General features: G+C 39.0%; 1 long non-coding RNA gene across 3 annotated transcripts; it reads left to right on the top strand.

Moving 5' to 3' along the window:
• Positions 1–40,075: 40,075 nt before the first annotated feature.
• LOC120862133 lies at positions 40,076–65,661 on the top strand. 3 transcript variants are annotated; one of them, XR_005720703.1, is made up of 4 exons: positions 40,076–43,277; positions 44,710–44,765; positions 45,041–45,120; positions 64,649–65,661. It is a non-coding gene; the product is annotated as an uncharacterized LOC120862133 (long non-coding RNA). The 3 variants fall into 3 exon arrangements; XR_005720704.1 differs by lacking the exon at positions 64,649–65,661 and having other exon boundaries at positions 40,076–42,925; positions 43,225–43,277; positions 45,041–45,347; XR_005720700.1 differs by lacking the exon at positions 64,649–65,661 and having other exon boundaries at positions 45,041–45,347.
• The last annotated feature ends 6,428 nt before the right edge of the window (positions 65,662–72,089 follow it).

Raw genomic sequence — 72,089 nt, 5'->3', positions numbered from 1 at the left:
TTTGTTTAAAAAAAATGCAAGTGCATATACAAGCACATATAAACATATCTCAGCAGAATGAATTGGCTTGAAGATTTTATTAATCTGATATGTGGTGGATCCAGCTCTACATTCAAGCCTCCATCTTTATGAGTTATTGTGAAATGAAAAGTGGATCTTTTTCTCATCTACAAGAGCAAGAAAATGTTGCTCTTGTAGGTCTAGCACAGACACAATCACATCATTACCCTTTACACTGTCGCTGCTGCTGCTGCTGCTGCTAAGTCACAGCAGTCGTGTCCGACTCTGTGCGACCCCATAGACGGCAGTCCACCAGGCTCCCCGTCCCTGGGAGTCTCCAGGCAAGAACACTGGAGTGGGTTGCCATCTCCTTCTCCAGTGCAGGAAAGTGAAAAGGGAAAGTGAAGTCGCTCAGTCGTGTCCCACCCTGTGCGACCCCATGGACTGCAGCCTACCAGGCTCCTCCGTCCATGGGATTTTCCAGGCAAGAGTACTGGAGTGGGTGCCATTGCCTTCTCCATGAGAAGCTACTTATTCAGAATGAAAGCTCTTTGGAAGAGGAATGTTATTTCTCTTTCAATTCATTCCTCAATCTTCTGCAATCTGGCTTTCATTCAGAATCTAGGTAACCATTTGTGAAAGTAATCAATGATTTTCTTGTCACTTAATTCAATAATCTGACTATAATTTTTTATAATCTTCATTTGACTGTAGTTTCTTCCTACAGTTTTGTATCCAGATTAATTCTCTTTTCTTGTGGCTTTTAAATTTCTTGCCTCTCACAAAACCATCCTCTCATATATTTACAATATGTCTTGTGTGTGATGTAAATAATACCAACATGTTCACATATTCCTACAAATGTATGTGTGTGTGTGTATATATATATATATATATATATAGTTTGTTTGTTTGTGCCTTGTGGCGTGTGGGATCTTAGGTCCCTGACAAGGGATGGAACCCATGGTCCCTGCATTGGGAGCATGGAGTCTTAACCATTGGACTGCTGGTGAAGTCCCCTAAAATATATTCTTATTTCACATTTAACCCATCCATATTTTTAGTGATAACAACAAAGTGAAATCTTGAATTATTAGCTATCTGTAAAATATCTACTTATCCATTAGGAAATTTTGTATTGAGTCCCTACTAAATATTAGGTACTATGGGCTAGGTATAAGTGATGAGCAAATCAGAGAGTATTAACTACAAAACTTGATAACTGCCATTATGTAACAGTCCTGGATGCTCTCTGAATGCATAATGAGGGAATTGATCTGGTCTGGTGGTCAAGAAAATTAAGGGATATTTGGGTTGAGATCTGTAAGATAATGTTGCTATTAATTAATCAAAGGAATGGGGCAGTAGTTGCAAGGAGGAACATTCCAGGCTGAAAGAACTGCATGTGGCAAGCTCTGAGGTAGGGGTAAGTATGGACAAAACCACTAGACCATTCAGGTATGACCTAAATCAAATCCCTTATGATTATACAGTGGAAGTGAGAAATAGATTTAAGGGCCTAGATCTGATAGATAGAGTGCCTGATGAACTATGGAATGAGGTTCGTGACACTGTACAGGAGACAGGGTTTAAGACCATCCCCATGGAAAAGAAATGCAAAAAAGCAAAATGGCTGTCTGGGGAAGCCTTACAAATAGTGGTGAAAAGAAGAGAAGCGAAAAGCAAAGGAGAAAAGGAAAGATATAAGCATCTGAATGCAGAGTTCCAAAGAACAGCAAGAAGAGATAAGAAAGCCTTCTTCAGCAATCAATGCAAAGAAATAGAGGAAAACAACAGAATGGGAAAGATTAGAGATCTCTTCAAGAAAATTAGAGATACCAAGGGAACATTTCATGCAAAGATGGGCTCGATAAAGGACGGAAATGGTATAGACCTAACAGCAGCAGAAGATATTAAGAAGAGGTGCCAAGAATACACAGAAGAACTATACAAAAAAGATCTTCACCACCAAGATAATCACGATGGTGTGATCACTCATCTAGAGCCAGACGTCCTGGAATGTGAAGTCAAGTGGGCCTCAGAAAGCATCACTACCAACAAAGCTAGTGGAGGTGATGGAATTCCAGTTGAGCTATTTCAAATCCTGAAAGATGATGCTGTGAAAGTGCTGCACTCAATATGCCAACAAATTTGGAAAACTCAGCAGTGGCCACAGGACTGGAAAAGGTCAGTTTTCATTCCAATCCCAAAGAAAGGCAATGCCAAAGAATGCTCAAACTACTGCACAATTGCACTCATCTCACATGCTAGTAAAGTAATGCTCAAAATTCTCCAAGCCCGACTTCAGCAATACTTGAACCGTGAACTTCCTGATGTTCAAGCTGGTTTTAGAAAGGGCAGAGGAACTAGAGATCAAATTGCCAACATCCGCTGGATCATCGAAAAAGCAAGAGAGTTCCAGAAAAACATCTCTTTCTGCTTTATTGACTATGCCAAATCACAATAAACTGTGGAAAATTCTGAAAGAGATGGGAATACCAGACCACCTGACCTGCCTCTTGAGAAATCTGTATGCAGGCCAGGAAGCAACAGTTAGAACTGGACATGGAACAACAGCCTGGTTCCAAATAGGAAAAGGAGTACGTCAAGGCTGTATATTGTCACCTTGCTTATTTAACTTATATGCAGAGTACATCATGAGAAATGCTGGACTGGAAGAAACACAAGCTGGAATCAAGAGTGCCGGGAGAAATATTAATAACCTCAGATATGCAGATTACTCCACCTTTATGGCAGAAAGTGAAGAGGAACTAAAAAGCCTCTTAATGAAAGTGAAAGTGGAGAGTGAAAAAGTTGGCTTAAAGCTCAACATTCAGAAAATGAAGATCATGGCATCTGGTCCCATCACTTCATGGGAAATACATGGGGAAACAGTGGAAACAGTGTCAGACTTTATTTTTGGGGGCTCCAAAATCACTGCAGATGGTGACTGCAGCCATGAAATTAAAAGACGCTTACTCCTTGGAAGAAAGGTTATGAGTAACCTAGATAGTATATTCAAAAGCAGAGACATTACTTTGCCAACAAAGGTCCGTCTAGTCAAGGCTATGGTTTTTCCAATAGTCATGTATGGATGTGAGAGTTAGAGTGTGAAGAAGGCTGAGTGCTGAAGAATTGATGCTTTTGAACAGTGGTGTTGGAGAAGACTCTTGAGAGTCCCTTGGACTGCAAAGAGATCCAACCAGTCCATTCTGAAGGAGATCAGCCCTGGGTGTTCTTTGGAAGGAATGATGCTAAAGCTGAAACTCCAGTACTTTGGCCACCTCATGCGAAGAGTTGACTCATTGGAAAAGACTCTGATGCTGGGAGGGGTTGGGGGCAGGAGGAGAAGGGGATGACAGAGGATGAGATGGCTGGATGGCGTCACTGACTTGATGGACGTGAGTCTGAGTGAACTCCAGGAGTTGGTGATGGACAGGGAGGCCTGGCGTGCTGCAATTCATGGGGTCGCAAAGAGTCGGACACGACTGAGTGACTGAACTGAAGTGAACTGAATGAGTTATGGTTAAGCACATAAACATAGCATCATTAACTCAATAGACATAAATCTGAGCAAACTCTGGGAGATTTTGAAGGACTGTGTGCTGAAGTCCTTGGGGTCGCAGAGAAGGACATGATTTAACAACTGAACAATAACAATAGTTAAGCATAGGGATGGAGGAGGAGAGTATGGCTAACTGTGGTTGGAAAATTAAGTACAGCAAAATCTTGTAAGGGCAGTATAGGCCATGATAAGAATTCTTTATATTAAGAAAAGGAGAAGCCATTGATGTGTTTAAGCAGAGAAGTGATGTGATCAGATTTTCAGTTAAATAAAAGAAGAAAAAAATTAGATGCACATTGGAAAATGGTTTGGAGAAGAAGCAAGAATGCATACCTGTGGGCTGGCAATTCAGTGGATAGATTATGGTAGCTTGAACTAAAGTGTTTGTAACCAACATGGAAAGAAATAGAATTCTGTAAGGTATATTTAATATTTAAGGATTAACTTCAACAGAGTTTAGCAACAAATTTGAGATAGCAGATAAGAGAGAGGAAGATATTATGCGGATGTGTACAACTGAAGAAGTTGGTGATCATGGTCATCAAAATAAGGAACATTGGAGGAGAATGCAGTTTGAGGTAAAGATCACAAGTTTGCGTTCAGAGAGCTTGAACTTGAGACATGGTGATGTATCCAGAGTGGAGATGTCCAATATTAGAAAAATGGGTCTGGAGCTCAGTTCAGTTCAGTTCAGTTGCTCAGTCGTGTCCGACTCTTTGCGACCCCATGAATCGCAGCACACCAGGCCTCCCTGTCCATCACCATCTCCTGGAGTTAACTCAGACTCATGTCCATTGAGTCAGTGATGCCATCTCATCCTCTGTCGTCCCCTTCTCCTCCTGCCCCCAATCCCTCCCAGCATCAGAGTCTTTTCCAATGGAGCTCAGAGAGGAGTGCAAATTTTAAATGCAGACTAATTTATACTGACAAATGTAGAAATGAAATTTTATGTCACAATTTTAGCCTGGAAAGTTTATTTTTCAGAAAAAAAAATAGTAAAAGTTATAGCAAATAATTCTGAAATATTTCCAGCAAAAAAGTTGATAAAATACATTGAAACCACCTCTTCCAACTTTAAATTTGCTTGATCATTCCGAAGACATTTTTTATACATCTTTACATTGATAATGTTTTTTGTTTATTTTTTAAAATTTAGGCTTAACTTTTTTTTTGATTGTTTATATATAAGGGCTAGTTCCAAAGATATGAATGCACAGGCATACTTTGAAAATATCAGTTCAGTTCCAGACCATGGCAATAAAATAAATATCATAGTAAAGCATTTGCACAAATTTTTTTGTTTCCTAGTGCATATAAAAGTTATATTTATACTGTAGTCTGTGAGCGCATGCATGCTCAGTCTCTCAGTTGTGTCTGACTCTTTGCGACTCCGTAGACTAATCCATCAGGCTTCTCTGTCCATAGACTTTTCCAAGTAAGAATACTGGAGTGGGCTGCCACTTCCCATTCCTGGGGGTCTTCCCTGACCTAGGGATTGAACCCGGGTCTTCTGCATTGGAGGCAGGTTCTTTACCATCTGAGCCACCAGGGAAGCCCCATACTGTAGTCTATTAAGTGCTAAATTGCATTATGTCTTAAAAAAATGTGCATACCTTAATTAAAAATATTTTATTACTAAAAAATGCTAAACATTGTCTGATTCTTCAACAAGTCATAATCTTTTTGCTCATGGAAAGTCTTAGCTCCAGGTTGATGGCTTCTGACTAATCAGGGTGGTGGTTTCTGAAGATTGGTGAGAGTGTGGCGATTCCTTAAAATAAGATAAAACGAAGTTTGCTGCATTCATTAACTCTTTCTTTCATGGACGATCTTTCTGTAGATGCAATGCAGTTTGATAACATTTTACCCACTGTAGAATTTTTTTCAAAATTGGAGTCAATCCTCTCAAATCCTGATGCTGCTTTATCAACTAAGTTTATGCAATACTCTAAACTCTTTGTTGTCATTTCAACAGTCTTCACAGCATCTTCATCAGGAGTAGATTCCATTTCAAGAAGCTGTTTCTTTGCTCATCCATAAAAAGTGACTCCTCATTTATTAAAGTTTTATCACGAGATGGCAGCAATTCAGTTACATCTTCAGGCTGCACTTCTAATTCTAATTCTCTTGCTCTTTCCACCACATTTGCAGTTACTTCCTCCACTGAAGTCTCGAATCCCTCAAAGTCATCTATGAGGATTGAAATCAATTTCTTCCAAACTCATGTTAATGTTGATATTTTGCCCTCTTCTCATAAACCATTGATGTTCTTAATGGCATAACTGAATCCTTTCCAGAAGATTTTCAGTTGACTTTACCCAGAAGAATGACTCTCTATGGTAGCGGTAGCCTTATGGAATATATTTCTTAAATAATAAGACTTGAAAGTCAGAATTACTCCTTGTTGCATGAGCTGCAGAGGAAATATTGTGTTAGCAGGCATGAAAACAATCTTAATCTCATTGTTTATCTCTATCAGAGCTCTTGGGTGACCAGGTGCATTGTCAGTGAGCAGTCATATTTTGAAAAGAATCTTTTACTGTCATACAGAGTCTGTTGTTTCATTTATAGAGCTGAAACAGAGTAAATGTAGCATGACTTTTAAGAGCCCTAAGATTTCTGGAATGGTAGATGAGCACGGGCCTCAACATCAAAGTCATCATTGCATTAACCCCAGGCTTTGAATTTTGACTTCTCCTCTCTAGCTGTGAAAGTCCAAGATGGTGTCTTCTCCTAATACAAGGTTTTATGTATAAATGAAAATCTGTGTTTAATAGAGCCACCTTTGTTAATTATCTCAGCCAGATCTCTGGATATCTTGCTGTAGCTCCCACATCAGTTCTTGATGCTTCACCTTGCACTTTTACGTTACAGAGACATAAACCTTGTGAACCAACTTCTGCTACCTTCAAGCTTTCCCCCTCACCTCTCTTAGCCTTCACAGAATTGCAGAGAGTTAGGGCTTTCTTTGGGTTAGGCGTCTTAAGGGAATGCTGTAGCTGGTTTGATCTTACATTCAGACCGCTGAAACTTTCTCCATATCAGCAATGAGCCTCTTTTACTTTCTTATCACTCATGTGTTCAGTGGAGTAGCAATTTTAATTTCCTTCAAGAACTTTCCCTTTTCATTAAAAAATTAACTATTTGGTACACAAGGCTTCCCTGGTGGCTCAGATGGTAAAGAATCTGCCTGCAGTGTGGGAGACCCAGGTTTGATCCCTGGGTTGGGAAGATCCGCTGGAGAAGGGAATGGCTACCCCTTCCAGTTTTCTTGCCTGGAGAATCCCATGGACAGAGGAGCCTGGCGGGCTGCAGTCCATAGGGTTGCAGAGTCGGACATGACTTAACGATTTCATTTTTTTCTTTCGATGGGGAAGGCCTAACTTTTGACCTATCCAGGCTTTCAACGTACTTCTCTCTAAGCTTAATCATTTCTGGCTTTGATTTAAAGTGAGAGACCTGCAACTCTTCCTTCCACTTGAATGCTCAGAGGCTATTGTAAGACAATTAATTGGCCTAGTTTTAATTTATCTTATCTCAGTGAATAGGAAGGCCTGAGGAGAGGGAGGGAGACAGGGAAGGGCAGGTCAGAAGAGAAGTCATAATACACATGTTTATCCGTTCAGTCTGCCGTCTTTATGTTGTTACAGTTCGTGGTGGCCTCAAACAATTACAACAGTAATATCAGAGATCACCGATCACAGATCATCGTAACAAATATAATAATAACCCCAAAGTTTGAAGTATCATGAGAATTATCAAAATATGATACACAGACGTGAAAGGAATAAATGCTGTTGGAAAAATAGTGTAGATTTGCTTGCTGCAGGGTTGCCAAAAATCTTCAGTCTGTAAAAAACACAAGATCTGTGAAGCACAATTAAATGAAGGGCAGTGAAACAAGGTATGCCTGTAATTCAAACTGGAATAATCTACTGGATTCAGCCTTGGAATAATCTATTGAAGCAGATCAGAGAACTACATAAAAACACTCACAAACAATGCCAAGAGAAGGCATTTACCACATAATACCCCTGATAAGAGTTTCTTCTGAAGTTTCTCTTTATAGGTGCATTCTTACTAAGTGAAAAAATAGCGAGCAAGACAATATCATTAGAAAATTATCTAAAAGTAAGGCCTTTTCTGAATGAAGAATACTTTTCTTTATGGTTGCTCATTTCTGTGTGTGTCTGTTCTGATTTTTCAGTTCATCTAATGGTCACTCAACAAATAATGAGTGTCTGTTATGTGATAGGCACTCTTGTAAGCTCTCTAGATGTATTGGTGACAAAATAGTAAAAGATCCCCATCCTCATGGCTGTTACATTCTAGGAAGAGTAGCAATTTTTGTTGTAAAGTTAATCATATTATAGAAATAACATGTAAAAGAAGTTATTTTAGAATTGAACATATTTCATATTTTATACTATACCCTCAAATACACAAAGTTTGTTGTTCAGCTGCTCTGTTGTGTCCAACTCTCTTGCAGCCCCATGGACTGTAGCCCGCCAGGCTCCTCTGTCCATGGGATTCTCTAGGCAAGAATACTGGAGTGGGTTGTCATTTCCTTCTCCAACACAAGATTTAGCTTATGATAAATCAATACCCCATCATATAAAGACTTCTAAAAAATTTTTTGTTACATGAATGAAACAATAATGAGACCATTTCTTCAAAAATCATAAACTGAATGCAGAGTTATTTTCATCTTAAAGAAACCTTGGTTGATTTAAAGTAAAAGTTTTAAGAAACAGACCTAGACACCAGAATAAGGCATGTCAGGTTTGGGTTACTAATTTTGCTATTCCCATACTAAATGAGTTACCCCTAATTCAGAGTTGAAGAACTACATGTGGTTATACACCAAGGCATAGTTGAAATGAAAGTTTTATAAAAGTATCATAAGCCAAAATTCAGTATCATTATGATGGCAGTTTTAGGATTTTAATTTTGACACTCTAGTCTCAAATTGGGTTTGATGTGGTTATAACCAACTCAGTGTTGAAATGAAAGTTTCAAAACAAATTCAAAGAATTATCAGAAACATAATCAATATAAAGCAATGTTAGGATTTTAAAATTTGGCACCTAATCTTAAATTAGCACTTGAAATTTAACAGTGAAGTATTAGACATGCTTATAAAACAGTGTTACTAATTTTGATGTATACTTTGTGAGTACAGTTTGAGGTTCATCTATGTGGGGTTCCTGATGGAACATTTGATATGAATCCAGTCATAGAGGAGATAGTCTAACCAATTCAGATTGTTGAATATTCTCCAGGAATACTGGCCAGGACTCTTTAAAGGATCCAGAGAAGAGAGAATGTAGGTGGTCACGCTCTGATGGCACCTCCCATCTTGTCTCTGACCCAACCCACAAGACTCTGTGGTAGTCAGGGTGATATGTGCCCGCGAGATACACCTGTACTGCTGTTTGGGGTCATCTTCCAGGGCTACGTGGGAAGAGAAGACTAATGGGAAGACATTTCTGCTAAGTTCAATCTGAACATTCTTAGAGAATATCACAATGGCTTGCTTTCAGATTTTTAAAAACAATTTTCCATTTTCATGTGACTTTCATGTGACAAGTTAATTTTGTCTTGTTTGTAGTTACTAGGGTCTGAATCTTGTGATATTAATACTCCATGATTCAAATGAGCAAAAACTTGCTTCCTGTTACAAAATGGGGAGTGAATAATATAGAAAAGTAATATTTGCCTCATAGGACCATTCTGTTCTGTACAGTTTCCTGAATTCTAATTCCCACCTGTTCATGGGCTATAACTTTAGTAATATTTTCTCAAAGTAGACTTTGCAAGTCTATTTTTCTTGATCTAAAGACATAAAGCTCAAAGTTCTTCTTGGAAAGAGCATTAAAAACATTTTAGTTACCCTTATCACTTAGAAAATCACATGTCAGTCAAAACTTACACGTCATACTAAAAAAGCAAAACTCAGATGCTGCCTGGTCTTGAGAGATTTCTTTGCAGTTACACAACCCACCAGGTATTTGGAACCCATGAGTAATGTGCTTCCCCTTTGTTTGTAGAATTGTTCTTGGTTGGAAGCACATGCAGAGGAAGTGGTGAGTGGTAACATCCCTGCCTGGAAGGAGCCCTAAGAAGTGCCTGAACTGTACCTTTCTGTTTGCTTCTCTGCCCTGTGGACTAAGTGGGGTGAAAGAGTTTGGGCCAGGAAGCAATTGCTTCTTTTATTCTGCTTCATGTGTATGTCCTATCTGGGGATTTGGCAAAAAAAAAAAAAAAGACTCATTCTCTGACCTTGTTTTGAATGCCTTGGTGTTGATATATTTTCCCACATTCCAGAGGAAAAACATTAGAATGCTAAAAAATAAAAGTGTAAGAAGTCAAAAAAGATGAGGTGTGGGCATACTAAGTGGAGGGCCAGTCCTTTAAAACATTACTGGCAGAAGTAGACTTAAAACAGGGTTTAAAGTTAGATAGACCTGAGTTTAAATTCTACTTGTCAGTGTATGGCAAAACCACTACAATATTGTAAAGTAATTAGCCTCCAATTAAAATAAATAAATTAAAAAAATAAATTCTACTTGTCTTATTATTTTGCTGAGTTACTTTGGCCAAGTTATTTAACCTCTTTAACATTCCGTTTCCTCATTCAAATGAACGATAATATTAATGCATCCTTCCTCAAGGATAAATATAAGTTGAAATTGTATATGCAGATTTTAGCATCAGTCAGTAAGTTCAGTTGCTCAGTCGTGTCCCACTCTTTGCAACCCCATGAATTGCAGAATGCCAGGCCTCCCTGTCTATCACCAACTTTTAGCATAGTGAGCTCCTAATAAGTAGAAGTTATTATTAATACATCCTAGGACAAGAAAAAAGACATAGAGAATGAATAATATCTTATTAATAAAATATTAATAGATGGATTATTTGTGGGCAAACAATTTAGGATTGGATTTTCAAGGAATCATCTCTTTTACCAGGTATAGTTAGGTTTGCTCTGCTAGTAATAAGGATATATCTAGTTACCTTCTTCAACCAGAGTCATGGGGCAAAAGTTAATGAATAAGATTCAGTGTATTTACTGAACATTCTAAATTTTATGCAATCATTTGTATACCGTTTTCACAATGTTTGTCCTATTCTTAGACCATCTAGTATATTCTTTTCTTAATATTTGTTTTCAGTTTGACTCACACTTTCCTCAACTTCATTTAAATCTCATTTAAGTAACATTAGCTATAAAATCATGGGTTTGCTATGCACGTTATATTTTTCTAATACACTCTAGAAACATACACTTGAGAAAAGTTCCTCCTATAATCCATGGGCCACTTAAAATCATCTCAAGCACCTCTGGTGCTATGTTACTGTAGTTTGGAAAATATTGACACATGTGATCTTCCTTAGTCCTTGTTACAATTATTTGAGGCAAAAAGAGAAGGCACAATTATTCCCATTTCTAAGATGAGAAAATCAGGTTCATGGATAAAATTTTACAGCCAGTAAATTTCCAGAAATGGGCCGGGCACTCATGCTTTCTCCATATCAACCCAATTCTTCTACTGTACAATGAATGCTTCTAAGGAAGACAAATTTAGAACTAAAAGTAAAGTTTTCTTTTTTTATCTAGATATGACTATTTTGGAATTTTGTGGTAATTTGAATAGCAACCAGGAAGAAAATAATCAGCAAGCAGAAATACTGAGAATAGATTGCCAAGTTGTGGTCAGCAGCATCTCAGATAGTTTCGGATTAGCTCAGCCTCTTAGGAGGCTGTGTAATCCCCTCCACCTGAATAACTTACTTTGAACCAACAGAATGTGGCAATTTAGAGAAGGTATCATTTCCCTGATTACAAAAGTTTACAAAAGATTGTCAGTTCTATCTTGCTAGAAGACTCTCTCTCCTGCTGATTCTGATGAAGAAAAGTTGCCATAGGAGAGAGGAACTGAGGACAGTCTCCAGCTAAAGCTGGCAGGGAACTGAAGGCCTTTGTTCACCCTCTTCTCAAGGAAATTAATCCTGCCAACAATCAGGTATATTAACTTGGAAGCAGCGCCTTCCCTAGGTGAGCCTTCAGATGAGACCCCAGCCCTGCTGGACACTTTCACTGCAGCCTGGTGAGAAACTGTGAAGAGGAGGACCTGTCACACCATCCTTAGAATCCTGGCCCACAGGCATTTTAAACCATTCATTTTGGGGAGGAGGTGATTTAATTTACTAGTCAGCAACATGTAATGTGAGTCCATAGGGGTCCTTTTAAGAAGTGACTCAGTGAGGTGAAATGGTTGTGTGGGGGCCCCAAGTGTTTGCATTTCTAATGGATTGTGATACCTAACACTGGACATCTTTTCTACCTCTTTTATTCTCCCATTCTTTCCTCTTTTCCCTCTCTTTTTCCCTCCTGTTCATTTCTTCTACTCTTTCCTATGTTTTTAATTAACAGAGCAGTTGGAAGCTTAAAGACAATAGTAACACTAAGGAGAACTCCCATCTGTAAACCATCATGTAACCTTTCTACAAAGCCTTGCCCTGGGCTTCATATGCAGGTTTCGTGTCCATATGTGGGACGTACTTGACAAAGGTTCAACTCTTGCTATTATTTAATCATCATGGAGTTGTTTCATTACTGTCCATTCCATTTTGTTTTCAGTTTTCTATTTGTGAGAGTATCTTTATTCCTTGCGGGTTTTGTATAATCATCTTTTCCCTTTTCCTCTGTGTGAGATTTATAGCACTGACCTATCAGTATCATTTGCTGCCTTTGATGTGAAGATGGTTTTTTCTGCAGGTATCCTTTCTACAAAATTAACAACATTGAGAATGAGGAAATGACATGCCTGCTTTACATCATAATGATCCCCTTGGATTTTCTATTCACCACGTTACCTAAAAGATTTTCACTTTTTTTTTTCTTGGCCCTACCCATGCAGTGTGTGGGTTCTTAGTTCCCCCACGAGGAATCAAACCCATGCCCTCTGCAATGAAAGAGTGAGGTCTTAACCACTGAACCACCTGGGAAGTCCCCTCCCCTTCCTTTTTCTTTTTGAAAGATTTTTACTTTTAAGCAGTGTTTACTTCTATCTCATATGCACAAGTAGCTAAAGAGAATTAGGCAAGGACCATTCCAAGTGATTCTATCTGTATACATCCTTGAACATAATCTGAAACTAGTCCTTGATAAACGGGGGAGGGGTGAGTTGTGTGAAGGGACAGAGTGGGTGGTGGGGAAGGTGTATATACAGACAAATTTGAATCACAGATTCCTCACAGTATGTCAGCAAAATTTAATAATAGCACTACTCCTAAACACACACAAACACATGTAAATGAATCACATAAAAACTTCCAACAAGTGCTGGCAAGTCAGATGGCAGACTCACCCTGAAACCTGTTTCTCTAATAAAAACCTTGTAATTAAAAACAAGATTGTCCATAAATTATAACATATAATAACAATTATATGCACTGGTACCAGACTTGATTAGAAAGCTAAAAGTTAGCTTTCTCAGGTGAATTCTTCAACTCGACCATAGACAACTAGCAGTTATCATCTATACTTGAACAGTGAGATGCTACGTGGTCCAAATTGCTAACACCTATGGACCTTGTTCCAAAAAGAGACTGAGGTGATGCACTTTTACTCATCTTGTAAGAACAATATTAGTGTTTGCCGTATATTCATAAAGTTCTTACTATGTGCCAGATACATTGTTAGGCACTGAATGTGCTGTCTCAGTTTATTTTCTTTAAAGTCAGAGAACAGTTTACCATGTTTTATTTATATAAAACTGAGGCTTAAAGTGGTTTACTGATTTTGCTAAGTTTACACAAGCAATGAGTGACCAAGTCAGTGTTTGGATCTAAGTCTGCCTGATTCCTCAAAGGTACTCTTTCCATCAAAGTTGTGGCCTTGATAAAGGACATGAAATTAGTGAATATATTAGTGAATATATATGTATAGCATATGGCTGTGGCCTTACACCAGACCCTATTGAATGCATGGTAGATTGGATGTGTGTGCTGTCACTTCAGTCGTGTCTGACTCTTTGTGACCCTATGGACTATAGCCTGCCAAGCTCCTCTGCCTATGGGATTCTCTGGGCAAGAATGGTGGAGTAAAAGAGGCCTTTTCTCTGTTCAGTTCAGTTCAGTCACTCAGTCATGTCCGACTCTTTGAGAACCCATGAACCACAGCACGCCAGGCCTCCCTGTCCATCACCAACTCCCGGAGTCCACCCAAACCCATGTCCATTGTGTTGGTGATGCCGTCCAACCATCTCATCTTCTGTCATCCTCTTCTGCCAGCATCAGGATCTTTTCAGATGAGTTAGCTCTCCGTATCAGGTGGCCAAAGTATTGGGAGTTTCAGCTTCAACATCAGTCCCTCCAATGAACACCCAGGACTGATCTCCTTTAGGATGGACTGGTTGGATCTCCTTGCAGTCCAAGGGACACTCAAGAGTCTTCTCCAACACCACAGTTCAAAAGCATCAATTCTTCAGTGACCAGCTTTCTTTATAGTCCAACTCAAAATTCTCCAAGCCAGGCTTCAGCAATATGTGAACCAAATGTTCAAGCTGGTTTTAGAAAAGGCAGAGGAACCAGAGATCAAATTGCCAACATTCGCTGGATCATTGAAAAAGCAAGAGAATTCCAGAAAAACATCTATTTCTGCTTTATTGACTAGGCCAAAGCCTTTGACTGTGTAGATCACAATAAACTGTGGAAAATTCTGAAAGAGATGGGAATACAAGACCACCTGATCTGCCTCTTGAGAAACCTGTATGCAGGTCAGGAAACAACAGTTAGAACTGGACATAATCTCTGACAAGTCACCCAGGTTTGCTGAGTTTTTGTTTTTGTTTTCAACTTGATAAATACTATCATCTCAATTAGTTATTAGCTAATATGTCTTCCATATTAAAATACTATCTTTCTAGTCTATAAATTCATCTACTCAGGTGCACCAGGCTAACAAGCCTAAATATAAGGCAAGTGAACCCTGTAATGTGGCATGCTGTTCCTTTGGAGTTGCCCTGTGGCAGGGGGTCAGTGTCAGAATGGATGGAAGTTCCCTAAAACTATAGCACTATTTTTTCATTATGTTTCTCCCTCTCTTTCTCTTTTAGGTGCCCAGTTTGGTAAGATGTCCTGTGAGAACCTGAAGTGTGAAGGAACTGAAAGTGGGTCTGGGAAGGATGTGAAAGAATTCCTTGATAAAATTCAGGTTCTAAATTTTGGAAACACAAATATGCTTTCCCCAACTGAGTTTGTAAGGAGTGGAAGAAAGATCTATGCACAGGCAGAATGCCCTAAATTGATTGCAGTGTACTCCCATTTCTTAGAATTTCATAATTCTCCAAAAGTATTTATTATACTCAACCTTTTAAAAATACTTGATGGCATACTGCATTGCAGAAGTTGCCCAAATTGTTCTCTTAAAGGCCAGATAGTGAACTCTTTACCCTTTGTGGGCCAGATACTCAATTTTGCTGTTACAGCACCAAAGCAACCATAGATAATACAAAAATGAATGAGAATGTCTGCATTTCAGTATAGCTTTATCTACAAAAACAGACAGCAGGACAGATTGGACACAAGGGTCACAGGTTGCTGACTCCTGGTATAGTGGAGACAGTTCAGGGGGAATCTGAGTATGGCTCTTTCACTCTAACTAGGGGGAGAAGACAGTGGCACCCCATTCCAGTACTCTTGCCTGGAAAATCCCAAGGCGGAGAGCCTGGTAGGCTAAGAGTCAGACACGACTTCACTTTCACTTTCACTTTTCACTTTTCACTTTCATGCATTGGAGAAGGAAATGGCAACCCGCTCCAGTGTTCTTGCCCAGAGAATCCCAGGGATGGTGGAGCCTGGTGGGCACCTGTCTATGGGATCGCACAGCAGCAGCAGCAGTATCCTTGGGAAAGATATTTAATTTAGATGATGTAGTTTTCTTATCTGTAAAATTGGAAAAATAAAACCTACCTATTATGAAGATTAAGCCATGTAGCTAAATGCAGCAAACTGGCACCTAATAACTGCTTAATAAATGGTAACTATAATTATTATCATCATCACAGTATTATTATTTTAATTTCTCTTAGTTTTTTTTTTTTTTCCCCAGTTGTTTCAGCAGTCTAATGTATTTACAGCAAACCAATAAATGCTGTTGAGGGCAGTTGGAACTGCCTTTTGCTTGTTCACCATTGAAAATTCTTCTTTTGGAACTGGAATGTTGCTTAAGAGCGTGTTGGTGCTTATTTCATACTTACTGAGCTAATACCATCCTCTCTTAGTTCTGGTTTCTCTGCCTCAAGGTCTTTGAAAACATTTGTATATGAATGGGTGTAGATGTGCTTTTCCCCCTTTATCTTCCCTGTTGGGTAATCATATATATTTCGATTGACACCAAACATAGCTCTCATCTCTCCTCATGCTGCAGGCTTCTAGTGGCAGAACTCGGACTAGCCCAGTGGCTGTGAGTGGGAGAGTCTGGGTGTGTCTGGCTTGGGCTGTGGCACCAAGGGAGGGTGGAGATGCCTGTTCCACTTGTGTAACGTGGACGCTAACCAAGTGCCTGCTTCTCTGTGTATTTGCCTTTGTCTTCTCCGTGAAACGGCGTTGGCTCATTTGAGCTGCTGGGCTGGATCCCACATCCTGTACACATGCTGTACTAGCTTTCTCTCTGTGGCGTGCAGCCTCATTTCTAGAGGTGAATTTGGCTCATAAAAGTGAGACTCTGGCTTTTTATCTTTGAATTTCCCTAGAAGGAGAAAAGGTGATGATCACAGCTGAGGGTCTTGAGTCATCCCAATACTCAAAGGGAATTTTTTGTCAAAGGAGAAAATTGTACAGTAAAGCAGAAGCCATAGAATGGAGCCTGGGATGTTGACCCACCATGGACATGCTGCTGCTGCTGCTGCTAAGGCGCTTCAGTCGTGTCCGACTCTGTGCGACCCCAGAGACGGCAGCCCACCAGGCCCCCCCGTCCCTGGGAGTCTCCAGGCAAGAACACTGCAGTGGGTTGCCATTTCCTTCTCCAGTGCATGAAAGTGAAAAGTGAAAGTGAAGTCGCTCAGTCGTGTCCGACTCTTGGCGACCCCATGGACTGCAGCCCACCAGGCTCCTCCATCCATGGGATTTTCCAGGCAAAAGTACTCGAGTGAGGTGCCATTGCCTTCTCCGACCATGAACATAGGGGCTACATTTAACAGATGACTTTCAGTTCCCATTATTGAAAGGATAATCTGTTCTTTTCTCTTTTTTTCTTGACCTTTTCTCCATTCTTTCCTTTTCATTTACCTTTCTTATAATGAAGAGTAAAGACAAATGATAACAAATATGCTGTGGGCTGGTATGGAGGCTAGATACACACTTAACATCTGAAGTTGGGTCAAAGTTCACTTTTCTTTTTGAATTAAAATTATAGTGTGCACGGGTTAATTAGATTGAAGGCTTTAAACATTAATAGAGATAAGGCTTGCAAAAGTGACTCCAGAGAAAGTATCTAAAACAATCTAGTAATACTTAAGGATAATACCAAAAGTTTTTACACACTGTACTTTAAAACAAAATTATTTTTGGTAGGTAAAATAATAGAAACACTCAAAAAAATTTTTTATTAAAAATTCACTCTAAATCATTGTAATTTTGGAGATAAAACATAATAGTGATAAGTAAAGAATGCATAATATTTCATACTTTATTTACATATTTATGCCTTTTTCTGCTTTTGCTTAATCTTGAGAAAAAGTGTTTAAGTTGAATCAAATAACAAAAAAAGTTTTAGCCTAGACTGTTTCCTCCTGATTTTTTTCTTTCCCTTTTATACACATGGACATGTCTGTATGCTAAGCTACCTCATTCTTTTAACATCACTGTATGAGATATTCTATAATTTATTTACACTGTCCTATTAATGGGTTCTTATCTTGTTTCCTATTTTACTTAGAAAGGTTTACACTTGTGTACTCATGCAAAGTTAGAAATTGTATGCTAATTTCATGGGTGGTGTTTTCTTCCAAAGCTCCTGCTTCTTGCATGCCTTTGAGAATGATCTTATGAAAAAAGCCCAAATTGCTTTTGGAAAGATGTTTTATATATGCTGCTGTGCTGCTGCTAAGTTGCTTCAGTCATGTCTGACTCTGTGCGATCCCATAGACGGCAGCCCACCAGGCTCCCCCATCCCTGGGATTCTCCAGGCAAGAACACTGGAGTGGATATTTATATCTATTTCCAGGTCTATTCCATGATTTAGCTGCATCAAAGACCCGGCAGTATAGGTTTAATTTGAACTCCAGCGAAACATAATATTATGGTTGGACTCTGGTCGGGCAACTTGCCACTAACTCATCTATGGGATGGGATTTAAAGGTGACTCTTCCACATTTTCACATCAACATACTGATTTGGCCTTAGTGCCTACTTGCTGTCCCTTTCTCTTGATAGAGCTTATAAAACTATTTGTGTACATGTCCCCGTCTTCCTCACTCCTCTAAGGGTAGGGACCATACCTTATCATCTTTGTAGTTCTGAAAGTTTTGACCACAGGGCCTGGCCCAGAGTGGTTACTCAAGAAATGTGTGTTAGAGAAATACTTATGGTGGTTTAGTCACTAAGTTATGTCTGACTCTTGCGACCTTACAGACTGTATGTAGTCTGCCAGGCTTCCATGTCCATGAGATTTCCCAGGCAAGAGTACTGGAGTGGGTTGCCATTTTCCTTCTCCAGGGGATCTTCCCAACCCAGGAATTGAACCCTGGTCTCCTGCACTGCAGGAGGATTCTTTACCACTTGAGTCACCAGGGAAGCCCCAGAGAAATGATTATACTCAGCTAGAAATTCTCATTCCGATTTCCATATCTGAACAACTGGCTTTCAGGTTTTTGGGTGGGATAAAGAAGAAATATGGCTTTTCGGTACACACTACACTTTCATGTAGAATTTAAGAGCTGCCACATATAGCTCAGAATCCTCTGTGGCTTTCCAGAATTAACCTCACTTCTATACGAGCCATGTCTCAATGCTTGGTGACTCTTCTCCTGGCATGTTTTGGCAGGAAAGAACTCTTCACCTGGTTTGCCTAATCTACATTGGCTTCTAGTTTCAACAGGAATTGTTTACATGCATTTAATTTTAGCTCTTGGGCTATAACATGTCATTGTTCTTTTTACTTATCCCCTCCCCTTGTACTAGAAACAGACAGGTATCTTCAGTTCCTGCTGTTCCTGTTTGGTGTGCTCTCAGGTGACTTTTAGATTTCCTGGCGCTCCGACATACTTTCCAGTTGTATTTCTTATGTAAGAAAATATAGACTATGTCATTATAAAGGGGAGTGGAATTTGAGGGACAGTATTTAAATCATTCAGGGAACTCATATCCTGGATTTAAGAAAAATTAAAGTATTTGGATGAACTTATCTAATTGTTCTGTATTCAATTTATAGGATTCTGTATTCGGCTCTTAATTTTATCTGTTCCTGTCACAAGGAATCTAGAAGAAAAAGCATATATTTGGAGCTTAGTTTTTCAAAAAGTCATTTTTAGTAGAATTACTTTTATTAATTTTTTCTTATTTAGGGGAAAAGGCATTCCCTAGAAAAATAATAACGAACTTTGGAAAAAACAATGTTTTCCTAAGCATAAAAGTACTCCATGAAAGTTGAAAGTACCCAAAACAATCTTGTACAAGTGCTTTGAAAAATCTCTTGCACAACTCAATTTCTTTATAGCACTTACACAATCATATTTCTGAATGATTTTCTAGAAACAATTTTTTGGGGACAAAAAGCTTAAAGATGTACAAAGAGATAACTTTAGAAGGAAATAGATTTATGATTGTGTACTTCTACACTAGGACAGACATAAAATTGTGTACTTTTTAAAGTACAATTTTCATGTCAGTTGTTGAGACAAGGAAATGCAATACACTGTAGGAGGTAGTAGTTTGCCACCTAGAGGAGAGATATGAAACAACAGTCCTTCAAACAACTTTAGCAGGATTCATTCCTTAATTCTTTACTCATTTAATTATCAAAAAATAAGTATCTACTAGGCTTAGTTATCAGAGAAGGCAATGGCACCCCACTCCAGTACTCTTGCCTGGAAAATCCCATGGACAGAGGAGCCTGGTAGGCTGCAGTCCATGGGGTTGCGAAGAGTCAGACATGACTGAGCGACTTCACTTTCACTTTCCACTTTCACGCACTGGAGAAGGAAATGGCAACCCACTCCAGTGTTCTTGCCTGGAGAATCCCAGGGACGGGGGAGCCTGGTGGGCTGCCGTCTATGGGGTTGCACAGAGTCTGACACAACTGAAGCGACTTAGCAGCAGCAGGCTTAATTATTGTGCTAGTACATATTTGATAAACTTCTAAAGAGGTATGAGCTCAAAGAAACCACAAAGTGTATCTTACTTTAATTGCACGGCTGCTTCTTTTTAAAAATCTTATATTTTTAAGACTATAATTCAAATATCTGGAAAACCCCAAATATCATATTTGTGATATGTTACTTTTAGCTCTTGGGATATCTTTATTGGTTTTTACTCCATCCCATTGTAATATCTACAGTGTAGATATTAGTGGCTTCTCTGTACAAATTAGGAAATGTAGCCTGAGAGAAATTAAATAACAAGTTTAAGGTGTTACAGCTGTTTCATTATAGTGCCAGTGTGACTCCAGAGTGACATCACCCTGCTCAATTCTAGTCCAATCCAGATGCTCACAAACTATCAGATTGTATCTGGGGTATGCGCAATGCTTATGGGTTGAAAAGGAGATCATGGCCAGCATTGAACTGTCAAGAAAGCAAGCTGGAAGAAGCTTGATGAAGTCAACCAACTAGTCAGAATATAGATGGTAGGATTGCTCATATATATTGGTATATAGATTCTTTGTTCATTCCATATAATCAGCTCCTAAATATCCCTGAGTTAGTCCAGTCTAGGCCAAAGTAAATAGAAGGCTGTGACAGTTGGTGTGCATAATCACCCCCTTTGCAGCTGGGTATCTAATATCATTAAAAACCACATCTCATGCAATGCAGAGATATACACTTTATAAATGAATAAAACATGAAACTCTTTTGCTGTCTGATTCAATGTTGTTATCATTTCTGTCAAGTAGACAGGCCATGCTGATTATGTAGATGTGGAAACTGAAATACAAGAGGTTCCCCTAATTCAATTCTGGCACCAGATAATCCTTGGTGCTGGAACCAGTCCCTAGGTTTTTGAGGTCAACCCGGCATATTTTCTATCATTTCTCATCGCCAGTAGAACTGGCTTTGCTTTCTCTGACTTTTCTTAGTCACTTCTGTGGTTTTATACCATTCCCTCCTTGTCATTAAATAACTCTCAAGGCAAGGCAGAAATTCTCATGAAAACAGAAAACAATGTACTAGAAAGGCTGGTCTTACAAGAGATAAAACAGATAAGGAGAAGGCCTGTTGTGAAGTGGTGTCCATTGCTGCAAAGGAGAAAATGGATATATTGGGAGGAAATGAAAAGAGAGAAAAAGAAAACCTCTGAATTAGTTCTGAAGTAGTGAGGAGAACAAATGTTATTTGTATATCTGAAAATAGGTATCATCTGGAGGAGTTGCATCTAAGGTGAACAAAAGTGTAATTGTAGAAATTGTCTAGGTGTTGAGATTCTACTGGGAACCATTTTTCAAAGTAAAGAAAATTCTGATCAACCTCTAGTTTGTTTATGGAGAGGACTTTGTCCAGCTATACCTAGAAAACTTAAGAATATCACACCAGCACAACCCTGAGACAGACTGTGTTTACCAAGGGGATTTTCTTAAAGAAAAACATTAAGAAACATTGAGTGCCTGATGACTTTCTATTGTAGACCGGCAAGACTTAACTTTTCTGCATCTACTGCTCAGGCAGGAAGGAAAGCATTTTCTTAGGGTTTTGAACTTACTTCAGCTGAAAAAGGCAGCACCAGAGACTATATCTTACTTATTTTGTATCATTCTCTGTACCTAACAACGTTTTGTTTTATCTTTGGGTGATGATTAATAAAGGGTGCTATATTTTAGTTATTTACATTTAGAAATAATATCCAGATATTGTTATTCAATAAATTTGAATGATTTTAATAAATACATCTGAGGACAATTTGCATTCAAAAATTGGTTCAATTTGACTTAAACTCACAGGCTCCAAAGCAACTGTTTTCTGTTTGAAAAAAAACTCAAAAATCACCCAGAAGCAATGACCCTGATCCCCATGCTTTTATTTATGTATGGTTAAAGTTCAAATTTCTCAACATACCATAATCTCAGTGTAACTGGCCAAATTCCATGGTGGATAATTAGATCTAGCCTAGCAGGGAAGATTTGGAGGAAGAGAGCAGTCACACTGTACTTCTGGTAATCTATGAGCCAAGTTTACTGTGTTTGACATGAGTGGTTGGACTCTCCTCACTTGCTGACTGGACTAGCCCAGCAGGTTCTGCAGGTGAGATCACTGCTTGGCTCTCTCATTGCCAGGTCTGGTAGGCGGAAGAAGACATGAAATAAATAGACTGACTTTGGATTTCAGAAATTCTCTTTCCTATTTCCTCTCCCAAACCCTTTCTTCTGCCAACTGTCTAGGGACTGAAGCACTCATTTACAAATGCATGCATTCATTCATCCAGCAAATGTTTACTAAGAAGCCATAATGTGTCAGGCACTGACTTAGGCTCTAGAAATATAATATATATATGTACATACATATATATATATATAATCAGACATTTCCTGCCTTTAAGGACTTATAAATTAATAATTGCAATACTCAGTGGAAAATAATAATAATAATAATTCAAGTCTCTTAAAAAGCAGAAAGTGCACAAAGGTATGGCATGGAAGTGTATTTATAGATGGGAACTCATGAAATTTATGGATATGTGAACCTGTTTTTCCGTTCCACTGTGCATTCAGAATAAGCCCTCCCTTTCCTTCTATACTCAGAGGCTGTTTTGGCTAAGACCACCACAAACAGTGCTGGAAGCACCGCTCTCAGGCTCCACCCACACTGTTTCTGAGTATCGTCCACGTGTTGTCCCACAAGTGCTCAGACCCAGTAGTAAGATTAAAGAATTTTACTATAATATTCACTTTGACCTTATCATGTTAAAGAAAAGAAAAGAAAAGAAGTATGATTGAACTTCTCAAAAAGCTCTTATGTTTCAGCAAGAGTCTCTGTAGTCTCTTTTGTTGCATAATCATATAAGGATTGATGTTAAATGATATGTTTAAACTCCCCTAATCAATTGAATTATAGTCTTTATGGTTAGGTAATGTGTTGCCTTGCTTATTATGACATGTATACATGCTTTGAAAATCTATTTACAATAGAGTTTTTATGCTATTCCTATTAATAGGCTGTCACTGTAACACTATGATAGCACTCTTTATATAAGGGTTTTATTCAGCCTGTTTCTTTCAGTTTTAGCTTCCTCCCTGACCAATTGTGCAGGACTATCAGGTCTGCATTATGAGTATGAAGCTTTAGGTTATTTGTTGGTATAATATCCACATTAATCATTCATTCAACAAAAAATTATTGAATGCTACTATGTGCTTAGACTTTTCAAACCAGTCCATCCTAAAGGAAATCAGTCCTGAATATTCATTGGAAGGACTGATGCTGAACCTGAAACTCCAATACTTTGGCCACCTGATGCAAAGAACTGACTCATTTGAAAAGACCCTGATGCTGGGAAAGATTGAAGGCAGGAGGAGAAGGGGACGACAGAGAATGAGATGGATGGATGGCATTATGAACAGGATGGACATGAGTTTGAGCAAGCTCTGGAAGTTGGTGATGAACAGGGTGGCCTTGTGGGCTGCAGTCCATGGGGTCGCAAAGAGTCAGACATGACTGAATGACTGAACTGAACTGAATATGGTTAGACTTTTCCAGTGTTGTGAAGAGTGAGTGGTTAAAAGTTTCCCTACATGTGTTAGAAATTTAAGATTTTTTTAACCCATGCATTTTAAACATTGGTAAAGTGAAAAGTAAAGTCGCTCAGTTGTGTCTGACTCTTTGTAACCACGTGGACTATACAGTCCATGGAATTTTCTAGGCCAGAATACTGGAGTGAGTAGCCTTTCCCTTCCCCAGGGGATCTTCCCAATCCAAGGATTGAGCCCAGGTCTCCCACATTGCAGCTGAGCCACAAGGGAAACAATGGTAAAGACTGTCTCCTATTCATAGGTTTTCTCAGTAGTAATAAATCCTTGGTGTTGAATAAGGTATGACTCACAGTTTAAACCCTTTCCATATTCACTGCCTTTTTGTTTTTCTCCAGTAAGAGCTATCTGAATAAGCGGAATGTTCTGATCAAAGACACACACAGAGTTTTAATTATTTCCAAATTTAGGTAGCTTTCAGTCACTGAGCACATATTAATGTACTGACATAGATGAAGACTGAATTTACCCTCAAGAGATCTGTAATCTAGGATATGAGAGATTTGTTTCTTTCAAAATGTGACACTCCTTCCTCACTCCTCAGATTGTGAAAGTGGCTGTTTATGCATTGTTTCCCAAACTTCAGTTGTTGCTCATAATTTTCACAATTTTGCTGTATTCACATACCACATACCACCTGTGCAATTGTGCTTCTGAAAATACTACTGTTTTTTTACTTAATGAAATTTACTTAATAATAATAATTGTTAAATCACTAGGTTAATGTGCTAGCTGTAAAAATTTTCAAATGTACTTTAATATATATCAACCTAAGTTGCTTCAGTTGTGTCTGACTCTTTGTGACCCCATGGACTGCAGCTCGCCAGGCTCCTCTGTCCATGGGATTCTCCAGGCAGGAATACTGGAGTGGGTTGCCATACTCCATTCCAGAGTATCTTCCCAACCTAGGGATCGAACCCGTGTCTCTTATGCCTCTTGCATTGGCAGGCAGTTTCTTTACCATTAGCACCATCTGGGAAGCCCTAATATGACTTCTAAATTAAGCATGACTGCTAAATTAAATTTTTTTTTTTGTGTGTGTATCCCCAAATCTTCTCAAGGGCTCTTAGTACTAGACATGTCATACCTTGGGAAGCTTTACATGTAGGAATTACCTTTGAAAGTGAGGAATGGCAGAAAAAAAATAAAATGCATAAATAATGATAATAACCATAGTAGTGGTAACAAGAGCTATTATTTCTTAAAGGTTTTACATGGTCATTTAATTTTATCTTACTTAACTCTGCAACTCTCACAGCCATGCCTATCACAACGTGAAACAACAAGGCAGGAAAGAGAGAATAGTGGAAGTGGAGCTTCATTTTGCCTAGAGCAGCTGTAGCTAATAATATGCATCATAATATTTTAGTATTTATTCTTTATTTAGATGATATTTCATACCTGATTATTTTATGAAAATTGGAGAGTGATGGTGGCAGATTAAAACACTTTTATTCAAATATATTTGCTATATTTGTTAGTGAAATGGAATAATCACAGAAAAAGGATGTTAATGTCAATTAAACCCATTCTACAAAAGCAGGGAGAAATCAGACTAAAACAGTTTTATTTATATATTTTTTGGCTAATAGTTTTTTGTTTCTACAGTTGCTCCAATGAGAATATCTTTGTCTTACTGAACCAAGGCATGTGTTCAAAAACCTCTGCATTCTCTGGTACAGTGCCTAACTTATTAAAGGCAAAATTCTTCTATCTCTCTGAAAAAAAAACAGTGAAATAAATATTTTTTATAAACATATAACAAAATATTAAGTTCGAAGGAGACCTGAGGAGACTAAGACAACTCCTTCACTTTATGGAAGGAAAAAAAATTCAAACCTGGCAATAATTAGAAAATATTTCCCCATGTTTGCATAATTGGTATTTCCATCTTTTTATGACAGACACATGTTCTATTTGCATACCTGAATTTTGATTTCTAGTATATTGTGAATTCCCAGCACAAACCATGCCTTGTTTCTTACTTGAATTTTCAGCAGAATTCCTTGTATTTAGTGGGTCTGAAAGAATTGATTTTTGGTTAGCTAAATTGGATAATATACCCCATAAAGCTTGCTTTTTAATTCTTTGACATAAGCTTTCTAGATACTTAAACCTCATTCAATTATTTATCTTCCTTATAAAAGTGTAAAAAACGTGTACTTGAGAGATACTTTGGTGTGAAATGTACTGTAAGAAGTATTGTATTTCCAGAGCTCTGTTTTAACCTGTAAAGTTCAATGCATCTTCCTTTTCAATCCTCAAAACTGCTTTTTTTCTTTTTAATAGCTTGATGGAATATAACATGCTTCTCCTATCTCCCCCTTCTTCCTGTGCCCTTTTCACTACCAGTTTTTTTTTTCTTCTAGTCTTCTTGGCACTTGGAAGACTTTTTCTGCCAGATGAGTCAGTTAGAGTGGAAAATTTTAACCCGCATTTTCTTTATTGGCTGGGAAAAGAGGCTTGAAGGCAAAGACGTTTGAATTTGCTTCATTAGGCTCTTCATACCACCCTCCTGACCCTCTCCTGAGAATACCACTTTATATTCAAGTTAGAAAACACCAAATCACCTGCCACTGTGCAGAAAAATCACCTGATCTTGAAATCACAAGATCAATACTCAATTTAGAAAGTTTTTTTTGAAGAACGAGAAAAATGTTATTGATTTACTTGTGTGTGTGCATTTTTCTAATTCCACAAAGAATTAAGGAGGTTTTACAAACACAAATAATACTGTAGGATCAAGAGTGGAAAGGAAAAAATATGTATATTTTGCAAAAAGAGAAAAGGAAAATAGAAGAATTGTTAAGTTGAAAATAAATTGTATTCTAGCACAGAGAAGCTATCAGCTGTCTAGGATTTATTATAGGTAGAACACAACACTATCTCATCAAAATATGTAGTCTAATATAATATGTAGCCACTGTTTTGAATCTGTTTAGATTTGGTAGATGTAGAAATTGAAGCTTGAGCTGGTTGATTTATTGAACTCCACATTGCTAATTAATGGTGGAAGCAGGCTTTTGAATCCAAAGCAATCTATGGCTTGCTTTTTGCAGAGGTATTTATTATTAGCAATGGTAATACACCATATTATCTTAGCAAATATACAAATAAATTAGCTGCATTAAATCAGTCAATTTTTCCCCGTAACTGTCAATGCTTAAGAAGTACAATAGGTTGGAGATTCAGTAATTGTTGGGTACTGGTGGTAGTTGTGGTTTTGATGTAGTAAAATACACAGGTTGTCCCTGCTCTTTCCTACAGTGCAGGTCAAAAGTAGATCATTTAAAGACTAATGTTATCCTTGGAGGCTGTATTCTTCACCAAGATATTGGTGTTAAATAAACGATATAGACTCAGCCATCAAGAATCTGCCTGCAATGCGGGAGCCTGGGGTTTGATCCCTGAATAGGGAAGATCCCTTGGAGAAGGGAATGCAACCCACTCCTGTATTCTTGCCTGGAGAATCCCATGGAGACAGGAGCCCGGCAGGCTACAGTCCATGGGGTTGCAGAGTCAGACACGACTAAGCGTCTAACACGTTTTCCTTCATATGCTGTAAATGTGAAGATACAACACTAAAAAATTCTACCATGAGGTAAATTGCTCAAAACTGTGGTTAAAGTTCTTTATAATCTCATAAATCACCATGCACATTCATTAAACACTATACACACACACACACACACAAATACCATACTGCAATATCACAAAATCAGGCCTAAAATTAATTTTTGGCTATATTAAATACTGATTATTTAATAGGATGCATTTTGTTTGCACTAGACTTAAGACATAGGAAAAAATATTGGGACAACTTGAATATTTCAGGTCTCTTAAGAAAAGTCTCTTGAGAAAGTATTTTGAACACCTTCTTTACCTCCAGATAAATTTCCCTGTGGCAAATGGAAGCCATCAGAATAATTCCCTACACCTTAAAGCTACTTCAAAGTACCATAATTTGTCTCCTCGACAGCTTATTGAGTTAGATCAGAGTAATGATTCAGGAAAAATGTGCTGACTCTCTATGTCTTAGGCACCATGCTAAGACATTGTGCACATAATTTAAAAATTTTAATAGTAACTCTATGAAATGTTATTATCCCCATTTTAGAGATTGAGAAACCACAGAAAGATTAGAGAAGTAAAACAATTTGCCCCAGGGCCACATCCATGATGGAGCCTGAATTTAAACCTAGACATGATGCCAAACCCCATGGACTTAACCACTGGACTGTCCCCCTATCCTATAAAAGAACAGCTAAGGTTGTCATAGAGACTTCACTGTGTATAGACAGTTGCTTTAAGAGAGGAAAAAGGCAAGAGGATTTGGAGCATAGGTTTCAGTTCAGTTCAGTTCAGTTCAGTTGTTCAGTCATGTCCAACCCTTTGCGAACCCATGGACTGCAGCACGCCAGGCCACCCTGTCCATCACCAACTCCTAGAATTTGCTCAAACTCATGTCCATTGAGTCGGTGATGCCATCCAACCATGTTGTCCTCTCCCTCCTCCTGCCTTCAATCCTTCCCAGCATCAGGGTCTTTTCAAAAGAGTCAGTTCTTCACATCAGGTGGCGAAAGTATTGGAGTTTCAGCTTCAGCATCAGTCCTTCCAATGAATATTTAGGGCTGATTTCCTTTAGGATGGACTGCTTGATCTCCTTGCAGTCCAAGGGACTCTGAAGAGTCTTCTCCAACACCGCAGTTCAAAAGTATCAATTCTTCAGTGCTGAGTTTTCTTTCTAGTCCAACTCTCACATCATACATGACCACTGGAAAAACCATAACTTTGACTAGATGGACCTTTGTTGGCAAAGTAATGTGTCTGCTTTTTAATATGCTGTCTAGGTTGGTCATAACTCTTCTTCCAAGGAGCAAGCATCCTTTAATTTCATGGCTGCAGTCACTACCTGCAGTGAATTTGGAGTGCAAAAATAGTCTCTCATTGTTTTCATTGTTTCCCCATCTATTTCCCATTAAGTGCTGGGACCAAATGCCATGATCTTAGTTTTCTGAATGATCAATTTTAAGCCAACTTTTTCACTATCCTCTTTTACTTTCATCAAGAGGCTCTTTAGTTCCTCTTCACTTTCTTCCATAAGGGTGGTGTCATCTGCATATCTAATGGATTCTTGCCCACAGTAGTAGATATAATGGTCAGCTGAGTTAAGTTCGCCCATTCTAGTCCATTTTAGTTCGCTGATTCCTAAAATGTTGATGCTCACTCTTGCCATCTCCTGTTTGACTGCTTCCAAATGCCTTGATTCATGGACCTGACATTCCAGGTTCCTATGCAATATTGCTCTTTACAGCATTGGACTTTACTTCCATCACCAGTCACATCCACAAATGGGTGTTGTTTTTCCCTTGGCTCTGTCTCTTCATTCTTTCTGGAGTTATTTCTCCACTGATCTGGAGCATATTGGGAACCTACCAACCCGGGGAGTTCATCTTTCAGTGTCCTATCTTTGTGTCTTTTCATGCTGTTCATGGATTTAAACTAGTTGAAATTCCTGAAATTGGAAGATGGAACTCTTATATTTTAGTTACTGAGTGGAAGTATACTATATTCAATGTATTTCTCTACTCTGCACACTGTCCAAGTGATAAAGGGGCTTAGGACATGGGGATTAGGAAATATCTCCTGTGTTTAGGCCACGTTACAAGATTTGTGAACTCTTGCCTCTTCTTTCTCCTACAATCATTCTCTCTTTTGATGAGAGGAAAAATAGCCTCATTCTGAATCAATGAAAAGACTTCTGTCTTCTTGCCAGCAGATATATGTTATCTGCACTTACAGAATTGAAAGTGTACCTCAAAGGAGCATTCTCTTGGGAAGAAAGGTAATGAGATAAAAGAGAATGAATATTTTAAAAATCATGGACACCTAGGATCAAATCCCGGGGTTGATGCTTTTTAGTAGCATAACCTACTTTACTTCTCTGAGCACTGATTTCTTTTTCTGAAACTTGAGGGTGATCCAAATTACCTCCAGAGTTATAGTAAAGATATGATGCATGTAGTACAGATAAACTCATGATCCTAAAAGACATAAAACAAATGAAGTCTTTTCATCTCTTGTATTTGTCTAAGAGCTTTTCACTTCCCTTCTCTTCTCCTCTCCCTCTCCTCCCTTTTCTTTTCTTTCTCTTATTTTTTTGTAGCAGTGTTTCACAAGCCCGAGTTTTGTCTGTGTATATTGTTGCTACAGTTTTGTATAAAGGGAGACCCTGATCCTTTGCTTGTGTTTATGTATTAATATAAGTGTCTCATCTTCACAGGTTTTAGAGGGGGAACTCTGGATGCTGGTGGATCGGTGAGAAAAAGCATTTATTTTACCCCTGACCTGAGCACTGAAGAGATATCCTTTCACCACTGTTGCAAATTCATGCTTCCAAAAACTGGTGAGTTGAAGAACTTATCCATTGTGTCTCCATTAAAGAAGATATATTATAAAACATAACTAATAACATCAACAACAACAACAACAACAAAAATAGAAACAAGGACCTACTATGTAATGCCTTCCTAAATATTTTTGCTTTAAGGAAATTTTGAGATCCAGCTTTTCTGTGGTTAGACTCTGGGTAAGAAAATATTAAGCTGGAAACTCCAAAGATGATGTAAGTCATTGGGTATATTTTAGAGGTGGATTTGTTCAACAACCACTTGTCACTGTCATTCTATAAATGTCTCTCTGTACTAACTCCATTGCCCCAGGCAGTCGTGTGCCTCTCTAAGACATCTCTCAGCTCTGACCTTCTCTTGGAGGGAGGGAGCTGGCCAAAGGGTGCATACCAACCAAAGCTCTTGATTTTATTGGCCCAACTCTCCTGGTCCTACATTTCTCAACATATATCTTTTTCTCCTTTTCTATTGCATAAGTCCAGTGGAATCATTTCCATTGAATTACTTGGAAGAGTCTGTTCATAGGGCTAGTCTGCAGTTCTCCATTGCATACTTAATTTTCACAATTTAATAATTTGCATAATATACTGTTTTCTTGAAGTCATAGTTTATTCTCAGGTCCTTTAAACAGTTAAATGTCTTTAATTGCCTCTTTATGGTTTTACTGTTTTTTTTTTTCCTCAGGGTAATTTTTGGGGATATTTCTAGTAACCAATCCATGTCAGGGAAGCAGTAGGTAGGACAAATGATTTTGAACCACTTTGGTTGACTGAATAAGGTGTTTGAGAGAACACTGGGCAAGTAGGGAGGTTGCAGGGGAATATGCTAAAATGTTCTGTTACTCTTGTCCCAACTTTATCCCTTTGTCATTTTGGTGGCCATTGGATCATAAGAAATATTAATGACAAATCTAGTTTTGTTTGAAGCTGAAAATCCTAACAGTATTTACCTCATAGGGATATTGTAAAGGTTTAAATGAAATAATCTGTATAAGAGGTATGGCACTATGCTTTCCATTCTATAATAACTCAGTATCAGCTGTACAGCTATTATTACTCTCAATTCTGAAATTGTATTGGTCAACCTTTCTCTTAAAGTAAAATCTAATAATTAGGCTAATATGTTATATGGTTCTTCCAGGGTTCAAGCATTATTGTGAAAGATAGAATCCTTTCCTGAATCAGTACTGCTTTTGAGGATTAAAATTGGGATACATATTTGAAATGTATCTAACTCCAAAGAAACTATCTGAGGTAACCGGTGGGAGATGGGATGCAAAAACCTATTAGACATCCAAACTGAATTAATCTTAGTTGAATAAAATTCCTGAACAGCTCGTTGCCACATCTGAAGAACAGTTTTGGTCTAAATGAAAATGACCAGTGATTACAGAAAAAGTTCCTTCCTGCTCTTTTAAAAAATATTTGTTTATATATTGAAATATAGATGATGTACAATATAATGCTAGTTTCAGATGTACAACATAGTGATGCTACATTTTAAATGATTATGAAATAATCGGCATGGCAATTCTAGTAACCATCTGTACCATGCAAGGTTATCATAGTACTATTGACAATATTCCCCATGCTGTATATTACATCCCTGTGGCTTATTTATAAGTAGAAATTTGTACCTCTTAATCCTCTTCACCTATGCTTATTTTGCCCAACTTCTATTCCTTCCCCTCTGACAGCTACCCATTTGTTCTCTGAATCTATGTGTCTGTTTTCATTTCATTTGGTTTGTTAGATTTCACATATAACTGAGATCATGGGGTACTTGTCTTTCTCTAACATTTCTCTTAACATAATACCTTATAGATCCATCCTCATTGTTGCAAATGGCAAGATTTCTTTTTTCATAGCTGAGCAATATTTCTCTCTGTGTATATGTATGTAAGTATATATACACATATAGATCCACATCTGCTTTATCCATTCATCTGTTAGTGAATAATGCTATGGTAGTTCAGAAGGTAAAGAATCTGCCTGCAATGCTGGAGACCTGGGTTCAGTCCCTGGGTTGTGAAGATTCCCTGGAGAATGGAACGGCTACCCACTCCAGTACTCTGGCCTAGTGAATTCCGTGGACTGTACAGTCCATGGGGTTACGAAGAGTTGGACGTGATTGAGCAACTTTCACTTTCACATTGGTGGGTAATGCTGTAATGAACACAGGGGTGCATATATCTTTTTGAATTAGTGTTTCTGTTTAGGTAAATACCCAGGAGTGAAATTGCTGGGTCATGTGGTAGTTCTATGTTTAATTTTTTGAAGAACCTCCATACTGTTTTCCATAGAGGCTGTACCAATTAACAATCCCACTTAGAGTGTTGAAGGTTTCCCTTTTCTCCACATCCTCATCAACACTTGTTATCTTTTGTCTTTTTGATAACAGCTGTTCTGACAGATGTGAGATGATATCTCATAGTGGTTTTGATTTGCGTTTCCCTGATGTTCATGATGTTGAGCATATTTTCGTGTGTCTATTGGCCATCTGTATGTCTTCTTTGGAGAAATGTTTATTTAGATACCCTGCCCACGTTTTATCAGGTTATTCTTTTGCTATTGAGTTGTATGAATTATATATATATATATATATGATATTAACCCGTGGACTGTTACCTACCAGGCTCCTCCGTCCATGGGATTTTCCAGGCAAGAATACCGGAGTGGGTTGCCATTTCCTTCTCCAGGGGATCTTCCCGACCCAGGGATTGAACCCAGGTCTCCCGCATTGGGGGTAGACGCTTTAACCTCTGAGCCACCAGGGAAGCCGTTCATATTGGACATAATTGTTTGCAAATATCTTCTCCCACTCAGTAGGTGGCTTTTTCATTTTGTTGATGCTTTCCTTTGCTGAGCAACAGATTTTTTAGTTTGATGTAATACTATTTATTTATTTTGGCTTTTGTTTTCCTCTTGTCTGAAGAGACAGATCCAAAAAAATATTGCTAAGTCCAGTGTCAAGACTATACTGCCTATATTTTCTCCTTGGAGTTTTATGGTGACTTCTTATAATTGTCTCTAATCCATTTTGAATTCATTTTTGTATATGCTGTGAAAAAGTAGGCCAGTTTCATTCTTTTGCATGTTACTGTCCAGTTTTTCCAATACCACTTGTTGAAGAGGCTGTCTTTGCCCCGCTGTGTAGTCTTGCCTCCTTTGGTGCAGGTTAATTATGTGTGTGTGCTTCTGGGACTCTTTCCTGTTCTGTCTAAATGCAAACCTGTGTGGCATTTACCCAAGAAATATAGCCTTTCAGATATGAGTGTGAACCCCACAGGTCCTTTCTCGTGAAGCTTCTTTGCCATTTCCTTTTAGAACCCTCCCTCACACCACCCCCTCTCTATGGGCCTCCATGTGGGCCTCCAGCAACCCTCAGCTCTAATACAAACGGTGCTCCAACCAGCCAGAGCACATGGGCCGACTTTTAATAGCAACTGCAAAAAGCTGGGGCAAAAGAGAAACATGATTTCCTTTACAGAACTGAAATGGCTCTAAGACCAAGAGCCCTGAAATGAGACAGACCTGAATTTAAATAGTAGTTCTAACAATGAATTTCTTCCTAATGTATAATATTATTAAATGATACATATTTCGTGGGATCATAATGAAGAGGAAGTGAAGTCATATTTATAAAGAGCTTCATAGATTGGCCAGCATATAGTAAACATTTAGTAATCAGTAGCTATTATTATATTTTCCTCAAAATATTTTGTTTGCCAGCAATCATGAAAGCCAGTCTTTGTATAGATCCCATGACTAGGACTTGGAGAAGAAAAATGGTCTGAACAATTTAGACAATTATCTTTCTCCTTAGGATCAAGAGAGGCATTTTTTTTCTTAAATATCCAAATGGTCCATGTCACTTTACTTATCCAGGAACTTGCCACATCTATCCTCACTTTTATGCAATGGGAAACATTTAAAAACTTGTATATATACACATAACTTAGATGTTAATATAATATATGAATATACTTTCTGTAACATTTTGCTCATCTGTTCTCTCCAATGACTGTAACCCTGAGAGGTAGGTTTTATATTATTCTATTTTATGATTAAAGGAAAAAAGAAGCAACTTGGCCTGGCCACAGGCCTTGCAGCTGATTAGGGATAGAGCTGGGGTGTCCTGACCTCTTTCCAGTTTTTTTTCCTTTGTACTGCTCCAGTGACCATGGAAACGAAATGCACTGGAGCTTGGCTGCCAGAGAAGTTTCAGCTGATAGGTAACCAAAGGAAAGAGCATGGCTGAAATCCAGTTAAAAGTTAAAATCCCGTTGGGCAGTTCCTTCTTAACTGACAACAGGAATTGCTGTCACATCCCTGTCTAGCCACTTTGCAAACAGCGGGGATGTTAGCAAGAGCTAGCAGTGAACGGTGAATGCTTCCTAAGGGAGCTGTGATTGCTTTGGCTGGGTTCTGCCTTAGCCGTTTCCTGGTGATGAAGAGACTGTAGGCAGACAATCAGAGGCGGTTACCATTTTCTAATAACCACCTCAGGCTTTTGGCACCTAATTCTCTGGCACTGTTTAGGGAAGCTTTTTATGTTATTTTATGCTACTTGTCAAGTCCAAACTGCTTGTCTAATTTCTCTGGGAAATATGACACTGTCCGTCAAATCGCTCACCACAGTGGGATCCAGTGTGTGCTTTACACCAGTGAAGAAATGAGATAGTCACTCAGTCGTGTCTAACTCATTGCAACCCCGTGGACTGCAGCCTGCGAGGCTCCTCTGTCCATGGAATTCTCCAGGCAAGAGTACTGGAGTGGGTTGCCATTTCATCTTCCAGGGGATCTTCCCAACCCAGGGATCTAACCCAGCTCTCCCACATTGCTGGTGGACCCTTTACCGTCTGAGCCACCAGAGAAGTGTGCTTTACACATGGGGTTGTCAAAGGAGTTCTGGTCATCTCTGACAAGCAAACAGCCAAGAGAGAAAATTTTTTAAATGGCCCCATTTTACCCAGTTTTCCCATCTGTGGTCCCATGGTGTTTTGAAATCGGGTTGTGGTCCTGAGTGAATGACACAAGGAAACACTTTGCTGCTTGTATTGCCTACTTGGTTTTCATGAACCTCACATGGACTGGCTTCATCCTGTCCCCAGGTCCATAAGCCTCTATCTTTCCCCCGCTTCCTGTGCAGGCTTCCTCTGGTTTGTGGGCTGTGTACTTTTTGTCTTGTTCCTTCAAGGCGAGGACTGAGCTGCTGGTCAAACAGTTTCTGTGGTGGCTTCTGCCATCTGTTTATCATCCAATCCCAGGCTCAGGTTTTCCTTCCTTGTTTTTTATACCTGAAATAGCTCTTTTCCCGAATTTTTCTATAGCTTTCTCTTTCCACTTTCTTTCCCCTCTTCATAGTAATTAAGCAGAAATAATGCTCCCTTTCCACACTTTAACTTTGTAATACTTTTTTTCCTAAAGAGTTATGTTCATGAGACTAACCAAAACATGTTAAACTTGGTATTGATTCGATGAGTTCGTAAACCCCAGACTCCTTGACAGCTTTTTTTGGTGTGTGTATGTGTGAATGAGCTGGCTTGAATCTCTGCTAATCTACCTGAATTTCCTTCTTAAGGCAGTTACATATAATGCCGCTTAAAAGGAATCATCTATATAAATTTGCAGTTTGGCAGGCAGGTTCCTCCTGGAACTCTGGAGGATTAATAATAAGTCATGGAGATTACACATTCATGTGGGAAATAGGAAGGCCCTAATGTGGGTAAATACTACTTAAGAAGACCCCACATCACAAGGAAGGCTGGAGGTTTTTTGGAGACTCTTAGAACACTCCCTTTGTATCACTTACCACAGTGAACTTTCTCCCTCTAGTGTATGTTATATTCACATTGAATCATTCCAGTGATTTTGCTTTTAGCCTGCATATACCATGTATGGTCTGATCTGGGTGGATAAACCAGCCTTATAGGTTTAAAGGAGATTGCATGAGCTGTTGCTGGGAAGTTTTTCTTGAGTTAGTTAGGAACCTGTGAAACTTAGTCCTTGATATTTCAGTAGCTGTCATTGGTGATAAAATCTGGTCCTCAAAGAATGGTGAGGGACCCTGGTGGGCAAATAGAGGGAAACCCCTTATTCTTTTTTCTGAAGTCCCCACAAACTTATGCTGTGACCTTAATTTAAGAGCTTATTGCTTCTCTCACTAAAAATTTACAAATTTTAATACTTTCTGTTAAACAAAAGTAAGATTATAAGAATGTAATACTCTTCCAATGCCCTGGAAATTGTCAAAGACTGCCCAGGGATTCCCCAAGAGCTGGACTGGGTCTGACTCAGAGACTGTTTCATCCATAGAAACTTAAATTGTTTCTGTATGCGGGGAGTATACAGTGAATGAATGAAGGCACTCAATGAATAAAATGAATGAATGAAAGGAAAGATAGAACCAAAGTCATGTTTTAGTAGCCTAATTATATATTTTCAGAGTAATGTATTTAAAAAGGGACCGTGATAACACATTTCTAAAAGGAGCTAAATGGCATATTGGACACTTTCCGAGAAGGGATTCTGCTTCTATCACTTGATCTAGGTTTTCAATTTTGGAAGCATTGAGAAATCCCTGTGGATGAATACTGGTGAATTTTTAAGGCAAGCTGAAGACCCAGGCTGCCCTTGTGGACATTAATACTCCCATGGAGCACTTTCCATGAAGAAGAAAAGTGTGGGTTTGCTGTCTTTGCATCAGAACTCCTAGGATTTGGCTGACTGCCTGGTTTATCCCAGGACATTAGTCAGCCCACAAATTCCACATTTGTTTATTCAGACCAGAGCAAGTGAATACTGCCATTCTCCCATCTCCTTTGTTGGCAAATGCTTTGTTAACCTGAATTGAGTTCTGCAATACAAAACGAAGTGACTAATCTTTTGGGGGTTCCCTCTTCCAGGTTCTTGTATGAGCAACTGAATCTAGAGACCACAAAGTCCCCACTGTCACTTTTCCTCACACTGTCCTTTTATTCTGATGCTTCCACATTGTACTTTGGGAAACCAATACCTTCCAGAGTGTGGTTGAACTGGTGCCACCATTAAGAAAAGGAGGTTACTGGACTATTTAGTGTTGCAGCAAAGGGCACCTAGGTTGATTATTCTCATATTGTTTTTAAAAATCAACTTCTATATTTGGCTGCTTTGGGTCTTAGTTGTGGTGCCAGCTCTCTAGCTGTGGTGTGTAGGCTTAGCTGCCCAGTGGCATGTGGGATCATAGTTCTCTGACCAAGGATTGAACCAGCATCCCCTGCATTGGAAGGTGGATTCTTAATCACTGGACCACCAGGGTAGTCCCTAGATTGATTATTTACTCTTATGTAGTCTACTGCTGAGCATCTGCAAATCACCACCTTGTACTCTCAAAAAAAAGTTTTCTCCCTCTGAATATGTGGGTTTGAAGGTACAGGAAGTAGAGATATTAACAAAAAACAACCAGTTTGGATGATCACAAATATGTGGTAGATCTGGCATATGCAACTAAAAAGAATGTGTACTCTTATTAATCACCAGGCTATTTGTTTATCTTTGAATATCTGTAAAGACCTAAGTTTTTTAGAGGAGGTCTGAGGGTCTAATTTGTAAATCACCATTGGCCACGAAAGAGTGATTAGTTAAAAAACAACTGTTTTGCAACGTGGTTCAACACAGAAGAGATGATAAAGGAAATCATAAAAATTAACATTTTTGTCATTGAGTCCCAGTTGTTTTTATAGCAGGTTGCACATGGCAGCTTGGCAAATAATTCTCCCTTGTTAGGCCTGTAGAAATTCTGTTTGGTATATCAAGTTTGGACTGTGACTGTGTTTACCATGGGTAACCTGTTTTTCTCTCTTCTCTTCCTCCAGCTCTTAGCCAGAGCTACCTTCCAGATGCCCTCTTTCTACCACACTCCTCCTCCTTAGAATAAGAGAACAAGCACGTGATGTTTGAAGCAAGAAGATTGAAGAATTGCTGCCTGCTAACCGAGCACTTGGATTAGAACAATCTTTTTAGCTCTTTAGTGTGAAGTTCAGGGATCACAATTTTGTTTTTTTTCATTCACGAGACTTTTGCAACTTGTTATTTTCATACCTGAGATCTGGAGGAAAGCTTAGTCTAAATAGTTTCTAAAATAGCCATTAGCTCAGGAGATACGCAGCCAACAGGAGCTATGTGACAGGAGATATGCGTGTGACAGGAACTTTGCCTACACTACACTTTTTTGATCACACATTTTTTTTTTAAGGTGTCATTTAAAAAGTTTGTTTTTTGGAAATGATTCTTCCCACTATTTTTCTATAGAAGGTCAGGGAAGTGTATAAATAATTTCTGGGTTAGGTGTAGAAGATACATATCCTGGCGAACAAATCTACGGTATTAAAGCAGATTGTCCTTTGGAGATACTTTTTCAGGCTTGAGTTCTGTATTTCTGGATTTGACTCAGTGAAAATCTTTACTGAGTACCTAGCACATGCACAGCACTCTGCTGAAATAATAGGGGTTGGGGGACTACAGTCTAATTGGAAGACAAGAAGGATAAAGAGAGAACACCTATACATACAGCACAAAGCAGAATAAATTATAATATACAACAGGCAATGGAATATTGTGGAGCAAGAGGGCATTTTTATTAGTGGAGATAGGAAATGCATTACCAAGGTGATGGCATTCTTGCTGGGTCACAAAAGACAGGTAGGATTTTGGCAGGTGAAGAGCCATTCTAATGCAAGAGAATAAAAATAGAAAAAGCACAGTGGTCCATTAAGGGCAGAAGCAGGGAAATAAAGGGTGGCTAGGATTATAGTGTGATTTCTGAGCTGCGTGCACACAGCTGTCCATGCCTTCCTCCTTTTTTAAAAAAAAATAATTAATTTATTTTAATTATAGGCTAATTACTTTACAATATTGAGTGGTTTTTGCCATACATTGACATGAATCAGCCATGGGTGTACCTGTGTCCGCTCCATCCCAGACTTCCCTCCCACCTCCCTCCCCATCCCCTCCCTTTGGGTTGTCCCAGTGCGCTGGCTTTGAGTGCCCTGTTTCATGCATCGAACTTAGACTGGTCGTCTGTTTCACATATGGTAATATAAATGTTTCAGTGCTATTCTCTCAAGTCATCCCACCCTTACCTTCTCCCACAGAGTCCAAAAGTCTGTTCTTTATATCTGTGTCTCTTTTGCTGTCTTGCATATAGGGTCGTCGTTACCATCTTTCTAAATTCCATATATATGTGTTAATATACTATATTGGTGTTTTTCTTTCTGACTTACTTTGCTCTGTATGATAGGTTCTAGTTTCAGCCTCCTCATTAGAACTGACTCAAATGCATTCTTTTTAATGGCTGAGTAGTATTCCATTGTGTATATGTACCACAGCTTTCTTATCCATTCAACTGCCAATGGACATCTAGGTTGCTTGCATATCCTGGCTATTATAAACAGTGCTGCAATGAACATTGGGGTGCACGTGTCTCTTTCAATTCTGGTTTCCTCGGTGTGTATGCCCAGCAGTGGGATTGCTGGATCATATGGCAGTTCTATTTCCAGTTTTTTAAGGAATCTCCACACTGTTCTCCATAGTGGCTGTACTAGTTTGCATTCCCACCAACAGTGTAAGAGGGTTACCTATTCTCCACACCCTCTCTAGCATTTACTGTTTGTAGACTTTTGGATAGCAGCCATTCTGATCAGTGTGAGATGATACCTCATTGTGGCTTTGATTTGCATTTCTCTGATAATGAGTGATATTGAACATCTTTTCATGTGTTTATTAGCCATCTGTATGTCTTCTTTGGAGAAATGTCTGTTTAGTTCTTTGGCCCATTTTTTGATTGGGTATTTTAGGCCCTCCTCCTTGAACTCTTGTTTTCTCCAGAGTCACAGTGCCCCCTGACTCTTTGACAATCTTACCAGCCATTGCTTCTCAGTTACCCTTCGTAGCTGTCCTTCCTCGGCCTGAGCTCTACACGTTGAAAGGTTGCAGCATCAGTTTTTTGTAGCTTTCTTCGTCTGGGTTAGTAATATTGAAAGTGTTAGTCACTCAGTCGTGTCTGACTCTTTGCAACCCCATGGACTGTAGTTAGCTAGGTTCCTCTGTCCATGGAATTCTTCAGGCAAGAATATGAGGGTGGGTATTCATTCCCTTCTCCAGGTGGGAGAAGGGGATTTTCCAAACCCAGGGATCAAACCTCCGTCTTCACCTAGCTTGCTATCATTTAAGTATTAACATCTACATGCCAGTAACCTGCAATTCATTAACTTTCCCCATGATCCATGCCCTGACCTCTAGGCTGTATATCAAATTGTCTATTCAGCATCTTCACTTTTGAGGCTAAATATCAGGTCTCTTGGTTCTTTGCCTGCCCGCTCTGTGGAAATCCTGCTCGTCTACTAGTCTTCCCCATCTTAGTTAATGGGCCTGCCATCCACCTAGTTGCTTAGTTCCTCCCCATCCCCAAACAAAGACTTATTCTAGAGACAGCCTTTTATCTCACTCTCACCATATATGAACAAGTATTTTGAGTCCACTTCTACCCCACACCAAACAAGTGTCTGTTGTTTTTTGTCATGTTTTATGTTAGTAAGATTTGACTCAAAATATACATGAATGATCTTGATATAAATAAGCATTAAATTAAAATATTACTTTTATAGAGATTGTCTCTTGATTCTTTTCTAGAAATTAGCTCCTAAATTACCCAGAAGACCCATGTATTCTTAAGTTTGCACATGCATTGGAATTTATTTTTCCCAACTTCTTTAAAGGCCTTTACATTTTCTTACCCCTCAGACCTAACTGCTGTGGATTAGATACAGAACTATATATCCTTTTTAAAAATTTGTTTCATAGTAAAAATAACAATAATAATGACAACAATAGTATTAATAATACTATTAATAATTAGCACCTATTAAGACCTGTGGGCACTACAGAAAGCACTGTAGATTCATTGATGGTCTAGCCCTCACAGTGACACTGGGATGGATACTATTACTGTTCTTGTCTTAGACCTGCCCAAGGTTACACAGCTGGAAAGTGGCAGAGAAACTGGATACAGACTTATTTCTGCCAGACTCCAAAGCCCATGTTTTTATCCAAAAATAATTAAAAATTTGGAACCACTGAATCTTCTCGTGCAAAGAATATTTTGTCTGCCACACTCAGTAAGATATAAAGATTAGCTCTAGAAAGATCATACAATATAATAAAAAAGACCTTTTTACATCACTTTTCCATAGGTCTCATGGTCTATTTTTACATAATTTCCGAGGTAATTTCACTTTGTGGATGCTGAAAAATTGCCATTCATTTATTTTTTTCCTCTAACATTCATCTCTTCTCAGTCTCTCTAATGGACAACTTCACTGACTTCAAAACTGTAAAGGGAGAAACCAGGGAGAAACATGAACCTAATGAGAGGATGAAATGAATTATCAGAAAAGTTTTTCAGAGGAAGAACATTCATTGCAGCCATTTCGATCTTTATTTCTTTCTGTACTTGACAGTGAGAGTACCACAGAAGCCTTAATGAAAGCAGAACGAGATTGACTCAGGATAAACCAGGTTATGCTATGGTAACAAACAACCTCAAAATCTCAGTGCCTTAAAGAGTACTCACTCACTCATGACATACGCCCATCAATGGCCACATCCTATGATATTTTCTCCATCCATCCAGCGTCTGTTTGTACCCCCTATGTCTTCATTCTAGGCACAAGGGCCATTTTTTAGCTTCATGTAGAAACTACCTCAGGAGAAACCCCTGCACACAGAAGTTCTTTGATTGATTGATTTTGTTTGAGGTTTTAAATGCTTCCTTGGAAGACTGGTTACCCCCAGTGCCTTTTTTCCCTTGGTTTTGGGCCACTCTGCAGTTGGGACAGTCTAATTTGTGCTTCTTTGGCTCTGAGAGCCCCCTCCAAAATTCTTCTCCCATTTCTATCATGGGCTTTGGAGGCAGATGAGTAGGCTTGGTCACTTACTTGTTGTGTGGCATTGTACAATGTCTTAACCTCTCTCAGCTTTAGTTTCCTTGTTTGAACAGGGCTATTGTTCATTATTTGAACAGGGAAAAGTGGCTGAATTTGAGAAAAAGCCACGGATAATATTAGTAGCAGTTGTTGATGACTTGGGTGAGGCAGAGGCAAGAGGCAAGGATGTCTACCAGGTTTCTGTCTTGACAAATGGGTGGTGATGCATTTTGTTGAGGAGATAAGAGAAGCAATTTGTATGTGTGTGTGTGTGTGTGTGTGTGTGTGACAGAGACAGAGATCAATTTCAACATAAGGATTTGAGATATTCTCTAGGTGTATAAGTTGAAATGTTGAGTTTAAGCTTTAATGATACATAGGCGTGTGACCTGGACTGATAATAGAGGTTTCAAAGTCCTTTGCATAAAGAAGATAATTGAAACTGTAGAAGTAGGTGAGAGATACTTCTCAAAATGAGCAGCGAAGAGAGCTCAGGGTGAGCCCTAAGAATTTCTTTATTTAAGAAATAAATAAATACTCTATAGAGAGTAGAGGATTCTTCCCTCAAATGTTAGCTTTTATGTTACCATATCCCCTCCTTTTCCTGTTCTGCCTCTGGACATCTTTTTTTTGGGGGGGGTGGTGGTGAAGAAAAGATTATAGCCTCAATAGAGATGTATAGGAGAGTAGGGAGGAAATTTAATCAAGTGAAAAGATTGAGATGTATTAAATATCTAAGATCAGAGACCATATGTTTATTATTATGACAATAATCTGAATGGCTTAACATTTTACTTAGGAGTGTTCATCCTTCTAGGTATCAAGATGGCATTGATCCTGTGTTGGGAATTTGCCAGGTAAATGTAGTATAAGAAGAGACATCTATCTGAAGGTGCTGGTGGTGAGTAGTTCATATAGCCAACTACTTAGAATGCTTTTAGGGGAATGCTCATGGACTCTGATGAAATGAAGACCCAGGAGCCGGAGGACTCAATGAATTGAGTCCAAGGAACAGCAGATTGAAGGTACTAGGTGGATTGCCCCCAAAGACACTGAAGTTTTCTGGAACAATGGCAGAAGTTGGGTTTGAGGGGAGGAGTGTTCTGTCTTAAAGCATGTGACCAGAGGTCAGTAGATGATAGAAACATGTAAGTGTACAGTATTGTCAGATGTCAGAGATGCCAGGGTGGAGCTGTGGTGGTTCTAAAGTGGCATTAATGGGTTAATAAATTGTCACCCCTATCCTTAGTTCTATGGTAGGTGAAATGTACAGTTTAATGTGGGAAGATGCTGTGTTTATTGGTTCTTTTTCTTTTACATAAAGGATGAAGATTCCAGAGGGTTTAGTGGTTTGAGGAGAGAAGCCAGAAAGAAGAGGTACAGAGCATGCAGGGGTTAAGAACAGGGGAGGGAAACTGACTTCCTTTTGGCATATGAGGATTATAGGGACGGAAGCCTTAATTGGAATTAACTGACCACAGACATTCCAAAGGTGGAATTAGTCATAACAAAGATGTCAGGTCTGAGGTGGGGTCTGGCCCAGTCATGTGGGGGTGAACTCCCCGTGTGAGGACTGGGGTCATCAAGCATCTGAACATGGACCCCCTTCTGTGTGCAGGATGGAGGACCCGGCCTCTTTTCCCTGGGGTGGTCTCAAGATGCACTGAGTGGCCACATGCAGGATAGTTGTCATTTAACATCTCATTTTCAGCCTCACAATAAACCTGTATCCCTGGAGCTGTGAAGATTCAACACAATCATTTGCAGGAAAGCGCTTTAACAACTATAATCACAGTAAGTTTGCTGAGTTTTAGTGTTTCCCACACCTTTGATGTATTTCTCTCTATGTTTTTTCATGTAACTGTAACATACTCCTTAAGATAATGACTTCCCTCTAATAAGGACAAAGCCAAGATACTTTATTTACAGTGTTAGCCTGGCACCTGGGCTGATTCTCTGTAGTGTTTATGTAGTCTTGATGTGGACTGGCATCTTTCCCTGCACCTTCCTCAGCAGCTTCTCATGGCCAGATGCACCATCACTGTGTCTTTTTATTACAAAGCCCAGACTCTTCTAGGCCACCCACCAAGTTCTTTGCTCCAGTCTTAAGGGTGCCTACAGCTCCAGGCTCATTTGTAGAACAGAGCTGACTGACACACCCTAAGCAAGGGGATGACAATCTAGTCTAGTTTTCCGGGTACTCCTTGATGATTTGATAAAAGGCATCCACAGGAAAGTGGTACTAGATTCTGAGAACTGCAGTTTTACAATGTTCAATGTCTTCCAGACTTTCTTGGAGAGAGGCAGGTATGATCCTAGCCAAGAAAAAGTCCTTCCTTTATTAAACCCCCTATCTCCCTTTGAAATTTAACTGAGACTGTACTTGACTTTTTAGATGTTAAATTTTCTTGGAAGGGGAAAGAAGCTCGTGTGGTTGTATAGGCTTTATTTTTTTTTAGGCAAGAGGGTGTTAATTCCCAAGTAATTCATTAGCTTTGCTCTATCATCACTTTTCTGTTCAGTGCAGTATAACACACTTGGTCAACTATTAAGAGACGTACAAATTATTTTTAGTAAAATGTGAGTCAGTTTTGGGAGAAAAAACTAAGCTATATGTTTACAACAGTTTACAACATTCCAGAGAATTGAATAGAAGGAGAAGATACTTTTTTCTTCAGCATCTGTTTGTACTCTGTCCCTTTATACTGGGCAAAAGGGCCATTTTATTGACTTCATGTAGAAACTGCCTTAGGAGTACACCCTGTATGCAGAAGTTCTCTGGACAGTCACTGATATATTTTTTTTTTAGGCTTTAAATGATTCCCTGGAAGGCTGATAAATCCCACTGCCATCTTTCTCTGATGAGTGAGTGTTAATCTTTCAGTCATGTCCAACTCTTTGCGACCCCACGGACTATAGCCTGACAGGCTCCTCTGTCCATGGAATTCTCCTGGTAAGAATACTGCAGTGGGTAGTCATTCCCTTCTCCAGGGGATTTTCCCAAACCAGGGATCAAACCCAGGTTTCCTGCAGCATTCTTATTTATTTATTTATTTTTGTATCATATCACTCTAGGCTCCATGGGGTATACCCATCAATGCATAGGGAAGAGATGACTTTTTTTTTTTTTTTTTTTACAGTTGCCCTCTGCAGAGCCGTCTTCTGGAAGAAAACCCCAGTTGCCAAGGATAAACACATTTTAAATCGTCTTCCTTTTTTTGTAAGTTTGTGGAAATTTAACATGTGAGCATTCTTTGCATAATTTTATGGGCTCTAACATTCAGATGGAGACTAGTATTATTTTTTTACTGTAAGAAGGAAATCTGTACTGTATCTCCTGTTTAGGAGATGGGACTTAATCATTGTCATCTTTTGTACTTAGTGGTTCTGCCAAGGCAGTGTGGTCAGAATGAGGGTGGAATTTCAAATAAAAGAAACTTGGGAGAACATGATCTTGGTTGAGTCATACAGGCAACTATCTCAGCTTCCTCACCTAACAGAGCACTAAAATGTGTTACTGCAATTACAGAGTGCTGATTTAAAGGGAAAATGAAAAAGGATAAATGCACAAATGTAAACAGCTATGCATCTTGGGAGGATGTGGAGAGCTGAGATATGAAGGAAGGATAAAGCATCTCTTTTAAAGCATACAGCCCACAGCAGTAAGCACAGTGCTGGCCCCATAGGAATGGTTCTGTAATATTTGTTGATTGAGCTGTTCTTAAAAATAATACTGTAGCATACAAAGCAAAGAGTCTCCAAATGTCTTTATTTATTTATTTATTTTTTAATTTTATTTTTACTTTATTTTACTTTACAATACTGTATTGGTTTTGCCATACATTGACATGAATCCACCACGGGTGTATACAAGCTCCCAGTCCTGAATCCCCCTCCCACCTCCCACCCCATATAATCTCTCTGGATCATCCCCATGCACCAGCCCCAAGCATCCTGTATCTTGTATCGAACATAGACTGGCACTTCGTTTCTTACATGATAGTATACATGTTTCAAAGCCATTCTCCCAAATCATCCCACCCTCTCCCTCTCCCACAGAGTCCAAAAGTCTGTTCTATACATTTGTGTCTCTTTTGCTGTCTTGCATAAAGGGTCATCATTACCATCTTTCTAAACTCCGTATATATGTGTCAGTATACTGTATTGGTGTTTTTCTTTCTGGCTTACTTCACTCTGTATAATCGGTTCCAGTTTCATCCATCTCATTAGAACTGATTCAAATGTATTCTTTTTAATGGCTGAGTAATACTCCATTGTGTATATGTACCACAGCTTTCTTATCCATTCATCTGCTGATGGACATCTAGGTTGTTTCCATGTCCTGGCTATTATAAACAGTGCTGCGATGAACATTGGGGTACATGTGTCTCTTTCAATTCTGGTTTCCTTGGTGTGTATGCCCAGCAGTGGGATTGCTGGGTCATAAGGCAACTCTATTTGCAATTTTTTAAGGAATCTCCACACTGTTCTCCATAGTGGCTGTACTAGTTTGCATTCCCACCAACAGTGCAAGAGGGTTCCCTTTTCTCCACATCCTCTCCATAAAGTATAAGAAACAGGCTTGAACATTTCCATATTCAGTTACAAAACACAAGTCTGAATTCAGAGTATTTTTGGGGTTGCAGGTGAAGAAGGTAAAAGGAATCAATGAAATTTGAAAATGTTCAAAGCCTATTTTCCCCCTCACCTCCCAATTCTTCTTTCTCTCGTTTTCCTCTTCTTATTTCAGGAATCCAACAAATTTTGTTTTGGTTCATCAACCTCTTGTATTTTGACTCAAACAAGGCAACTGTAATTCATTGAGCAGGAATCATGATTTATTGGACCTTGTAGTCCCCATGCACATCATAGTCTAGTGCCTGGTACATAAGAGGGAATTTAAATATAGTAGAATGTTAGTTTGGTTTTTATTTTCTCTTCCTTTCCCAGATAGTCCCCTTTTTGCATTTGTATAAACATAAAAAGAACACTTTGTTCATTTTCCCCAAATTTGATAAGACTGCTCCACACTCTCATTTTCTTGTCCACATCTGTGAATATGACAGAAAGGATCCTGGCCACTGAGGACTTTACATGCCTCAACCAAAGGAGGCAGCATTGAACTCTAGGGAAGGACAAGCTCTAGACATGAGGAGGTATGACTGAGTCCAAGAGAGCCTGAGAAGTATTCCTGGAGAACGTGCGAGTTGAAGGAAAGCAAGGTTGACTAGATGAAACTGGGGAACCAGAATGTCAGTGAGAGAAGTGTACTCCAGGCGGACAGGACAGTCTATCCCAAGCCTGGAGTTGAGAGAGAGCATGAATCATTCAAGAAACCCGAGAAGTGGACTTTCTACAGCAGGAGTGTGAGGGTGTAACTCTTTTTCGGTGCTATAGTGGGTGGTCTCTAAGTGGATTTTCAATGACAGCAGCATCAGTATGGCAATACCATGTGAACTCTTCTGGTAAACATCCATGCTTTCTGAACTCGTTGGTTGGCTTGTTTTTCCAAGTCATGCTCAGTGAGTTAAGTAAATGAAACCTCATCGAGCTTAGATAATATTTCCCACTAAGTTCCTTAAATTCCAAAGCTGGCAGTAAACTGATGGTCAGCCTCATAATTGAGGTCTAAGAAGTAATAGCCACACCCAAGTCGACAGTGCAACCCATTAGGCGGAGCTTTCCCTGGGCTACAGTGAGTCCTGCAAATTATGCCAGGGACCCAGGCCTTGGTCTCCCTTGCTAGTAGCTGTAGATGTCATCATTCCTGTAACTGAAAACAAGAGGAATGGCTTGCTTTCCTCTTTGAACATTATCTTTCCTTTCCTAGGTTTAAAAAAATTCAGTTCTTCCTGTATAAAAATAATGAAGTGGAATATAGGTGTGACACATAGAGTGAATACCCTGCACCCAGACCCCTGTCCTGCAGCTCCCTACAGCAAGGGGTTGCACCCTAGAGTCCTCTGGCATAATAACCTCTGGCTACGGAGGGTGAGTAGGAATATTATCAGTTAACAGATTCCCAAAACACAGAGACATTTTTTCTCAAACACAGTAGCTGAGCAATATCGATAGGAAATGCAAATTGTACACTCAACAAACTTCATTAAAAGTATTCTCCAGGACTTTCTTCGTGGTCCAGTGGTTGAGAAACTGCCTGCCAATGCAGGGGACATGGGTTTGATCCCTGGTCCGGGACGGATTCCACATGCTGCAGAGCAACTAAGCCTGTGCACCATAACTACTGAGCATGTGCGCCACAGCTACTGAAGCCTGTGCGCTCTAGGGCCCTTGCTCTGCAACAAAAGAAGCCACTGCAATGAGATGCCAGCCCACTGCAGCAAGAGTAGCCCCTGCTTGCTGCAACTAGAGAAAGCCTGCACAATAGCAGAGACCCAGCACAGCTGAAAAATAAGCAAATAAATAAAATAATTTAAAAAGTATTCTTCAGTATATGCATCAAAGAACTCCTAGGGCAATGAATGCAACACAGATACATACATTATATAACTGTATGGGGACTAGGGAGCACATTTTCCAGTGCTCAGATGCCTCAGGTTTAGTGATGGAATCTCATTCATTATGTGAAAACCAAATAGACATTTGTCCTACAAATGATTAGAAAGCAGGATTAACTCTATGAACATATAAGACTGTAAAGTCATTTGTTATTGATAGAGAGTTAGATTGAAGTGTGGGAGGCAGATGCATTATTTTAAATTGTATTGTAGGTGACAGAATGAGAGTCAGTAATGTTCTAGTTCAAAGGAACAAGATTTTATCGACTCATCAAAATTTATCGAATGATTGTTATGTTTTGGGAACTGTATTTGGCCCTGAGCACATAAAGATAAATAAGGCATGCTCGCTCATCTCCAAACGGCAGTGGAAATACTCCTTGGAGAACTTGTTCACTTGTGTCTGATTCTTTTGTGACCCCATGAACTGTGGTCTGCCAGGTTCCTCTGTCCATGGGACTTTCCAGGCAAGAATACTGGAGTGGGTGCCATTTCCTTCTGCAAGGGATCTTCCCGACCCAGGGATCGAATCCGTGTCTCCTGCATTCACAGGCAGATTCTTTACCCCTGAGCCACCGAGGAAGCCCCGTTAGAGAAGACATATACATAGATGAATACTACACAATATGGTATATATTCCAGTCTAGGTAGGTAGGAAGGCCTAAGTACAACTGAGTGATCAATTTCACTTGAGGGGAGTATTGTAATCAGGGAAGATTTCAGAGGAAAAACGATGTTTTGTTCGGTGAGTAAGCATTTTGCAGACAGATAAGGAAGAAGGGCATCCCAGACAGAGGGAAGAGTGTATGAAAAGGCAAAATGACATTTGACAATAAACTACATGGAGGAAACTACAATTAGGAGGAGCTAAAGTGTGGGCCACACCACGAAGCACCAGCCACAGCAAGGCCATGGCAGTGGAAGGTAACAAAGTCCTTCCTTTGTTGGGCTACAGAGAGGTACTTAGATCCTCCAGACAGTTCCTACATCCTGATACTCTAAGTAAGACTTTAGTAGGATCTCACAGATCCAGGAATCAGAGCAAATGCCAGGGACCTTAAAGGCATTTTGTCCAACATAGATGTTGATTTTGCCTGACTCAGAGGACTTGTGGAGGATATAGGCCTAGAGTTTCTGGTAGCCATTTTGTGACACATGGAGCCTGAAAGCAGAGCAATATAAAGGAGCATAGGAGACAGATAGGAGAACATTAGGTCCTGGCAACATGATTCCACCCCTGGATTAAGACTTGCCTGAAACATGTCTGCTCCTGGACACAAACCAGTTTGAAGTTTTTGCTTAAGTTAGTGTTGTTTTTTTTTTCTGTTATGGTCAGTTGTTACCTAATGAACTTGGCATCTTCATTTTATAGTTCAGGAGACTAATACCCATGATGGCAAAGTCACTTGTTGTTAAGGGCCTCATTAAAAATTGAAACTTGAACTCAGGTCTCTTCACTTCGGTCAGAATTAGGAATACCCAGCATTTAAAAACTGTCTGCATGTGAGGGTCTCAATATGCATGTACTTAAAAATCTTTTTTGCAGTAACCTCATATTTGAGAGTGAGACCGAGTTTATTTAAAAATGCATTTCTGCATAACTGGTTTAGAGGGAGCATTGGACCAAGACGCTGACATTGTTGGTTCATGGCCCACTTTTGCCACTAATTACCTTTGTGACCTTGGGCTTATCTCTCTGGGCCTTAGTGGTTCATGAGACGTAATTATCTCTAAATCTTCTTTCATTTCTATGATTCTAAGCATAAATACACCCAATTTTCAATTATCCATGTTACATATGGCTCTATTCTCTGGGGAAAGCTTCCTTTTGAACAGTTGTGATATCACTGGGTTTAGCTTCACAGATACTTACTTAACACTAATTAGGGGATAGGTGTTGCAAAAGAGAATAATTATTTCTAAGCAGTATTGCTTATGTACTTTTGTATTCTCATATGCAATCTGATATTGTTAGCAGCTTCAGAGTACTAAACAATGCCTTCTAATCCAGGAAATGTGTGATTCCAGATAGGAGTGGTATTAGACAGAGGAAAGACCTATCACTGTGCATCAGTTGGAAAGGTGATGCCACAGTGTTCAGCAGTCAGAAGGAGGAACAGAGCAGAGTCCCAAGAAGCACAGGCAGATTGGAAACCACACATGTGTACAAAAGCACATTCTTGCCCACATAGAATGGGTTTTTTTTTCACCAGTAGTCTTCTGCAGATCTGCACCACAGTGATCACTGTGGATAACTGTCTTTTCAGAGTAGTTGGCTGTGAAGTTAGCAACAACTTGCTATTTTTCTTTACAAGATATTATGAACACTTAATGCTTGATGAATTCTTTTGGATAATTTTTGTGTAATATAATGATTCATTTGATTCACCAAAGTAATTTTCCAGCTTATATAAAGACCAACTTCAGTTTCTTAGCCTGTCCCCATTTTAACAATTCCATTGGCTGGAAGATGACCCTGGAATTTTGTGACCTCATTGAAGAGTCTTAGGGAGGGACAAAGATGCTGGCTGGGTCTGTAGTTTACTAGAGCCAGATTCCATTTCTTGTCTAATTCTTGCCTGTCTGGCCATGCACACACGACTTGAGCTCTCTAATCCTCAGTTTTGTCATCAGTCAAATGGGAATAATGATATTTCCCTCAAAAGACTGCCCAACACAGTGATCATTTACAGCATAGCCTGGATGTTACTAGGTAATAAATTATTAGTGAGGTTTTCTTGGGACTGTGTCCAAGTGACACATTAGGTTCCAAAGAGGAAAAACAGCAGAAGCATGAGACAGTCTAATTTTCAAGGTAGATACACAGTATGAAGATGCACCATAGTTTGATAAGTTCATTTGACCATAAGATAAACTGGTAGAATTTGTCCTAGTTAATTACTACCTTGCTTTGTTACTTTGGGAAAAGTATTTAGGCAGGTTCTTTATCATCTGAGCTACCAGAGAAGCCCATTTTACTTTTATAGATTTTTACTTATTCATAGTTATATTGAGAATATAATTGCTATCTTATTTCATAGAAACTGAAAGAAGATAATGAATATGAAAGTCTCTGAGACTAGAAAATGTAAAGGTGAAAGTGCATGCTATTATTAGTACAATTAACATTGAAAGTTAATATTACGGGTCATTTTTTTGCATAGTAAAAATAGTTATATTTATGTGTTGGCCCTACTGTTTATTAAAATATTATTTTTATTTATTAATTTCTGTGAGAGTAATATTGCCTTCATACTTTATAAAGGGTCCTAGAAAGGCAATATTGTCATATATTTTAGGCAAAAGAGTAAAAAGGGAATAGCTATACATGTTAAACATAGCAATTGTTAATGTGTGTTTTTTCTACCAAGAAAATAATCCTTTTCTTCTAAAGAGCCATTAAGTTTGAGAACAATATTTCCACTACTCAAAAAAGATTGTGTGGAACATGTGTTAAATCATAAAACATTTCCCTCTGCAAAATATTGCTAAGAGCATTATGTGCATCTAGGCTAGGAAAGTATGCAAAAATCCCCTAGCATTTTAACGTCAAGCCACGTGTATTTAGTATCCACCACCTCAAAGAGGAACGTTATCACCCTAGCACTGTGTAGTAAGAAGAAAACAGAGATTTCTAAGAATATATGGGTGTAATTTTCTGTTAACTGAAAGTGATTGACAGTTCGTGGAAATTTGCCTTCAAAATAACCTCTGCAGCACCCTTAGTTTTATTAGCTGTGAAGGAAACTGCTTGTTTCTTACCCATTTAGCTATCAGAAGCTCTTTTTCTTTGCCATCCTAATTGCCTAAATCCCTACGGATATATCGTGTAAAATCCATGTTTATTTAGTTTTTAAATACAATTGTTTTTTTCCCATTTGAGAGTTGGCTGAAATAAGATCATGTACAGAAAACTCCATGTAGTCTAGATCTAAAGTCATTATATGTACCTGGGGGATTGTAATAAAGTTTGAGGTCCTAGAATTTTAAGGTGATTTTTCTGAAGGGAGAAGCTTTATTCCATTTCACGTGCATGGATACAGAACAACTAAATTGTGCTGGTAAAAACTGTAACCCCCAAATAAAAAAGGGGAACTTGGAAGAAAAAGTCAAGTTTAATTTATTTTATCTGCAGAACTTGGTTTAAGGGAGATTATGAAACTATCACCAAAAAAAAAAAAAAAAAAAGGATTTGATAGAGGAGGAAGTGAAGCACTTTAGAAGCTTGCCTGGTCACTTTGGGATGCATAGTACACTCTAAACTTCAGACTCCATCTATCTGCTTCTTTCTGCCTCCCAGCTAAACTCTTTCTCCATGCCAACAGTCGCAGGGTGCTGCTTACCCAGATGCCACTGCTGGGAGCTAGAGCCTGGGGGTAGACTGCGTTGGAGAATGAGTTTCTTGGGACCGTTTTGCTTTTCTTGGACTTTACTGGGTTCCTGCACTTCCCTATGCCCCATCCTGTCCTCAGCTCTGAGTTCAGAAAAAGGATCTTCATATTATGGATCTTGGTTCAGAGAAAGTCTTTGTTCTGAAAAAGCTGATATCCTAAGCCAAATTAGTTTTCTGTGGAATTTCCATGAGCTCATATCCATAGTTCAGACTTCCATCTGTTCTGCCACGACGTTCTAGACCGTTATTCCTCCGTGCAATGGGTATACCACTGGTGGTGGAAGAGAAAAATTTAGGCGGTAATGGATAAACTTTTAATTGCTATATACTATCAATGCGTATAAATATATTAGTTTTCCATTTATGATAGTGATGTAAAGTTCCTTCCTTAAATACATCTAAATGAAAAATATGAGTTATTTAAAGATGTTTATTAATAAGATCTCAGGTATGGTAAAAAAATATGAAATTGGCATGTAGCTACTTGAGGTTAGGGAAGCACTGTTATATACTCCAGGCTATCTCCTTACTTACCCTTAGGACCATAAACTAGTCAGAGTCTCTCAAAAGTCAGGATGTCCTTGGCATGTTGGCCTTTACCTTAAGAATGTCAGGCGATGATGAGGAAATATACCTCAGGAGATTCTAGGAGATCTTTGACGTAGAGAATGGTGATAAATATGAAAGAAGGAGTCACAAGGTACAACAGGGGTAGAGGAAAGGACATTGACATTTAGCAGTTGAGATACTGGAAATGTTTACTGAAAGAAGAAATCTTTACTGGGATGAGCAGGAGTTAGCCAGGTGGAGAAGAAAGGAATGATGTAGTCTAAGCTTATTTCTTAAGCCACAGCTCCCAGTGGTGAGCTTTTGGGCTTTGTCTGGGGGAGATGGGAAGAGTTGAGCTATCTGTAACTTAATTCCTGTTATTCAAGTGTATTTACAGCTTGGTTTTTACTGATTCTCCTGCAGAGGATGGAACAGGGTGGTGATCTCCTCTATGACCAGTCTCACCCAAGGGGTGACAAGGAAATAGCAAAAGAGGTGAATCATCTAAGGGATCACCACTCACCTGAAATTAAGGAACAGGAATGAGAAGGGATTTCTCCTTATATTTAATACATTCCAGAAATGTCTCATTTTCATTGTCTGAGAGTGTCTCACAGCAAGGAAACTATGCATTCCTAAGGGGCTCGACTCAAACCTCTGCAATACTTGGAGGGGTGATGGAGGAACAAATGTTGGTGAGCGTGCTCTTCTCAGTAGGGTTTGCATCTTTCCTTATGAAGTCAGGCATGTTTGCTAGAAAATCAACCACTGGCAGCCTTAGCTTGGAGAGAGAGGTTTGAGTTCCTTTTCAAACTTTTTCAGAATGACACAGAACAGGAGTGTCTAATAGAAATATAATGTGAGCTGCATAGATCATTATAAGTTTTTAATAAACACATCATAAAAGTAAAAAGAAAGAAGTGGAATTAATCTTAATAATATATTTTAACTCAATATATATCTAAAATGTTTTAGAATAAAAATATATAAAATACTGAAATATTTTGTATTTCTTTCCATGTAAATATTTGATATCTGGGGCATATTTTCCATATACAGCCCACATCAATTAGGATGCTAAATTGTCATTGAAAATAATATTTAGATCTCATAATGTTGAAAAACTAAATTTATGTATCTAAAATGTCTTAAAATTTTCTCAAAACTGAGTTAAATATTAGTTTAAATAAAATAATTGTAGTTTTTCAATTTAGTTAAAAGAAAATAAAATTTCAGTGCCTCAGTTCCACTAGCCGTGTGTCAGGTACACAACTGCACATGAGGCTAGGGGGCAACTGGATCTGGAGGACAGGGTGGAAGAAAAAATCAAAATAAACTTTTGATTTTCATGTTTTCATGTTTCATTCCTTTTCTTCTGTAATGACTACCAAAGTAGGAATTTCTTAGCAAGCTGGGTGATGAAAGTACCTTAGACAAAGGTTCAGAAAACCTTGCTCTAGACCAAGCTCCATTGTTGATCATGCTCTCCTGTAATTTGAGGAGAATGACACCTGCTTCCCTGCCTTGTTGGGTTTTGCAAAAGATGCTCTGAAGATCCAGTGAAGTCCTAAGTGACAAATTCATGGGGCCTGAATGGTCTTCAGATATCTTAACAGATGGTTCTCAAAAGCTTGTCCACAGGCCAAATGATTTTCTTCCATATTTTTGAGCTTCTTTTTCATCCAAACTTTTCTTAAACAAATTGACCAACTCTAATTCCTTCAACAATTCTCCCTTACCCTCCCCAGGTCATTATTTTAATTTCACTACCATGGTTCTTCTCAAGTGAGCATGTTTTTGTGTTTGTCTCTATGTTTCTTAATTGCACTGTCTTGAACTGAATGCACTTAAGATAAGATGTGACAAGGGTAAGGTTGAGTAGGGCAGCCTCTAGCTTTTGTACTTGCTTGCTTTTCAATTTTTTTCTTTTTTGGTAGCCACAGACATTTGACTCATATCAAGCTTATCAGTAACTGAAGCCCCTGTTTTCCCTCTTCCTGTACTTGTTTGATTAGTTTTGTTGCACTTTCTGAAATGCCTCCTTTTTTCTTTTTTGAAAACAAAACAAAACAAAACAAAAAACCCCCTAGAAACCCCAACAGTCGGTCTTCTCTCTACACTATCGATACCTTTTCTTACCCATCTAGGCCTTCCCATGTGGCTCAGCTGGTCAAGAATCCGCCTGCGATGTGGGAGACCTGGGTTTGATCCCTGGGTTGGGAAGATCCCCCGGAGAAGGAAAAGGCTACCCACTCCAGTATTCTGGCCTGGAGAATTCCATGGACTGTATAGTCCATGGGGTCACAAAGAGTTGGACACGACTGAGCGACTTTCAGTCACTTTACCCATCTAAAGTTTTAAGCCATATTGTGCTCAATTTAAAAAATATATACTTTTAATTGGAAGGTAACTGCTTTACAATGTTGTGTTGGTTTCTGCTGTACAACGAGAAACAGTCATATTTTCTCTCTCCTACCCCTCTAGATTGTTACAGAGTGCCAGACTGGGCTCCTTTTAACAACGGGTGTAAAGTGGCTTGAGAAATCTTAGTGAAATGCCTCTCAAACTTTAGTGAACACACATCTATACTGGGGATTGTCTAACACTGATTCAGGAGATCTGGGGTAGGTTCAAGACTTTACATTTCTAACAAGCTCCCATGGATCACGTTTTGTACTACAAAATCTTTTAGGATCTCTGAAGGGTTTTCTTTCTTCCATATTTTTCTTCCAATCTTTCTCCCATATTTTCTTCATTATCTGATGAATGTGCATTTTCTTACTGTTAATCAGCTCTGAGATCCTTTACAATCTTAGCTGGGGCTTATGTGTGCAGCATTTTGAGATTCTCAGTTTCTTAAGGGAAGAAGCCATCTATACTCTTCTTCTGGGTTTTCTCATAGTCTGATAAAATGAAGTGTTAATAAATGGTGCTGATTTTTACTGAGTTTGTTTGGCTCTCTGGTGAGAGCTGGACAAGGCCACAGTCATGCAAAACTTACTGAGGAGGCAGGGGTAACTAACACCAAAGTGGCTGTCAGTCTCTGCAAAGTATTTTTCCAATTTGCTTTATGGCATTTTCGATTTCCTCAGTCTTATTTCATTAAAATTAAAAAGAAATAAATGCAAAACATAAATATCAGAGATTCTTTATTTTCATTTGTGTGGGGAAGAGAGGAAGGCTGAAAGAAGATGTGAAGGTTGCTGTAGATGAGGAAACAATTTGTGGAAAAGTGAATTTACTGGGTGAGAAGGTTCTGAGTTCCTCAGCGCCGTTTATACTCTCAGATGTAGACTCAAAGTGAGGTAAAAAGTGGGTGTTTTTTTTTTTCTGCAGAATGGAAATTTGCCCCAGGTTTTCTTTCCTTTCCATTTTTTTTTACTCCTTTATCATCTATAGACTACATTTCCCCTGATGCCCCTGCCCTTCCTCCACTGTTACAGCTTCTTTTTCTCAGTCTTCTTGGATTCATCTAGCCCTGCACTGCACTTGTCACACTTCTTTGAAAATCTAAAGTGTCTTTCTAGTAATACAGCTAGCCTGCACTCAGTACTTTTATTGTGGTTTCTAGAGTCATACAGAGCAACATTTCTTTATGGAAATGAATTTGAATCTTCAAGGGTGTGGAAAATCACATGTGTTTCACCCTTACATGTCTGAAAGGTGCCACTGGAGTATTTTTTTTGCTCTCTACTAAATCTCAGAGGGGTGCTGAGTTAAGTACCTGCCAAAGGCATGGGTTGGTAAGGAGACTCAGGCTCTGTGCAGTCAAATGCAGCCAGCTTGGTTTGTGTGTGAAAGGACAGGGTTTTCCCCAGGCTGCTGGTAATGATGCAAGAACAGACTTTCCCCTCCCTGGCTTCCTGGAGTAAAATGGCTGCCAACGTATTTGGAACGGAACTTGCAAATATACCAATCGCTGGAAGACAGTAACAAGGATCCTTTGATAGTTTTGTGTTCACTGTGACCACCTGGCATCCACTTCCTTCTTAGGGAAGGATTCTGGAATATCATTAGCTGATGCAAGCTTGTGACATGGCTTGTGACATGACATTGTTCAGGAGGCACTGTTGGCATGGGGCAGGGGGCAGTCCTATTTGGATTGGGAGTCCCTCAGGAACACAAGGTTACAGGAGTTCTAGTGGAGCCCATCAGGGAGCAGAGAGAAACCAGACACAATGGGGACTGTTTAACAATTAAAACCAGTCCTTGCTTGTGTGGTCCTGTGTTTCAACACATCATTCTCATAAAATGGACAGCTGGGAGGAAGAATGGATTTCTGGTAGGTTATGAAGCCAAAAACCTGTTGAACATTCTTCATAAGGTAGTGGAGAAAATGTCAAAAGCCTTAAAATTTCAGGGAAGTTACTTAACAGCTCTGATTGCCACAGGCCACCAGGCTGTTGGGTCGTGGGATCATAGGTGCATAATGAAGAAAATAAAGAGGTGGGCTGAGTTAGACTCAGAAACAATTTCAAAATGCACTAGGACTTTCTAGGAGACTAGTTCTTTTTATTTTTTAAAAAATAAAGCTTTTTTTTTTTTTTGCATTGAGAAATAACTATGCTCATTAAAAATACTGTAAGATGTCACTTATGAAAAATAAACAGTATGATTTCTGCTTCTACCACCCATTCATAATGTGGTGTATTTGTTCAGAGTTGTCCTCTATGCTTTGAACAAAAACATAATTATGTCCATATGGGAGATACAATTTTGACTCCTTTTGAAATTTTAGCTTATCAAAGTCTATTTTCTGTTGTTTCAAAGTTGGCAGGCACAATTTGTCATGTAAGTTTTAATGACTGCTTTTGTAAGTTTGAGCCAAAAATTACTTATTCATTCCTATGATGTTAGGCTTTTTTTTTGGTATTATAACTACTGAGGCCTCAGGTCTTGACTATTTTGAATTAATTCCTCAAAATTAATTCTTAGGGAGGCTATTTACTTTTCTGTGATGGGCAGAGTCTAGTAGATTTATGATAGAATTCTTGTGTGATTTAAGAGCATAGTGTTGTCTAGGCCAGTGTCTACAACTGTATTGTCCACCTAGTGGCACTTGAATCACCCAGGACACTCTCTGCTCCTGCCTCACTTACAACCAGCGGGCTCAGACCTGTCTGGCTGGACTAAGAGGAAGGGATTCTGGGGATGAAAGAAACAGGAACTAATTGCTCTGATGCAAATTGATTCAAGAGAGCCCCTGAGACATGTGCTCAGTGAGCTGAAATCCCTGCTTTAAGTGCACTTAACAATTAGTCTTTTGCGGGGGAATTGAGTTGGGGGGAACTGGGGGCGAGTGGGTGTGTTCACCAGCCCTATAATCTTGGGCAAGTCTCTTAACCCCCTGAGACTCAGTTTTTCCATCTGGTACCTAACCTCTTGAAGGGCTGATGTAGCAATTAGAGGAAATGTTTGTAAAAGAATTAACATAGCACCTGGTCTAAAATGAAAACTCAATAAAAGTTAGCAAGCATCATCATCACGATAGTTGTTGCTGTGTCTTGCTCATCTCTTTTCTCAAGGGCTTCACTCTGCCTCCCCAGTCCTTCAAATATCCTCAGGCACAGTTTCTGGAATTAGGATGTTTCACACCCTGATAAAGAATATTGGCATGCTTTCAAACTGTGATGCTGGAGAAGACTCTTGAGAACCCCTTGGACAGCAAGGAGATCAAACCAGAAAATTCTAAAGGAAATCAATCCTGAATATTCATTGGAAGGACTGATGCTGAAGCTGAAGCTGAAGCTCTGATACTTTGGCCACCTGGTGCAAAGAGCAGACTCATTGGAAAAGACCCTAATGCTGGGAAAGATTGAAGGCAGGAGGAGAAGGGGACAACAGAAGATGAGATGGTTGGATGGCATCACCAGCTCAATAAACATGAGTTTGGGCAAACTACAGGAGATGATGAAGGACAGGGAATCCTGGGGTGCGAAGAGTCTGACATAACTGAGTGACTCAACAACAGTAACAAAGCTGATCTGACCACCAAACTAGCCCACCTCCAGAAAATGAACTCTCTCCAGACTGTTTTCCTTTATTTCTGCCTGAGCTTACCCGAGCTTCGACTTTTCTTTTCTTCTATCTGAGCTTAAGCTTTAGGTATTGGTTAAGGCAAGAACACTCAGAACTTAATGTTTAGAGAGGAGAGTAGAATTATGCACTGTATGCCCTTTATCTGTGGTAAATTGGGCCTATACAAGACATATAGAGAATTGTGTTTATTAACTTATTCACTGTCAAGGCACCCTCTGGTTAGGTGGTAGTTGGGTAAGTCAGACCTGGGCAGTGGATGAACCAAATCACACAAATTCCCACTTGGCTGAGTTGTATAATCTGTGCAGGCCTCAGGTATGAGTCTTGGGAAGAAATGTGGAAGAACAAATGCCACATCAGAGGATGTTTCATGACTGGTGATTACTAGAGGTCCAGGTAAGGAAGTGACTTGAAAATTGCTCAGTTGTGTCCGACTCTTTGCGACCCCGTGGCCTATACAGTCCATGGAACTCTCCAGGCCAGAATACTGGAGTGGGTAGCCTTTTCCTTCTCCAGAGGATCTTTGCAACCCAGGAACCAATCTGGGGTCTCCTGCATTGCAGGCAGATTCTTTAACAACTGAGCTATCAGGAAAGCCCAGAGGTCCAGGTAGGAGAAAGGCAATTGGGATGAAGAAAGCCTAACTTGGGATTTATTCGCTGAAAAGGAAACTAGGAGCCAGAGGAGAAAATGAAACAGGAATTACATAGATTTGTGCCATAATAGCAAAAAGAATTATATTAGCTAAATAATTCTAATAGCTTGCTATCTTCCAGTCCTTGTACCTATATTAAGAGATTTATAAATTTCATCCATCCAAATCTCATTTAATAGGTATTAGTATTATCTTCATTTTCCTGATGAGAAAATTGAATCTTAGAGAGATGAACTAATTTGCTCAGGGTTATAGACATGTAATTAGCAAAGCAGGGATTTGAATTTAGATGTGTTTTCCTCTAAAGCTTAGATTCACATAGATCTGGCAGCACTGGAAAGATAGATGAAATGGGATGGTGGCTGGGGAACTAGATGCAGAGTGACCACCAATTCAGTGACTTCTGTATTCAAGAGAGAGATGAGGGGCTTCCCTGGGGGCTCCATGGTGGAAAAAAAAAAAATTCTGCCTACCAATGCAGGAAACATGGGTTTGATCCCTGATCCAGAAAGATCCTACATGCCATGGAGCAACTAAGCCCAGGTGCCACAGCTACTGAGTCTGGGAGCTGCAGCTGCTGAGCCTCTGTGCCCTAGAGCCCACGCTCCGCAACAAGAGAGTAGCCCCCACTTGCCGCAACTAGAGGAAAGCCCCTACAGCGATGAAGACAGCATAGCCAAAAATAAATAAATAATACACAAAATTATTTTAAAAAAGAGAGACATGAGGGTATAAAGTAAAGGAGCTGCCGCAGGAATGGAGATGAAGATACATATACATAATCTCGTAAGACTGTGTGCTACAACGGTGGCTTCCAACTCTTGAAGAGTATCAGTTCTTTGTGGAAGTTCAGCATATTTATTTTTGAAAGTGGATTCCCACAGTATATATATCTCAGGCCTTCTGAATTAGAAACTCTGGGGCAGGACTTGATATTTTCCCAAAGCACCCTAGTTCTGAAGCTCTGCTAGGTTTAAGAAACACAGTTCTCCTGCCCTTGACTGAGATGTTTAGGGTGGAACATGAGAGATGGAGGATTCTAGGACGACATGCAAATTTCTGAATTGTGTGACTGGGTGAATTATGGGCACAGTCCACTGAGCTAGGAAATAACAATGGTTTTGAAGGGTAAGATGTTGAGTTCAGTTTTGGACATGTTGAGATGTAGTAGACCTGTGGGGAGCTGGATATCAGAGTCTAAAGCTGGGAGGAGAGGTCAAGGCTGTGAATTTAGATATGGGGATTGTTGGTATTTGGAGGGTGGTTGCTGTATATATGACCCTGTATTTGGAATATTTGGAGAATTCCATGGACTGTATAGTCCATGGGGTTGCAAAGAGTCAGAGACGACTGAGGGCCTTTCACTTTCTGCTGTATATCTTACATGGAATTTTCAAAATATCCAAACCTCTAATTTTTTTCTCAATAATCAAATAGTCACTCTACATGTTAAGTACATTCACTTCCTGACCCATGACTGAGTCTATTGCTTTTTAAATCTAAATAGCCGCTTTTTAGCTCCTTCAGAGTCACTCACTGTTACGAGTACTCATTTGCATCATCTCATTGGATTCAAACTAACGATTTGCTAAAGTAAAATTTATTATCCCTATATTTTAGATGAAGAGGTTTAGGGAAGTTGTGTTACTTGCCTAAAGTAATACAGAATCAAATAGTTGAGTCAGAATTTGAACCTAAGATTCTTTCTGACTCCAGCTTCAGAGCTTTCTAGCTATTTCACAATAGAGCTGCTCCCAAGTCAAGCAGACAATATTCACAGTACCTTTATTTTACAGGCTAACTCCAAAGTATGTTTAAATACAGAAAAATACATTTAGAAAATATGAGTTCAATGCTTTTGAGACACAACCATATTTAGTAAAATGAGTTTATGTGTACTTTCCTGGGGTCAGTAGCATTAAACAGATCCAAGTACTTTTTGACCTTTGCCCAGTAGCCTGTAGGGTGGTTTCCTTTGTCTGTGCACTCAGAGAAAGGGAGTAGGGAGGGGTATGGCATTGATTTTTCTGGCTCAGGAAATTCTTTTGCATGGATTGACCTTCCAGGATTTTTCCAACTTGCTTTGGGTTATATATCCAATTTTGGGCTATAAATGAAACTAAAATGGGCTCTTGGTACACCCAAATTAAAACTATGTCTCAGCACTAACATGGTTTTTCTTTAGATTTGGCTAGATACAGACATCTGCCACATTGTTTTGGTAGCACTGATAAGTATGAGAAAGTGAAAGTAAAAGTGAAGTCGCTTAGTTGCCTCCAACTGTTTGTGACCCCGTGGACTGTAGCCCACCAGGCTCCTCCCTCCATGGGATTCTCCAGGCAAGAATACTGGAGTGGGTTGTCATTTCTTTCTCCAGGGGATCCTCCTGAACCAGGGATCAAACCCGGGTCTCCCACATTGCAGGCAGACGCTTTAACCTCTGAGCCACCAGGGAAGCCCAAGTATGAGAAGACCTGGTCAAAGACATGCAGGCCACGATGAAGACTGGCAGATTAGAGTCGATACACTGAAAGAAATTACATTCTTTTCTGCAAGATGAATCATACAGCTGAAACTATGTGGGATCATCTGGGCCAACAACCATAATAATAATATTTACCCTCCAAGTGACAGATATCTAAGATAACAACTACACCCAGATGACAACTCAGGGAACAATAGCCCAGCTTTTTGGAATGAGAACAGAATAAATGCTAATTGAGCAATATTCTTTCCAGGGGGATCTCAGCTATGGCAACAGTATTAGAAATTTAATAATCCCCAGTACACTCTGGTTACTAAAATTCAGGATAAAAATAAATTCTACCAGGATATAAAATATGGAAATATTTGGATGATGATTAAGGAGGAATGTCTGTCAGTTAATTAAGAGTTGGATAGCTAGAATTTGCCCTCAGATGCACATAAGTATAAAGTAAGGGAAATCTCACCCAGCTGTGAAAAGGCAAGCTTACCAATAAGTTTGTTTTCCCCAACCCCACCCAGCCAAGTGCATTCCTATTGCCCAGGTGTGCCTGTTTATCCCCAAGTCCCAGCCACACCTACTCCCTGTTCTGGCCCCACACCAAGGAACATATAAAAAGCCCCTCCTTTGAGATCGCAGAATGTCTTGGAGTCACTATTGATTCTTGACCTACTTCCCCTTTTCCATCATGTCTAGATATGTATCCCAACATCTCTTCTATTCCACGGTTTGGCACATAGTAGGGGTTAAATATCTGTTTGTCGCCTAGATTTGGTTTTGACTCTTGCTTTTCTATTCCTTCACTTCTCAGCCTGTACCTTGGATCTCATTTCATAACCTCTTAATTTTGTCCTTTGGTATTTGGTTGCACAGACCCTCAGGAGGCAGGTTAGTTCAATGGAAAGAAGACAGGATTTAGAGTCAGAAAAGCCCAAGTTCAAAGCTTGGTTCCATACTTACCAGTTTTGTAAACTCGAAGAAATCACTCCCTTACTTTGGCCCTGCATTACCATGTGTAAAATAGATAGCCAGTGGGAATTTGCTGTGTGACTCAGGGAGCTCAGACTGGTGCTCTGTGCCAACCTAGAGGGGTGGGATGAGGTGGGAGGTGGGAGGGAGTTTCAAGAGGGAGGGGACATATGTATACCTATGGCTGATTTATGTTAATGTATGGCAGAAACCAACACAATATTGTAAAGCAGTTATCCTCCAATTAAAGATAAATTTTAAAAATGACTGTATTATAGAGTAATTGTTTGGATGAAAACAGTATAAATACAAAGAACTTGGGACCCTTTATGTGCTCAATCAATATGTCAATATTTGTTGAATGGCCATTTCCTGTCTCATGTCTCAGTCCAGATCCAGCTTCAGTCATTTATTTGATTCCATTCATTCTGGAGTGGGGAATAAAGTCAAGAATTATGCTTAGAGTGCATTTATAACACTAGTAACTCAACTGAGATGAGTTGGAGGCTATCAGAACATCTCATTTGCTGGAGCTAAAGTTATCTGTCCAGGACCAGATTAAAACATGGACAAGGCCTCTGCACAGGCAAGATAAAGATGCCCCTTCACATACTCCACATGTAAGTTAAAGTGTAAAAAATATCTAATGAAGTTCAATGTTCTCATTTTCCCTCCATGATTTCTACTCTGCAGCTTTAAAGAATATTGTATTCTTAAAAGTAATAACAATCACAGCCACTTTAAAAATCGGCCCGGCATTGCCCTTCAGGTCTTTCCTGCTCACAATAGCTGAGGCGGGTGGAATAAAGGAGGATTTTCAACCAAACAGTGTGTTTTAAATCCTTGAGATACAATTTTTTGAGAGTTTACTCTATTTGGACTCTTCAAAACTGTTAGCTTCCATTTTCTGTATCTTGTCCGTTCGGCCCAGGTTTCTATTACTTGTGACACTGAAATAAGAGTTTTCTCCAACATTAATCCTTAGACTTTCTGCATGTCCTAACTTGTTCAAGTCTTGTGTTAATACAAGCTCATGGCAAGCAATGTGGACTGAAATTCAACAGCCATAACCCTCCTACTTCCTTGCCAAGAGAATCTCAACACTGTTCAGTTACTAAGCCCATAATATTTTTTTTTCAGATAGTGGAGTGCAGTTTGTTACACTGGTGGGCCCAAGGCAGTCTCCTCTTACCTAAGAACCCTGACCAACTTTTGTGAAAACCTTATATACTCTATGAAAGCCCATAATCTTTATTGGTCCCTCCTTGGCCTCAGTGGATGAATGAGCATTAGGTTAAGGCAATCCTGATGTAATTCCTTTTCTTCCTGGTAATGTTTGATTTTATACAGGTGTAATCTTGCTTAAGAAATGTGGAGGCAAATAAGGGAACTTTTGGGTTTCTTCTGCTCTGGAAAGGGACAAAAGTTTCATACTTTTCTGAATCTGGTTATTGTTGGATGAGAGCTGGTGCCATGGAAGCTCTCCTGAGGCGCGAAAACAAATACAAGGACAAAACTGACATGCTGAGAATGGCAGAAGAAACGATGGCGAGAACCTGGACCCTTGATGTCACTGAGTCACTGACTGAATCTGTGCTGGAACTGTTAGGAATTAGTTCTTATCAAGATACTTTTAGTTATGTTTCCTATTGCTGTTGTTTAGTCACTAAGTTGTGTCTGACTCTTTTGCGACCCCACGGACTGTACTCTTCTGTCCCTGGGATTCCCCAGGCAAGAATATTGGAGTGGGGTGCTGTTTCCTTCTCCAGGAGTTCTTCCCAATGCAGGGATCAAATCCGTGTCTCTTGCATTAGCAGGTAGATTCTTTACCACTGAGCCACCTGGGAAACCCTGCATGTTTTCTATTATAAGCATCTAAAAGCATCCTAAGTAATTAATATTAAAGCCATCTCTCATAAAAATACTTTTTTTCAGGAAAGCTTACTAGAAATTGCTATGCTGGTTATAAGACATCCTAAACAGACTGAATTTTCTAAAAGATTGTTAATCTCTGTAAAAATAAAAGGCATGATTTGATTAGCAATTGTTTAGTCTGGTGCTCCTCAAACTTCTGTTATTTACATCCCAGTCTTATGATTTTATCATATCCTTGTGTCATCTGTACTAGTAAAAACATTTTTAAGTTGTTCATTGTAAGTTGTTCTTTTTAATAGTATACTTATTTAAAAAGTAAACTTTCTTATTAACTAAAATTGAAAACAAAGATTATTTGCCTTAAATAGAATAAAAAAAGAAATATTAAAAAAAATACCACGAGCTAAGTAATGTTATTAAATTCTTGTCAGATATAGTTTCCAGTGAAGACTGAGCTGGAGGCCTGCTATTTCTGCTGAAAGGAGACACTAGGGAGTGTTACTGAAGTGGTAAAATAATCCCTATGGCAGCTGGTACTATGCTCCTGCTGTAACTGGAAGCACTAAAAGAGTATGTCAAGGGGGACATCCATGACTAGCTGAATTTATCTAAACGTCAAGCTGGTGCCATCTAAAATCATCTGATATTCCAACAGTGCTCTGATTGCCCCTAAAACTGACTTGGCAGACAGCCCTCTCAAGGGCCTGGCACCCTGAGCAATACCTCCTGTAGAGATGCTCACATTAACCTTGAGGAGAGGAAAAAAGGCCTAAGAATCAGCCTTTGATTGTTGTGATTATAAAAGGACATAGGAAGTCAATGTTACAATGTTTTATCATACTTTATACTGAAGCAAAGACAAGTAATCATTTATTATTTTCTCTATGTCTGTTGTTTTTTACTTTTTGAAATTAGTTGGCCCATTGAGAATGTTTGGAAAATTGTGGTTCTTCTACCCAGGAAAATGCAAAACATGGTTTTCTGAATATGTTTATGAGTGAGTAAGAGTAGGAGGTTAATTTAAATGCACTAAACTAGAGACTTATTCTCCTTTAAACATCTACTTTGAATAGACATAGGTTATACTGATATTGCCTTCCAGGAGGCTTTAAGAGACAAGGCCAGGTTCTACAAAAAGAGTATTAGCCAACTCTATGTAGTCATCCTTCTGAAATTTGAAATGCCACTAAATGTACCCAGTAAAATTATTCCTGAGCAAGCAGACTCCCAGGCCTGGGTGGAGTTCACAAGAGTTACTTAGGTAAAATAAACAAAAAATGACAGGAACTTTGGATTGCTTTTGTCTGAACTTGAGTGTCTGGATAGATCAGCAAAAGCTGCAAACCACACACCTGCTTATCAAAGCAAAGAGAAACCTAGCAGGCACCTGTTTCTTACACCGTCAACTGTGCAAGACTCTCACAGGATTCTAATTTATGATGGCCCCTCAGTCCTTAAAAATACTCTCTCCTCTTTTTTCCAGCAAATAGCTTTACCTTTAAAAGGCATAGAATGAGTAGCAAGATGAAAAAGAACCTTTTAACCTCTAATTTCAAAAGATAATATTAAAAACATTTAATAGTAGGACTAAGCCATTAACTCAGATGGTAAAGAATCTGCCTGCAATGCATGTGACCCAGGTTCAAACCCTAGGTCAGTAAGATCCCCTGAAGAAGGATACGACAACCAACTCCAGTATTCCTGCCTGGGAAATTCCGTGGACAGAGGAGCCTGGTGGGCAACAGTCCATGGGGTTGCAAAGAGTTGGACATGACTGAATGACTAACAAGACATTAAATATATAATAAGAGAATAGTTTTTGGAACACATTTTAATGGATTATGAAACCACAAACTAAGCTTCTTATTTTTTCCTTTAAATTTGGTATTTGATTGAGCTAATAATTCATTTCAAACATTCGTGAATGATTAAAACATATTTCTTCCAAGCATTGCAAAAAATAGGTTAAAAGTACTTGGTCTTGAAGAGGAGATCTAAGTAATGAAGGTTATGTAATATAATTCTTTACATAACAAATGCTGGAAAAATACTAAAAAAATATGAAAGATGAGTTTTTCATTATCTTCAAGTTAGTTGATTTATATTAAGAAGGACCTGCAGTTTTCCTTTAGCTTGTAGTTTACTTAACACTTGGCCAGAGACATCTAAAAATATTGCATGTCTCAAAAATTTTTTGAGATCAGTAAAGATGAGTTCATCTGCTTCACTGAGGTGTGAACTTAATTCTGTATCTGGAAAAATTTTAGATTTAACTTAATAATACCATGGAAGCTGTCACAAAGGCCATAAGTAAAATATTATGCAAATGTTATCTTTTTCTTTGAAAATTCTTTTTCTCCAAAGCCAACCAAAGCTGAACAAACTTAGGTGATGGTGTGACTTGAGCACAGAATCAGTGGTTGATGATGGTTACATTATTATGGTGCCTTTCTCTATGGTCTGTGAAAATGCAAACTCTCCTCTCTCAGCTTCTTAATCTTTAGGGTGGCACTATCTACACATAACTTTTGTTTACTAGTATTGGAAACTTGTTCACTGGTGAACTTTGAGAAGTTCATTAAAGCATTCTTGATGAATGTGTGAGGAATATAGTTTGAATAAAACAAGATCATCCCTTTCAGCGTTATATAAAACACAAATTCATTATCCTTCAAGTAACAATAGATTAATATTTAATGACACCATCTATCTGGCAGGGACTAAAATTTAAGACTAGGCCGTATGAGATCCTGAAAATAGACTGCAAGTTTCTTTAAGGATATTTCAAACTGCTGGGATTGATTCCACATATGTATATATACGAATCTCTCTGTGTGTGTATACATATATATATGTATATATATGCATACATACATGTATATTTGTCAAAGGAGTGTCTTGTTATTTATTTTATTCTCAAGAATAAAATTGTGAGGTATTCAAACAAATATTTTGAGTTGGCAAGCAGTGATAAATATTTCCCAATAAATAATCCCTTTAAAGTAACAACCAATCTTAAATCTCATTAAAACTTTCACTTAGATTCTTAGGAATAATCTGGGTTCAAGGAAAATACATATGCTGATTTAATCACAGGAATGTTTTTTAGTGTGATCCCAAGACTACCAACTCAGCGTCACTTGAGAGCTTGTTTTAAAGTGTAGATCTCTGGTCTCTGGACCCCATGCCTTTCTTATTGACCAAAATTACTGGGTGGCCCCTGCTATCTGAAATTTGAGTAAATGTCCTAAATGATCTTATGCACTAGAAGGTTGAGACTGTTGTGTTTGAGGATAGTTTCTGGGAACCTAAGTAATGTGTCTCCCTCAAGGAAGTAGCAATGTCAAGATTTTCTGTTTCTTATAGTCCTGAAGGCAGATGGCAGTCTTTTTTTTTTTTTTTTTTTAGGTGAAGAGAGAGAATTAAGCTGGAAATATTATCACCATAATTCTTAATAATCCCCTCCCGTTCCTTATCATCACCATCCTTATAGCTGCTATCATTTATTGAGCATTTACCATATGCCAGGCACTGTGTTAATTGCCCTTCAAACATGATCTCATTTAATCTTACAATGGGTTTTATGATTGCCAGTTTACAGTAAAGGAAATGGGGGATTCATTTCATACCACTAGTACAGAACAGGGTTGAGAAATAAAGTGTATGGTTTCTAGTGGTGGCTTTCAAATGGTCGTGATAACCTAAAAACAGAACTAACTGGGTAGAGGAGAGAGAGATATGACATTTGTCAAGCACTTTCTGTCAGCCAGATATTTTGCATGTATGGTTATATTTACTACTCTCAACAAACTGTGAGGGATCTTGTTATTATCTTCACAGTACAGATGTCAAAAACGAGACTCAACAGATTCATCCAAAGTGTCCTCTAATAGTAGATGGGTGCAGATAAAACTCTTTGTCTTTTCTCTTGCTCTCCCTCTCCACCAAACACTAGCTCTAGGTTAAGAGTCAGATTGCATAGGTTCAAAGCTCTGCTCTGCCATATATTAGTTACAGAATATTTGTTATTGACAAACAACTGAATTGCTCTGTGCCTCAGTTTCTTCATCTGTAAAATAGGGATAATAATGATATGGATGCCATATGGATTTTGTGAGGATTAAATATTTGTATATAATGAGAACCACTTAGAACAGTGCCTCATATAAATCTAGTGCCTCATATAAATCTAGCACTCTATAAGCATTAATTACAATTATTAAATGTTGAGAGAGGAAATTAGATGGCAAGATGGAAAATGGCTAATTTCGGGAAAACAGAAAATCAGTGGTTTCTAGGTTTTTTTTTCTCCCACATATTCTAGTTGGAAAGAGTAAGTTGTACTTCATAATTGTTGAGCAGGACTAGGGTAACCAGGGCTGGAAGAAATCCTTGCAGAGAATGGGTGGCCATGATCACAATTAAGGAAAGAGATACTTGGCAGGGGACACTGCACTGGCTTTGAGCTCTTGTTTATGAAAAGGAGGCTGAGCAGTCATTGCAAAGACTCTAGTTTGATCTATTGCTTTTACTTTAGAAGCCAACAAAATCATGATCATTACTGGAAAAAATTTGCAAATGAGGCAAAAATATATTACCCTCTATTTGTATAATGATAGGGAGCTTATGTATGTCCCTAGAATACTGTATGGTTTTGGCCTTTATACCTATAGGAGAGTTTAGATAAAGGTAAGATCTGAAGGGCAAATAAAAAAGGAGATGATTATGAGGATTCCTCATCAGACTTCAATCTGCAGACATAAAAGTTAAGAGGACAGAAAGAAATCACAAATGAACTTATCTACAAAACAGAAATGGACTCACAGATACAGAGAACAGACTTGTGCTTGCTAAGGGGGAGGGGAGGTAGAGGAGGAATGGATTGGGAGTTTGGGATTAGCAGATGCATGCTACTATATATAAATATATAGACAACAAGTTCCTACTGTATAGCACAGGGAACTATATTCAAAATTCTGTGATGTACCATAATGGAAAAGAATATATATATATTTAAATGAATGTATATATATATATATATGTATGTATAACTGAATCACTTTGCTGTATGTCAGAAATTAACATTGTAAATCAACTACATTTCAATTAAAAAAAGATGAATGAGATTAGATACCCTACATCCATCCATCCATCCTTAGCTAACTGTGCTAGGCATTGTATTAGGTACTCAGTTCAGTTCAGTTCAGTCACTCAGTCATGTCTGACTCTTAGGTACTAGAGGTGTAATAATGAGAAAGCAGTCATGCTTTCTGCTCTCACTAGGTTACAGACTAGTGTGGAGACAGATGAATGCCTATCACAGCATAGTATAGTGAGTGCTATGAAAGCAGCACTCAAACCCATGGTCTATATACAAGTGACCTTCCCAAACCTGAAATCTGATCTTGTTATTCCCTATTTGAAGTCCCGCAGTGGCTCACAGTCCTGGCTCAAGGTGAAATCCAAGATCTATTGCGCGACCTCACAGGATCTTTCATTATCTGCCTCTGGCCATTTCTCCATCCTCATCTAATCTCTCACCATGATGTTGGCCCTGTCTCCCTCTTCTTCCATCCATTCACAGGGAACTATCTGGAGTTATTTAAAGACCTTGTTATTTCAAGACTTAAAGACTTAATACTTTTTGCCACCGACTTAATACTTCTTGTGACCTCTGCCCTCCTCCATCTGGCCACCTCCAGCTCACTCATTAGACTATTCTACTATTATGGCTCAAGCACCAAATAGTAAGTATAGCATGCCAGTATCTTTGTGGTTTGTTGAGAAATCGGCTGTTAATGGGCTTTACCTGATTGCTCTAACAACCCTCTCTACTCCCCTGCCCCACACCTTGTTAGAGTTTATGTCTTTGCTCTCTGGCTTCCATAGCCCCCTGCATTTTCCTTTGCCTTGCTGGGTTTGCAGCATTTGTGGCCAGTACAGTGTAGAGAGCTGACTCAGGCTTCCACTTCTCTTGGCTCATGTGGTCAGATACAGTGCTGCGCTCCCATCTCAGGCCATCAGGAGTTTCTGTGCTCTTCCCCTGCTCATTCTTAATCCTGCTAACTTTTTTTGCATTGTGTATATATGACGATGGGGTCAGAGTGACAGTAATCTACCGGGCAGGAGATGGTGAATCGGCTGTCTGTACTGACTCAGTCACTGGGCAGCTCCTGATGAATCTGTTTTCCTGCCTACCTGGATAGCTTCAGTAAAGGCAGTGGGCAGACAGGGACTTGGGAATGGGGAACATAGTGGTTAAATTGGGGCCATTCATATGAGAGTTTAAACTTTTCAGGTCATCAGCTCAGGTACAGATGCCTGAGAAAAAAGTCAGAGAAAGGGAGAGAGGACATGGGTAATCTGGGCCATAATTAAACTTGCCAACAAAATTAAGGCCTATATATCTACATTTAATAACCTTGTACTTATAATCTTATCATATACATGATCAGCAAAATGGAAAGAACTATTTCTAAAGCCCAGACCACCTCCTTGTACTGCCATTTCTTGATTTCTAAACAGACATTGCCTTAAAAAAATGCAGATCTTGTTCCATATCTGAACCAGAGTCCTAAAACGGAAACTGTTTGCAAATACAAAAGTAATCTTTTCATTTAAAAGTGAAGGCTCTCTAGGGAGCGTTATCAGTCATTGGTGAAAAACCAGTAGGACACAGCAGTGCTGAAGACTTATTAGTCTGCTG

The sequence above is a fragment of the Oryx dammah genome, unplaced genomic scaffold (assembly GCF_014754425.2).
Source record: "Oryx dammah isolate SB20612 unplaced genomic scaffold, SCBI_Odam_1.1 HiC_scaffold_1, whole genome shotgun sequence".
NCBI classification, from domain to species: Eukaryota; Metazoa; Chordata; class Mammalia; order Artiodactyla; family Bovidae; genus Oryx; species Oryx dammah.
Note: the sequence above shows the minus strand (reverse complement) of the source record. Positions and strands in the feature narration are given on the sequence as shown.